At 32.2% G+C, this 72,089-nt stretch overlaps 1 protein-coding gene across 2 annotated transcripts; it reads left to right on the top strand.

The window, feature by feature from the left end:
• Positions 1–38,148: 38,148 nt before the first annotated feature.
• On the top strand, positions 38,149–58,050 carry LOC145283404 (uncharacterized). 2 transcript variants are annotated; one of them, XM_080132278.1, is made up of 5 exons: positions 38,150–38,212; positions 41,116–41,160; positions 49,807–49,830; positions 54,001–54,397; positions 57,958–58,050. In XM_080132278.1, exons 2-4 carry the CDS (start codon positions 41,124–41,126, stop codon positions 54,387–54,389), a joined length of 450 nt encoding a protein of 149 aa, XP_079988404.1. In that variant the 5' UTR covers positions 38,150–38,212; positions 41,116–41,123; the 3' UTR covers positions 54,390–54,397; positions 57,958–58,050. The 2 variants fall into 2 exon arrangements, with proteins under 2 accessions (XP_079988405.1, XP_079988404.1); XM_080132279.1 differs by lacking the exon at positions 57,958–58,050 and having other exon boundaries at positions 38,149–38,212; positions 54,001–54,398.
• Positions 58,051–72,089: the final 14,039 nt, after the last annotated feature.

Here is a 72,089-nt window from a genome sequence, read left to right as displayed (position 1 = left end):
GTATCAGATTATGTGAAATAAGTTACTTGTAGTTCACATGATAAATGATGTCTTGTATCAGATTATGTGAAAAGAGTTACTCACAGTTCACATGATAAATGATGTCTTGTATCAGATTATGTGAAAAAAGTTACTTGTAGTTCACATGATAAATGATGTCTTGTATCAGATTATGTGAAATAAGCTACTTGTAGTTCACATGATAAATGATGTCTTGTATCAGATTATGTGAAATAAGTTATTTGTAGTTCACATGATAAATGCTGTCTTGTATCAGATTATGTGAAATAAGTTATTTGTAGTTCACTTGATAAATGATGTCTTGTATCAGATTATGTGAAAAAAGTTACTTGTAGTTCACATGATAAATGATGTCTTGTATCAGATTATGTGAAATAAGCTACTTGTAGTTCACATGATAAATGATGTCTTGTATCAGATTATGTGAAATAAGTTACTTGTAGTTCACATGATAAATGATGTCTTGTATCAGATTATGTGAAAAAAGTGACTTGTAGTTCACATGATAAATGATGTCTTGTATCAGATCATGTGAAATAAGTTATTTGTAGTTCACATGATAAATGATGTCTTGTATCAGATTATGTGAAATAAGTTATTTGTAGTTCACATGATAAATGATGTCTTGTATCAGATTATGTGAAATAAGGTACTTGTAGTTCACATGATAAATGATGTCTTGTATCAGATTATGTGAAAAAAGTGACTTGTAGTTCACATGATAAATGATGTCTTGTATCAGATTATGTGAAATAAGTTACTTGTAGTTCACATGATAAATGATGTCTTGTATCAGATTATGTGAAATAAGTTATTTGTAGTTCACATGATAAATGATGTCTGGTATCAGATTATGTGAAAAAAGTGACTTGTAATTCACATGATAAATGATGTCTTGTATCAGATTATGTGAAATAAGCTACTTGTAGTTCACATGATAAATGATGTCTTGTATCAGATTATGTGAAATAAGTTATTTGTAGTTCACATGATAAATGATGTCTTGTATCAGATTATGTGAAAAAAGTGACTTGTAGTTCACATGATAAATGATGTCTTGTATCAGATTATGTAAAATAAGTTACTTGTAGTTCACATGATAAATGATGTCTTGTATCAGATTATGTGAAATAAGTTACTTGTAGTTCACATGATAAATGATGTCTTCTATCAGATTATGTGAAATAAGTTACTTGTAGTTCACATGATAAATGATGTCTTGTATCAGATTATGTGGAAAAAGTGACTTGTAGTTCACATGATAAATGATGTCTTGTATCAGATTATGTGAAATAAGTTATTTGTAGTTCACATGATAAATGATATCTTGTATCAGATTATGTGAAAAAAGTTACTTGTAGTTCACATGATAAATGATGTCTTGTATCAGATTATGTGAAATAAGGTACTTGTAGTTCACATGATAAATGATGTCTTGTATCAGATTATGTGAAATAAGTTACTTGTTGTTCACATGATAAATGATGTCTTGTATCAGATTATGTGAAATAAGTTACTTGTAGTTCACATGATAAATTATGTCTTGTGTCAGATTATGTGAAAAAAGTTATTGTAGATCACATGATAAATGATGTCTTGTATCAGATTATGTGAAATAAGTTACTTGTAGTTCACATGATAAATGATGTCTTGTATCAGATTATGTGAAATAAGCTACTTGTAGTTCACATGATAAATAATGTCTTGTATCAGATTATGTGAAATAAGTTACTTGTAGTTCACATGATAAATGATGTCTTGTATCAGATTATGTGAAAAGAGTTACTCACAGTTCACATGATAAATGATGTCTTGTATCAGATTATGTGAAAAAAGTTACTTGTAGTTCACATGATAAATGATGTCTTGTATCAGATTATGTGAAATAAGCTACTTGTAGTTCACATGATAAATGATGTCTTGTATCAGATTATGTGAAATAAGTTATTTGTAGTTCACATGATAAATGCTGTCTTGTATCAGATTATGTGAAATAAGTTATTTGTAGTTCACTTGATAAATGATGTCTTGTATCAGATTATGTGAAAAAAGTTACTTGTAGTTCACATGATAAATGATGTCTTGTATCAGATTATGTGAAATAAGCTACTTGTAGTTCACATGATAAATGATGTCTTGTATCAGATTATGTGAAATAAGTTATTGGTAGTTCACATTATAAATGATGTCTTGTATCAGATTATGTGAAATAAGGTACTTGTAGTTCACATGATAAATGATGTCTTGTATCAGATTATGTGAAATAAGCTACTTGTAGTTCACATGATAAATGATGTCTTGTATCAGATTATGTGAAAAAAGTCACTTGTAGTTCACATGATAAATGATGTCTTGTATCAGATTATGTGAAATAAGTTACTTGTAGTTCACATGATAAATGATTTCTTGTATCAGATTATGTGAAACAAGTTACTTGTAGTTCACATGATAAATGATGTATTGTATCAGATTATGTGAAAAAAGTGACTTGTAGTTCACATGATAAATGATGTCTTGTATCAGATTATGTGAAATAAGTTATTTGTAGTTCCCATGATAAATGATATCTTGTATCAGATTATGTGAAATAAGTTACTTGTAGTTCACATGATAAATGATGTCTTGTATCAGATTATGTGAAAAAAGGTACTCGTAGTTCACATGATAAATGATGTCTTGTATCAGATTATGTGAAATAAGGTACTTGTAGTTCACATGATAAATGATGTCTTGTATCAGATTATGTGAAATAAGTTACTTGTTGTTCACATGATAAATGACGTCTTGTATCAGATTATGTGAAATAAGTTACTTGTAGTTCACATGATAAATTATGTCTTGTGTCAGATTATGTGAAATAAGTTACTTGTAGTTCACATGATAAATGATGTCTTGTATCAGATTATGTGAAATAAGTTACTTGTAGTTCACATGATAAATGATGTCTTGTGTCAGATTATGTGAAATAAGCTACTTGTAGTTCAGGTAGGTTGTGGTCCTTTCTTTTTTAATTGTATTAGTGAAACAATTAAAACAAAGATATGCGAAGAATAGAACATTGTATACATATTTACGTAACACACAAAAGTATCCACGACGTAAAGTATAGTTATTGACGGCTCATTAATATGCATTAAGTGTTTAAGTTAATTAAAATCATTCACTTTAAACCAATTTTTTAATTTACCAAGCCTATATCTATTGAAATATCTCTTTCCGTAAATGACAGCAATTCCTCTCACTTTTTGACCATAACATGTGCGTGCAGACATTATCAAATATTGATAAATCAACGCTATTACTACATTAAAACCTCAAAACAATAAAGGAATGGTTATTAAAAGTGGGATATTCTCACGGAGTTTTTGAATATAAGCTTATATTTAAACCTACACGAGTAAAATCCTGAAAACATAAATTAAAACTGATCGTTGCAACAAAACTAACATTGTAATATTATAGAAAGAATTATAGACAACCTCGATGTAAAGATATTTTCATAAATTTTACAAAAATAGTGTTGTATAAAACAATTTGGCAATGATGCGAAACCTTAGCCTGATGTTTATTTTATTAGTTGTATTCACTATAAAATCTTTATTTTGGATATTTTTCAAGATTTCTTCTATAAATAATAAATTATGAAATTCATATTCAACGTTCATTTCAAGGGAATATTCCTTTGTTTTTTGTTTTTTTGCCATACGCAGGAGTTTTGAATATTTTTTTGTCATTCAGCCTGATGACGGTCTAATTCACTATTTTCAATATTTCATTTTTAAGAATTAAAAATGAGATAATTCGCAATTACATCATAATCATTTGTTACACAGGACAGTTTTCAAGAGTACAAAAGAAATATTACTCTTTTTCGAAAATATATACTGTGTTGTACTCACATTAATACTAGAATATTAAATTAGAAATATAGGTGAAATAAATTTTGAGAGTTCCGCGCATGCTCATTACACAGTGTGCATGTACTGCGTACTGTAGAATGTATCACTGACTACAGCTTCGTACGGAAAAATGACAGGCTGTATCTTTGCATAATTTCTTTCATGTCCGAAGATACTGAATCGAATATATGTCGCCAGACTTAATTCGATACTCGTGCGTTAAACTTTCCAAGACGTCTGAATTTTACAGTTTTTAGAAGAATATTAGATTTTAATTTTACGCAGTAAAAGTTGGGGTATTTTATTTGAGACAACGAAACTCCAGTACTGATTAAATGCTAACAATCTTATGCATTCTCTACCGGAAACATATCCCACTATACAATGAAAGAATCATGTCACAACGAAAAACACTGAGAAATCTACACGTATCATAAATTAACAGAAGTAAGTGGTGAATGAATGTATCTTTCGTTATGTAACAATGTTTGAATACCAAATAATCAAATACGTTTTCCTCATTGCTAGGGAAATTCTCGGTCTGTCAACGTCGTTGATGGTCTTACTCATATGATGGTAATATTGTAAATTAATAAACTAATGAACATATTTAATACATAGTTGAATAAATTACCTACCAAATAAGATCAATTACAACCTAAAAACGTAATAATTTAGCGGTTCTTGATGTTCAAATTCCAATCATATTCTACTCGCAACATTGCACCGCGTAACATACTTTTGTTGAGCTAATCGCTAACCTTGTGAGTTCTTATTTGATTTCAATCGTTTATTATACAGTTTTACCATCATAAGGAACAAGCGAATCCTGTCAACAAACATAATGACTACGTTGCACAACACGCTAAGAAGTTATAAATAATAAACAGTTAATGTAAATTACTTTATATTTAGAAGTTCGATAAAAACATGAAGGATAAGATATAGCGTAATATTACAAAACTTTTGAACAAATTTGCTATGTAACTATTTGAGATAATAAGAACCATATATCTCTAAATTTTAATTTTCATTATCAATAACCGAAAGTTAGCATTCAACAAGTTCTTGAGTTTCGTTGTCTCAAATTAAATTCCTCAATTCTTAAAAAGAATGTTTTTGTAAAACGATTTTTGTCTAAACAACAATATTCAATATATAGTTAAAGTAATTACCTACCGAATTAATTACAAAACGTAATAACTATGGAGTTCTTGGGGTTCAGATCTCATCAATCACATTCCACTCACAGACATTGCATCGCGTAACATACTTTTGTATCAACTTCAGACATAAACAGCATTGACATATGCATTTCGCTTTATAACTTTCATCGCTTTTTATAGTCTCCTATTATTCCTATCTGAGCTGTTTCTCGTATTTACAGATCAATCGCTATCAGTCATTGTTTCGAGAGAATTACGGATCTGATCTTTTGATCTCCCTCGGCTGACACAAAAATAGTAAACGTTTACAATCTTAGTACTTAGCATATAAATTCCGTGCACATTTTATTAGGTTGACAAGAAAGTTCTTGCAGAAAATTTGTTAAAATATTTTTTAGCGAACATACATTTTTATTTTCGTGTACGTTTGACGCCTCAGCAAACAGTAACAACTTTTTTGCCGATTGTGGTAGAACGACACACGTAATTACAAAGAAATCTGAATTTATCAATTTTGATCCCAACTTTAGTCCTCATAGTTATGTTGCAGAGCTGGCCGATGGCAGTCGAGTAAACGATGTCGTTTTAAAGAGAGACGATGCTTAAATCTCGCTAAGGAACAATAAAAGTGAACTTTGTTACTGTATTCTGGAAAACGCTCTTCTAATCCTGGAATTTAAACAAAATATATTTTCTGTACAAGCCGCCATTAAACAAGGTGCACATATAAACTTTAGTCCCAATAAATAAAAACTGATGTACCCGAATGCAACTGTATTCGACATGAAAGAAATTGAAATAATAGATTATTTAAATAGCGTAGTCCCATCAAAAATCGCCTACCATGATTTACAGACATGGCATAAAATTCTTGGGCACTGCAATATTCCAGATATCAAAAAGTAGCCGAATGTGGTTGACGGAATGAAAATAAAAACCTCAAAAAACTTGAAAAGCTGCTACGTTTATACACAAGGAAAAATGGCAAAGTATCAAAACAAGATACCAGAAAAGAAGGCCACGAACATCCCATCACTGGTACATTGTGACTTTAACGGTCTCGTGGAACCGAATGGCAAAAAAAAAATTTCAAATATGCTCTAAATTTTGTAGACGTTTATGCCTGTTTAATAATGGTCTATTTCTTAAAGAACAAATAAGATACCTTGCTAGCAACTAAAATATATTTAGCTGACACGCCCTCCTACGGTGTAGGAAAGTGTATTTGCTAAGACATATTCTAACTCGTACTCCAATGATAAAATAAAGACCGGCATGATCATTGTTTTTTTTTTCTTGCGTGCCTTTAGAATATGCAGCCCCCAATATCTTAATGATGAAATTCAATACATTACGAATGTTTTAAAAAATTACGGTACCTGTCTTATTTCATTTCTTACGCAAAGAAAAAAGATACGAAAATACACTATAATATAAACAGACAGAAAAATAAAACAAATACCTCCATATTAAACCTTTTCATTCCACCCACACTAAAAATACAAAAATCTACGACACTCTTAATAGACTTGGTTTTCACTTGATACAAACAACTTCCACAACAATGGAACATACATTAAAAACTACCAAGCACACTCCCAAAACCCTCACATCCGACGCCGGTATATTTTCCATCCCATATAACGATTACCAACAAGCATACATAGGTGAGACACAGCGTAAATTGAAACTAAGACTTTACGAACACAGAAGAGGTATAAGGAATGGTAACGCCCTAAATGCACTCTTTTGCCAGTGTGCAGAACACGATCATTCATTTAATTTAGATCATGCGAAAATTATAAAATACGTGATAGATAGAGCCAAAAGAAAACTTTTAGAGTCAGCACTAATATTAAACGCTAATAATATTAAGCAAAGAAAGGGCTTCTACAATTTAGCCCCAAGTATAGGGAAAATAATAATCAAAAAACAAAATATAACAACAGATCCCGGTTAACTGTTTTTTCTTAACCCTTAAATTATTTAAGCAAAATGAATAAGATTAGAGAAAAAAGTGTACATATTTATTTAACGTATTTTACAAGTGTGTGTATATATATATATATATATATATATATATATATATATATATATATATATATATATATTGAACAACCCAACCTTCCCATACACACACATAGTTTCCTTCCCGATATAGGTAGGATTCTAACACTGTTTCCTTTTCATTTCATGATCGTTTTCTTCTTCTGCATTTTTCCTTTTAATATCATGGAGATGTCCTCTGCAATAGGGACGAAACGTTGATCATTTCATAAATCCATTAGTTTTTTTTTCTTTTTTTCAAAACAACATAACGTCAACCATCGCTGGCATTTTTATTTTATTTTTATGCATATATACCTATATATATATATATATATATATATATATATATATATATATATATAAAGAGAGAGAGAGAGAGAAAGAGAGAAAATTGTCCTTGGCAGACGTTAAATTGCATCTATTTTGCTTGTATTAACACTTTAACATACTAATGCTAACTAATACTTTAACTGAAAAACAAAAATCTTGCATCAAAAGAAAAAAATCACTTTTTGAAAACATATCATATATATTGCTTTTTACAAATACTTTTTGCATGCTTACGAGGGGCGTGCAATAAGTAATGCCACTGAACCACTTCCAGTTGTCTGATCTAACTGAAATTTTGCAAGTGTAATGATTTATATCTCTACGGGTTATTTGGCAAATTACAGCTCTGCACTTATTGTAGTTTCTGTTTTACAGGTGTTTGAACTGAGTAAGGTGTGAAATGGAGCCTGTTGAATGTCGAGCAGTGATCCCGTTTTTGTATTTGAAAGAACGCACAGCACAGGAGACATTTGATGAAATGAAAGAAACTTATGGTGATAATGGCCCAGCATATGACCTTATAAAACGTTGGAATCATGAATTCAAACATGACTGGAAGTCTGTGAAAACAGCTCCCAGACCTGGTTGGCCCCACCCTTCTGTCTTTGATGAGGCATCTTTTCGTCAAGTTGAGGTTGCCATTTTGGAATATCGGCGCGTTATTATTCCCCAAATAGCCCAAGATGTCAAGATTATTACAAGATCTGTGGAAACTATCATTCATGAACATTTGCATATGCATAAGGTGTCTGCCAGATGGATTCCCAGGTTGCTCACACCATCCCAGAAGTGAGAACTCGTCGAGTACTCGATGATGAATTTGGAGATGTGCCAAGAAGATGAGTCAAAATTTTTCAAAAGACTGATTACACAGGATGAAACCTGAGTTCATCACTATGATCCAGAGACCAAATTCCAGTCAATGCAGTGGAAGCACTTGGACTAATCATCTCCAAAGAAGGAAAGGGTTCAGCCCTCCGCTTGCAAGGTAATGCTCACAGTCTTCTGGGAACAGGACGGAGTAGTGATGATAGATTTCCTGGCAAAGGGTACCACAATTACAGGAGCCTATTATGTTTCATTTTTGAGGAAATTAAGGGAAGCTATCAAAATCAAGAGGCGGGGCAAGATCAGCAAAGGTACCCTCCTCCTGCAGGACAACGCTCCGGTCCACAACTCGCATGTCGCCAGATCAGAAGCACGGGCGTGTGATTATGAAATCCTTCCCCATCCTCTCTACTCTCCTGACCTTGCACCCTCTAATTTTCACCTCTTCCCAGTCATGAAGTTGTTTTTGAAAGGGAAGCCTTTCACAGATGATGCAGCCTTGATTTCTGAAGCCACGTCGTGGTTGGAGGACCAACCTGGGATGTTCTACAAAAATTGTCTCCAGAGCTGCATCAAATGATGGGAGAAATGCATAACTCTGGGTGGTTCCTATGTAGAGAAAGACTAATAACTGTGCCAAGTTTCGTTGCTCTGCTGCTATGGGAAGTGTGTCAGGGACATTATTTATTGCACGACCCTCGTATTCTAAAGCGTGCATAAATTACAATTGACTTTCTTTTGCTTTTATTTTATGCACAATTGTTTCTTTCTAATTTACCGACAATTTTCTATTCTTTTTGCTTTTTTTGTATTGACAGGAAAAAAATGATATTTTGTTTAACGGGTACATATCGCTGATATATTTATTTTTATGCATGTATGTATGCGTTTTGTGAAAGAGACTGCATAATCAAAATTAGGAAATGGCTTCCTTTTTCATATACTCACCCTTTTTAAGGTAAAAATAAAAATACATATCTTTTTTTCTATTTTCTACGAACATATATTATTTTTTAAGCATTTAAACAAAAAAAAATGGCTTCTTTTTACATGCCCAAATGTTAAGACCAAAATGACTTCTGTTTTCATTATGTATAATTGAATATAAAATTTTATTATTTTTAATTTTTTAACAGAATTAAAAATGAAACAAAAGGACTTCCCATTATATAAAAATTAGGGGGTGGCAATATTTTTAACTCATAATGTGATAGATATTTGGTTGCTGTCAACCGATGTAGAGTGTGACGCAAGGCCAGAAAGTGGAGAATAGGCAAGCTCCCCTAAGAGATGGGCCACTCTTGTCGCGCCCATCTGAACATCACCACCAGCATTCTCAGGTCGGTGCGCCTCAGGCGACAAGCAATAATCTTGCCCCATCCGAAAGCCGGGTGGAAAAGCCTCGGAGTTGGACCCCCTGAGTAATATTCAGGCGGTGTAACTCAGTCCGGCAGGTACTGGACCCGTTCCCAGCCCCTTACCTGTCGGGCTGAATGTCAAGAACGGATCCTGTACAAGTACTTTCTACCAAGTCTCCCAGCCGCCGAAGCCGCTAGGAGACTCATTCTATCACGAAAGAGTCATACTGGGGTAGATATTTAGATTTGTGCCCACATCACCAATATTTGACACAGAGTCAAGAAAGTGGGGGATCAAATCAAGTTCCTCTAAAGGAGGGGCACTCTTGCAATTACAAAAATTTCCTGTGTATACCCGTCAGCATTCCCCGGTCGGGGAGCCTCAGGCGACAAGGAATTATATTGCCCCACCCGAAAGCCGGGTGGCAAGGCCTGGGAGGTTGGACCTCCTGAGTAATACCTAGGCGGCGTACCTCAGTCCGACAGGTATTGAGCCGGTTTCCAGCCCCTTACCTGTCGGGCTGAGTATCAAGAATGGATCCTTGACGAGTACTTTCTACCCAGTCTTCCAGCCGCTGAAGCCGCCAGGAGACCTATCCCATCATGAACGAGTCGTAATGGGGTAGATATTTATTTTCTTCTCCGCGTAAGCAAAATATGACACAAGGTCGGCCTTTATGTAGAGACGTAATAATGGGGTATGGTCAGTGGCGTAGCATCAGTTTTTGCCGCCCGGGGCGGTCATAAACTTCGCCGCCTCTCCCCCGCTGGCATATAATTACCTGTTTTGCCCCCTCATCCACTGACATATAATTACCTGCCCCCCCCCCCCCGCTAGCATATAATTACATGTATTGCCCTCCTCTGACATATGATTACCTGTCCCCCCTCCGCTGGCATATGATTACCTGTTTTGCCGTCCCTCGCCTTCTGATGGCACATGACAACCTGGTGATGCCTTCAAAATTCCAAAAAGCCCTCAAAATATTTATTTTCATTGCACTAATGTTTACACAATTCCATTCAGATTAATGTTTACACAATTCCCCTTTTTTCAATTTAAATTTAATTTAACAATTTCTTTTCAATAATTTGAAAAATAATAAGTATGTAAACATTAATCTGAACGGAATTATGTAAACGTTAATATGAAACAAAAGAAACCAAATATTTTTTTTCAAAACAAAAACGTATAATTCAAAATTATTAAAAAAATGATAAATTAAATTAATTGGCTAAACAAACAAAGATAATAATAACTCTAAATGAGAACATTTGGACACCTGAAAATGTTATAAAATGATAAAATCATTTTTATTTGTTTTTTGTTGTTAAAGTTCGAATTTTCGCGAAAAACATGGCTGTATCAAAGAGAGAATAGTCTGATGTAGTTTTCTTTTCTTTTTCTTCGTAATGTTATTATTAAGAGGTCGAGCCACTCGAAGAAAAAATAACGTCATGTATCGACGCGTTTTGAAATCCTTGTGTGTAATCGCTTGGTTTAAGCGCAACATTTATGAAATGGAAAGTCACACATTTTTAGAAAACATTTTTTTTTAAATTTAAGTGAGAATATTTGAAATTTGAATTTATAAATTTAAATGAGAACATTTGAAAACATGAAAAGATTAGGAAATGATAAAATCATTTTTATTTACTTCTTCATTGTTGTTATTTCCGAATTTTCACAAAAACATGGCTGTATCAAGGAGGATAGTCCGATGTAGTTTTCTTTTTTTCTTCCTAATGTTATTATTAAGAGGTCGAGTTCCCAAAGAGAAAAAAAAACGTATTTGTGGTTTTTGAAATCCGTGTGTGTAATCGCCCAATTAGAAATTTGTTGTAGTTAATGTTTTAATCCTTATAAAAATAGTTTAAATTTTTTTATTGAATGTTTTTATGAACTGAAAATAAGGGTATAAAATTATTTTTGTGGGAGAATTATCGCAAGACATCAAGTTGGTTGAAAATTTATAAACATACATTTCGCGCTTTTTTTCGGAATAACAATCAAAATTCACTCTATCGACAAGTTCCCTCTGTATGGAGAGAATTGCCAAGTTTTTAGCCTTGTCTGGCTTATTTTTGATCGAAAGTAGTTTTTTTATGAGTTTCAGTTTCGAGAAAGAGCCCTGACAGCTGGCAATGCTAATAGCTCGGGTAAGTAAAATGCGCAGCAAGATTACAATATTAGTGACGGAATCTCCAACGTAGTATCTCAGTATAAAGTCAAAATGTTCAAGAGGTCAATTGATTTTGTCTTTTCCTGAAGCTTTCACAAAATACTGTAATCTCTTCCTTTCGGCAAAGAATTTATCTTTTCTATATCTTCGTCAACTTCACCCAGCTGACAATCATAATTATCATCAAGTAGATATGACAGTGTGAGAAAAGGGTATTTACTTGCAAGATTATGAACTTGTTGAAATCTGCAAGATATTTCTTCAGTCAACCAGTTTATGACAGACAGCATTTCCCGTTTCAACTCAGTATCAACCCCCAGTGCTGCATCAGTCAATCGTTCACCATTCATTCGTTTCTTTTTGTGGATACGATGTTCCATGTTTATTCCCATTTCAGAGCAGAGTTGTTTTTTTACTCGTTTATTGCAGTGCCCACCATCTTTTCTCTATTCTGAAGAAGGTAATCCCTCAACGGCGTAAGCCGGACAGAACTTTGTTGCAGATCCAGCCCCTTTTCTTGAAGATACTTCTGAGCATCATTGATTTCTGGGAGGATAGTTTTCCAAAAGCTCAGGAATAAAAGAAACGGAAACGACAATACGAGTTGAGAATTAAAGATGCATCTGATCTTGTGGTTGCATTTTCTCCTTCTTCTGTAAGCTGTTCCAGGGCAATGACAAATTCCAATAATTTTTTTACCACAATATTTACAGCATCTGCTCGACTACTCCCCTTAGTTTCCATATCTGCTTGGTACTTAGACAGGTCAATTGAATCAAGACGTCCCAGCGATGTGTAGATGCAGAAAAGAACGAGAATAACCGGTCCAGTATGCCAAAAAAATGTAACAGTGAACCGCTACAGAAACGGCATGTACACAATCCATATTTAATGAATTGCTAGTGCATGGCACAAATAGAGCTTTTGGGTTGATTTCGGAGATGTTTTTCGTCACATCAGATCGGTGGCGTACCATAATAGCAGCATTGTCACCAGTCTGAATCCCATCGTTCTCCAGTTCTCTCAAAATCAGTTTAGAAATGTATTCTGCGCTTCTACCTTTTGTCTCGATGGAGCGGAGAAACGACTCTTCCACTATCACTTTATTTTCGTCAATTTTTACGTAGCGCAACAACTCATTCATCTGGTCCTTGTGAGATATATCAGGAGTTCTATCAAAAGTTATATAAAAATATTTGCTGTCCCTGATCTAATCGATGATTATCTTTCTCAACTGCTTTGCCAAAATGCCCAAAAATTAATTTTGAATTTCTGGTGAGAGATAAAAAGTAGCGATTTTCTTTGCCAGGTTAACTTTCACGGAGCACAGGGTCATACGTGGCCAATAAATTTACCAATTTAAAAAATTTCCCTTTGACTTCTTGATCTCTTTCATCATTATGGAGGTCTTTCCGGTGATCCCGTAGTGCCATATTCTGCTTAGCGAGAAACCTGATGATGTCTAGCAATCTAGCTAGAATTTCCCGCCACTTCTTAGTTTCCTTCTCAATAAGATGTTGCTCCACTTTGTCAACTGTGTTTCCTTCAGCAAGTGGATATCTAGATCCTTCTAGTTGAGAAACACTTGAGCAATATTAATTGGACGTAAAATGATTTTTTTTTTCATTTCAGAGACATTGTAGCATTTTAGAACACTAACCAAAAAATATTATTTTCCTCATGGAAATAAATTCTTTAAGCTTTTTTTTACGCATAGTTTTACAACTTTGCCAGTCAGACTTCAGCTTGGTAAACATTTCTACAATGTTAGAGTAGCCTGGAAATGATGATTATTCATCATTTCAGGTTAAATTAGTGTACGAAAGTTTAAATTTTAAAATAATTGTTTGTGCTTTTTCCGGCAAGATTTTCGAAGTGTCCATATGTAATCGCACAAAACAAAATGAAAGTCGAATAAAATAAAAGGAAAATATTATTCTTAGCCAAGGGTCTTAGTCTAAAATTCTCACAATATTAGTAAATAGTATTTCTATTATAATTATCTGTATCTTGTGTTTGTTTCATTTTATTCATTTATTTATTTATTTATTTATTTACTACATATCTATGTTATTTAGAAACTCATGTTTAAAATGGAGAGGGGACTTTGTTAACTATCCTGTTCCTATACCGTTTTATTTAGCATAAAAATAGTTAGAGATTTTCAATTGTTTATGGAATATTCAAATAGCATTTTGACAACTAATGATAAATGTAAATCGGCATTGTTTTAAAAGAGAAATGCATCTTTAGTTGTTTCATTATTTTTAATCAATTAAAAAGAAAAACATTCGAGAAAAATATTTAAAACCCACCGCGTATATTTAATATATGTCCCTCCCACACAAACACACTAAGTGCATTTTTTGTTTGCGAAAATATATGCAGACATGAGAAGGTTTTAGAGAAATTTGAAGAAGAAAACAGACAAAAACAAATCACTAATTAAATAAATATTTAGAAATTTAAACAGAATCGGGAATCGTATCGGGTCAGGAATTTAAGACAGAATCGGTAATTGAATCGGAATCGGGAAAAAATTTGGAATCATCCCATCCCTAGTATATATATATATATATATATATATATATATATATATATATATACACATATACACACGCACACACACACACACACACACACACACACACATATATATATATATATATATATATATATATATATATATATATATATATATATATATATATATATATAGGGGATCGGACAAAAGGACACCGGACAAACCCACCAGCTAATTAAAGCAAAAACAGATAAAATCCCTAATGAATCAAAAACATTAAAAATCATTTTTTATATTTTTATTTTAATTTAATTAAATTTAGAAAATTTTGGCAAGGTATGCAAATTAAGCATTTACGGAATAAACATCTATTGAAGATAGATTTTAAGACCATTTTTAAAGACGATATAGATTTAAATAGGATTCAAGTGCCTCTCACAAAAATATACATATTTTTAAATATTTACTCTTGTTTGAAAGCAAGTAAAGTACGCGTTTTAATTTTTCTTGTATTATCTTTTACAATTATTATATTTATAACAAAAAAAGTAAAAAAATCAAAATCCTATTACCAGAATTAATTTTTCATAATAAATTTCGGTTTAATCATAAATACGTCAGTGGTTATAAAATTTTGTTAATAGTTTGAAAAAAAAATCAATTACCCTATGACTGTTCGAACCTTGACAGAAATTCGTCAATATTGAAACTATGAAATAGAAATCCACTTAAATAGTATTTGAGGTGTAGCGCTTAGTTCCTATTTAAAATTATATTCCCTGGTATGACGATTATAAAATATATTTAAAGTCAATTTTTATTCCGTACTTGCTTAATGTTTCTACAATTCTAAAATTACGTAATTTTCTGTTGCTTATTTTCCGTTGTATCATTTAACTATCAGTGATGTTTGAAAGTATGTTTCTTGACAAAAAAAATGTTTTGTTGATTTTTCAACATTTTTTTTTGGAACCTGTAAATCAACTGCTTTCTTTGAAAGGTTACGTCGAGAATTTATGCAACTTTTTCAAAAACTTGTTTTACAAAGAAAATAAATTTACATCGTATTTTGATGCTATTATCATTTTAGTTTTAGTGATAATTTAGAAACAATAAATATTTATCATTGGTACCAATAATAAAAAATTAAATTAAAAATTTTAAACAATCAGTTTTGGAATCGTAAATTAGGGGCACATTTTTTCTGATTTCAATACCTCAAAAAGTTCCGATTTTTTTACAACTTTTTCGGTAAAAATTAAAAAAAATTTGCGAGCTTTTATTTATTTTTATTTTCTATTTTTATCCTCACGAAATGCCGCCTCCTGGTATGTGCAGTTCGTAAAATAAGGACGCATTTTTCCGATTCCAATACCTCAAAAATTCCGATTTTTAAACACTTTTAGGTGTAAAATTTAAGATATTTTGTTAGCTTTTATTTATTTTTATATATTTTGTCTATTTTCTATTTTACCCTCTCAAAATGCCACCCCTTACATGTGCCGCCCGTACAATAGGACACATTTTTCCGATTCCAATACCTCCAAAAGTTTTGATTTTTTAAATCTTTTCGGTATAAAATTTAAGGTATTTTGTTAGCTTTTATTTATTTTTATTAATTTTTCTATTTTCTATTTTTATCCTCTCAAGATGCAACCCCCTGACATTGGCCGATCGTAAAATAGGGATACATTTTTCTGATTCCGATACCTCCAAAAGTTCCGATATTTTACAACCTTTCCGGTAAACAAAAATCCGATTTTTGTTAGCTTTTATATACTTTTTCTATTTTTTTATTTTTAATCTCTCAAAAAGCCGCCACTGACCTTTGCCCCTCATAAAATAGAGGCACATTTTTCTGATTCTGATATCTCTTAATGTCTCGATGTTTTACAATCTTCTCAGCATAAAATTTCAGATTTTTAGTTAGCTTTCATTTATTTTTATTTATTTTTTTACCCTCTCAAAATGCCGCTTCCTGGGATGTGCCGCCCTGGGCGGACCGCCCCTCTCCCACCCCATCGTTGCTACGCCACTGGGTATGGTTCCTCACAGTTCAGAGATTCTATTTATAAAAGCTTCTGTTGGTAACTGACGAATCAAATTAATTCACGTCCTGCTATCAAACAATCAGAAACAAGAATTTCTCGGTAAAAATTAAACTTATTAGCAACCTTGCATGTATTTTTTTTCGTGTCAACACGAGAAGGATTATTGCTCTTTGGCTACAAAATTATAAATCTGGAACCTGGACAGGATGGCTGTCTACTGAGGATTCGTCATCTCCAGGACTTGTATAGAATAACTACATATCAGAAACTCTTCTGAAACTAAACATGACTTACCACTCAATTTCATTTTGATTTCAAATTATTTATTTTCAAACAAGTTTTTGTTATAATACCTTTTCTGTATACATCACTTAAAGTGGGTGTTTATCTATATATTATTGTTTAAATTACAATCGTTTTAAACAAATCATGTCTTCTTTTTTAAGGTTGAATACAAGATGAAAAAAACGCAAATTCACACAATTTTCTTATTTTAATTTAAGATAGGCCGAAAAGCTGATGAAGCAACTTGCAATATCAATGAAGCGTTTTGCCCAAGAACCACTACTGAACGCACAACACAAAGATGATTTAAGAAATTTCGTGGTGGCAACGAGAATCTTGAAGCTGATTAGGGTCATCGGATGTTAACAATCAATTAAGAGCCCTAGTCTATGCCAATCCAAAAACAATTGTTCCAAAACTTACTTCTTAATTAGACATAACAAATACGACGATTTCCAACCACTTGAGACAGACTGGATGAACAAAACAACTTGATAAATGAGTGCCTCACGGGTTAAACGACAACCGAAAGCAACGTCGATATGAAGTATCATCTTCCATTCTTTTACGCAACAAAAGACTCATTTCTCGACCAGGTTGTGACTTGCGATTAAAAGTGGGTTCTTTATAACAACCGGCGGTGCACAGCTCAGTGGTTATACGCTGATGAAGTTCCACGCCACATCCTGATTGTTTTGGTGTCTGCGACCGGTCTCATCTATTGAAGTTTTTTTGAATGCAGATGAAGCCACTACGGATGAGATGTACTGCCAACAAATAGGTGAAATGCATCAGAAACTGAAAAGTGAAAATGTGTGTGTGTGTGTGTTTGCACATTTCCCTACCAAATAACTCTGGCAATTTTCAGTCTAAGACCCGAGATTTGATATCAAGAGTATTGAGATTTGAGAAAATATTTTTAATTAGTTTTCGGCCAAAAATTCGGCTGTCAAGGTATTAAAGTTCAACGATTTGACATTTGAGAACTCTACGAAACTCTTCCGCCAATTTTGGGTTTTGAATGTAGGTTACTTGGACATGGATCAAACTTTTAATTTGATTTGAGTCCCCCCCCAACCAATGTCAAAAGGCTCAAATTTGTTTTAACTTTGACCTCTGCGATCTCTACGAAATTACTCAGCCAATTTCTGGTCTAAACATTTGAAATTTTACCTAAAGTGTATTCAGACATAGGGCAAGCTTTTAAATCGGTTTGGGCCGAAAATTTGAGCTGCCAAGGGGCCAAAGTTAAAAGAATGTTTACCTTTGCGGTGTCTAGCAAACTATTCAGCCAATTTTGGGTCTAAACATTTAAAATTTATACATAACGGGTATTCATGCATGCGGCAAGCATTTTAATCAGTTTTGGGACGAAAATTTGGTTACTAAAAGTTCAAAGTTGAAAGAGTTAGCCTTGGCAGATTTTACCAAATTCCTCCACCAATTTGGTTCTAAAGACTTGAAATTTCAGATGTAGGTATCTTAGACGTGGGTAAAATTTATCATTTCGATCTGAGATCAAAATAATAAATGTAAAGGTGTCAAAATTGGGGTCAAATTTTATAAAAATTTACTTCTCCGGTCTCTACGAAATTACTTGGACAAATTTTTGTCTAAACATTTGAAATCTTACATAAAGTTAATTCACACTAGGGCAAGTTATGAACAGTACATAGAGCCCGAGCAAATCCAGCCTTGACTGGTAGTATATATACACACACACACACACACACATATATATATATATATATATATTTCTAAACTAACTGTTATCACAATTGATAATGTATTTAGTAATATTAGTTTTACTGTATAATGTGTTATAAATAATATAACATATTTGTGTTTATTCCTATAATTTTTTGCTTATTAAAAGATTTATCATTATTGTCATTATAATTATTGTTATTATTAGCTAACAAGGATCTCTACTTGAAGACAACCTGTGGTGTTCTCTGGAAGCTGAGTGACAACAAGTCTCTCCAGGTTTCCAGTACTGTCCACCTCTTTCGATAATATTCGCAAATGACTTTGCGTTATCGCAACAGCCATTTATCATTGATTTCGCGCTGACAGCGGCCATTGGTCTCCACTGGAATTTTAGTGCAATAAGCCTCCCCAAACTCATGGCCACCGGGATATAGAAGGCCTGTTAACTGAAAAATGCCTGCAGGCAATGTAGGTAAGATTTGTCGAACTGTTACTGTCGATACTATATGGCGGCATTTTTAAAAAGAGCATTAAAACATATTAAGAAGAAAAGAAAGGAACCAAATTCGATTAATAATGAAACTGAACGTTATTCAATATAAAATCTAAATATTATCTATGTAAAATTACGTAATTTTAAATCTAATACTGATAAAACTGAATTATGAATTTAGGGAACAAAGAAACATAAAACACAAGCAATTCTTGGCCTTCGGGACAATATCACAGTGTAGTAGTATCTGTTTTGATGCTACAATTAATCTTTTCTGTCCTTGGCCGGTGGATGAGAAATCCTTCATGACTGAGACAATTTTTATTTTTGTTCCTATCTAGAGTTGCCTTTATCGGGGAGCTGGATTTTCCCCACAAGATTATATGTTGAAATATTAAATTATTATTACTTTTGATACAGAAATTACATTTAAAGTTTTGGTTTTCTGTTCTTCTATGTTCATTTTTCCCCATATTTTTCATCAAAATGTGTAGCATGTTTTCATCAGGTATATGGTTAGGAATCCTATACTCCGCTATATAGTCTTCATTTTCATATCAGAGCAGAATACATGAATACGGAAATGAAGTTCACATAATTACTAAACGATAATCATACCATAATGTGAACATTGGTTAAAAACTAAGAAAATATAGTAAACATCTACGATATAAAATTAAGGCTGTGGTGAATTTGGGATGGGGCATTATTATTATTATTTCACTCACTAGGAGTTGTCTCACAGGCCATCATCAGGGTTCGCTCACTGGCAGTAACCTTTGGTATTCGCTGAAGATAGAGTGACAACAAGTCTCAGCGGATTTCCAATGTTCTTCACCTCTTGACCACTCGTGCAGATGATTTTACGTTATCGCAATAGCCGTTTTCCATTGGTTTCTCGTTGGCGTCGGCCATTGGTGTTTCCTAGGGTTTGGCTGACAAAATTCCTCCCCAAAGTACCAGATTTGAACTGTACACTTCCAGTGGATCTGGTTAGTACTCCCCTACCTCGGACTTTCTATCCTCCGTGACCCTTCACAACTAGTTTGTGTGGCGTCAGTCGATGTCATCTATAGTATTTTTTTTTTGGCACTTCACGGGGAAACGTTGACCCTGCGTAAACGGGTTTTAATTTAATAACTTCTCCCTGGGGTTTTCTTTCACTTTTTTTCGTATACATCTAATACACTTTCTTGTAATCGGGCGTATATTCTATTTTTTTATTTCTTTAATTAAATTTGATTCCTACTTTTATTTCGTGTTTGTTTATATTTTATTTTCATTTAATTTATTTTTATGACTATATTATATTTTCCACGCTAATATTTTGATTTTTTGTTACATTATTTTTTCATACATATTCAAATAATGCTTTTGGCCTTTTCTTTTGCCTCAAATAGTACCTAAAAAATTTTCGTGATTAAATAAACCAATGAAAACCTTTTGCGTGTGCGCTTTTTAGGGAGCAACCATTAAATTAAAACTTGTTTACGCAGGTTACACGTTTCTTATTATTGTTGTAATAATAATAATAATAATAATAATAATAATAATAATAATTATAATAATAATAATAATAATAATGTTGCTTGTGCAGTCTACGCACTGTACTATATTTTAGATAGGATTTTTAAGTAAAATTAAATTTTATGGTATCTTTTTTTTCATTAAATTGTTAGGTGAAAGGGCAGAATAGTTAGAAAGCCCTCCCCTGTTAAGAATGACTTTCTAAATAATAATGTTATTATTTCAGCACGGTATGTACACCGCACAAATACCAAACAATATTTATTTATAAGATAAACACAAGAAAATATGTAAACAAACTTTATGTATTCTTTATTTTTAGTTCATATCAAAACTTAATTAAAACGGATTAGTTGATGAATTTTTAAGATTAATTTTTGTTCTTACGTCTCGAGACAGAATAGGAAATTTCTTATTTCAGTCATGTAAATTATTTAAAAGAAAGAAACAAACAAAAACTTTTAAGTTTTAAATATATTTCCAATAAATAAATTACGCCCGCTGCTAAAATATTGAATTCATAGATCGTTTTAGTTTAAAAAAGTAAACAAAAAAACAGCAAAAACAAAACAAAAAACTTTAAAATATTTGGAAATACTCAATGAAGGTTTATTTATTATTAAAGGAACGGACTGAAAAATATTCTCATAAATTTCGTGGATGAGTTTGACTGTTTGTATCTCCATGTCCCATAGGATTTTGTGATTCTCGTTTTCAAGTACTGTTGCTGGCTTATGTTTGTACTATTAATCAGTGTGTTCGAAATACAGTTGTTTGCATAATTCCCAGTGTACTACACCTTCCAACTTGGTCGTGGCTGTTCTTTTTGGGCCAGTTTGCTGCATTCGTTTATTATATGGTTTATCGTTTCGTCTCTTTGTCCACCGAGTCGGCATTTGCTGTTTTCTTGTCTTTTGTCAATATTTGCTTTGATGTAGTCGGTACTTATAGAGTTATCTTGTGCTGAAGTTATTAGGGATTCAGTTTCCCGATTTACGTGTCCGTTTTGCATTCATGTCGAGGTGTTTTCGTTATTATTATCTTTCGCCATTCTTATGAATCGTCCATATAATTGTTTTTCGTCCCACTTTTCTTTCCTCGTCTTATCATTTGTCTCTCTGTTTTCTGTTTTGATGATTTTTTTCTGTGTCTCTCGCTGATATTATCTATATATCATTACGATAGTGTGTCTGTGTTCTTTTGTGTAACACGCTTTCCGGCAAATTTCATTCGTTGAGATTTAAACGCACACACTATCGTATTAATATATAGGTTATACTAAAGGTGAGTTTATGAATTTGGTAAGTGTTTAATGAGATCCCAGGCATAATCTCCTCTTTCTTTTCGAGTAGGGGGATGATAGTCTGACGTGTTTACTCCCGGTGATGACGTCAGTATCTTCTGTTAAAAAGGTGCATATAATATATTTATTGTGTACTTCATTGACATACGATGTCATATTCCAAAAATCATATGAATGTACTACTAAGTCCAAAAATCAGTTGAATGGATCAGTGCACGCTCGGGGCTTATTTGTAACATTCCAAAAATTATATAAATTTATCAAGTAATCCTGAGTTCATATTTTTGTGCTTAATATCCTCATGGTAGTAATTGCAAACACTCTTCGTAATGAGGACGGGCCTTAAAGTCACTGGAATGCTGAGACTGATACTACACTAAAAAATTCCTGATGAAGTAATGGTTGCCTAATCCCTAACCGTGTTAATGTTTTTTATGTATTAATTTCGAAAAGATGTTAAAACAGTTTATGATTTAAACATTTCTTTATTTCATGTATATTTTCAAGAGTGGAGTGGGGGATATGAAATCAGTCTCGGAAATGGCTGAAACCGTTTACGATTTAAACATTACTTCATTTCATGTATATTTTTAACAAGGAGTAGGGGATATGAAGTAAATTCCGGAAATGGCTGCAGCCATTTAAGTTTTAGACGTTACTTTATCTAATGTATATTTTTAACAGTGAGTTGGGGATATAAAGTCAGTGCCGAAAATGGCTGAAACAGTTTACGATTTAAACAATACTTTATTTCGTGTATATTTTTAACAGTGGGGTGGCGGACATGAAGTCACTCCCGGGATTAGATGAGATAAGTGCAAATATATGATAGCCAGAGTCGCCCAGGATTGAATGAGAAAGGTGGAAACATATTGTAGAAGAATACCCAGTGTCGGCGAGGTCGAATGAGATATGTAGAAGATATATACTAGCGGAATACACGGCGTCACCCAGGATTCGATAAGATAGGTGAAACATATATACTATGTGAATACCCGTAATCGATTGATGCGTTTGTAATGAAATAATCAGCCCAGACAATATATCAAAGTTATTATTTACGAAAAATGAATTGGTGTGTTCGCAATGAAATAACAGGCCCAAATAATATATAAAAGTTAATATTTTAGTAAGAGGGGGGCGATAATGTGGGAAAAAATTATGAAAAATGATTGTCGATATTTGTAACATATCCAAGAATTATGAAAGATGATGAAATGTGAGTTAATTGATTGGTGTGTTTGTAATGAAATAATCAGCCAAAGTTATTATTTTAGTAACTGGAGCACGACAATGTGGGTTTAAATTATGAAAAATGATCGTCGAACTTAGTAACAAATCCAAGAATTATGAATAAAGATGAAATGTCAGTTATCTGATTGGTGTGTTTGTAATGAAATAATCAGCTCAGGCAATATATCAAAGTTATTATTTTAGTAAAGGGGAAGCGATAATGTTGGTTAAAATTATGAAAAATGATTGTCGAAATTAGTAACATATCCAAGAATTATGAAAAATGGTGAAATGTGAGTTAATTGATTGGTGTGTTTGTAATGAAATAATCAGCGCAGGAAATTTTTTTTTTTACACAGTGATCACCACTTATCAAGGCCCGGAAGTCACTCAGGGATAAGGGTTATTGCAAGTACATTACGTTAGTGTGGAGATTTGATGAAGTGTTTTATTAAAGGGGCGGTTCATTAGGAATTTGTTAACATTGGACTTGAAGACATCCAAGGTGTAGTCCGGTGGGAAGCAGGCAGACAGAACAGAGTTCCACAGGCGTGCAGTACTAAGAAAGAAGCTATGTTCATGGAATCCACGTTTTGATCTAGGCACAGATAAAGAGTGGGGGGAATTTTTCACAGTGGATTCGGCTAGACGGGTGTTTTTCGTGAAAGATTGGCGAGGGGGGACCAGAGATTGGAGTTCAGATGAGCACCTGCCATGGAAATAACGATAAAACAAGGATAGGCTCGCAACGTCTCTTCTGTGGGAGAGAGGTTGCAGGGTAGAGAAAAGGGCATCCCCCACTAAGCCACGAAGTCTATTTTGTATTCTATCAAGGCAGGATAGGCTGTTTTTAGCAGCTCCTGCCCAGATATGGCAACAGTACTCCATCTAAGGAGGCTGTCCTATCAGCAGGCGCAAAGTACTGGGACTGCTGTATTGCCATTTGGTGAGTGGATCTGAACCATGCAGTAGTCTCTGGTGGGGCCTCTCGATGACATACTAGTGGGTAATTGTTACGGCTTTACCTTTTCGTGTGCTACAAAAGAAAATCCAGTCTTGATTGTTCTTGGCACAACATTTAACACAGACCTGACATTGTGTAGAAAAGTCTTGCAAAGAAAAAGAAATTCAACACAAGTTTTTTTTTTCTGTTTAAAAGAAAAGCAAGAAAAAAAAAAGGTATTTATTGCTGGTCGTTTCAACACCAAGCCACTGACACATATTTTTAAAGCTAACAGAATATGGTGGCATTCCCACTTTTCACTTTCTAAGACAATTAGCAGTTTTTTAGTCCACAACTATATATAACCAGATCTTATGGGTGTAATTTGTTTGACAGTTGATGGTCGTCCAACAATCTTGCAAATGTTCGGAGGAGTGACGAGTCTTGCATCTTGTTAAGACTTCCTTTCGTGTAGACACATGCATTCTCTCCTTTTTTTCTTTCTTTCTCCTTTCTTCTCCTTTGATCTTGATTGTCAGGACAACACAAAAAAATACTATGCAAGGGAGTAACTATCAAAGTTATTATTTTAGTAAGGTGGGGGGGCGATACAGTTTTAACAAAAGGACTAGAATAATATGATGGTATCTTCAGTCATGCTTGACGCCCACAAAATGCCCAGCAGCAATAGATTACATATGAAAGATGCCGCTGTGGAATTTCCACATGTCTCGCTAGTTATTATTATTATTATTATTATTATTATTATTATTATTATTATTATTATTATTATTGAAATAATGCTACACGTTGCATTTTCAGCTTTATATTGTGTAGACAGTTCTGAACACACAGTGATTTTCAAATTATCACACAGTATTAATAAATCTATTATCTTTCTTCAATCATTATTGTGATCAAATAAAGTAACTCATAAAATAGTCTCCGTCTAAAAATCTCATGTAGTTACCACATTAGCAATATGGCGGTTAAATGCTTTTAATTTCATCCCATTAACCGCAAATCCTAACATATGAGAATTATGAAGATTCGAACGTGAGAAATTAAATATTAGTTCATTGCAAATTTAACTATTATAAAAGATAGGCGTTTTTACTCGGAATAGATTAGAGGGTGTCGCTTGGGAAATCGCTATTTGCTGTTAAATATAGCGACTAGATAAACAATATCGGTAGTTTGAATTTTCTCTGCAAACTTTCGATAGACGCATGTTTAATTAATCAATATTTCAATGTTTGATCTGACTGTTTAATGGTTTACGAATAATAATACGTTCCATTTTCTTTCGGAAATTTGTGAGATGATCTGGCTGAAATTTTGCACAGTCGTTAGTTACGACAAGGTGCAGCGAAATAAATATCAGCGTTTCTGTTCAATGTAGAATTAAAGAGAAATAGTGATTAATAGCACTTAATAGAGATTTGTATTTAATGCAAACATGGTACAAATTTAACCATATTGAATAATCTATTTGGCATTAAACACTAATTCTTACTTAGTGGGATATAAGTGTTTAAATTAAATTAGCAAAAATGTTTAATTATTTTATATCTTACTAACTATATCTTACCTGGTTTTGTTCGGGGTGCACTAATGCCATGTGGATTTGTAAATATATTTTTGGCACATTATTAAAGTTATATATTTTTAATTTGCATTATTCCCAAAATTATTGTGTAAATAGAATATTAGGGAAATGTCATGTATAAATCACATATAGGTGAGAAGCACATATACAGAAACATTTGAAATTGACACATAATATTAGTAAATTTATTGTTAACGTAATTATAGAAGAAATAGAATAACTCATGCTTATGTAAGTGTCGTGGACCAAGGTAAGGGCTATAAAAGCAGACGCGAACTACAGGTTTAAGCAGAAAAATCTATTGCACAAGAAAATGAAATACAAAGGAAGGTTGTTAATACGTGTCTGACTGGTAAGATAACAGTCTGTACTCTCGCGTTAATCGCGATAGTTGCCTCAAAGAAGAATTACCCTTTTGTTTATATAATTGTTAATATAGTCTCTTGTGTTGAATGGGTAACTACCCATAATACCCCTCCTTTCTAGCTTTTTGTTCAGCAAGTAGTACTTAGTGTTTTACTTTTTGGATGTATGGTTAAAGGATTCGTAAATTTCCCTTTCTTCACCAATTGGCGTCGTTCTGGAAACGCTGGAAGTGGTTTAATATGTCAGAAATCATCTCGATGATCTCTTTTCCGTGAGGTGAATAGCTTGAATCTTACAATCAGCATTTTTTTCATTCGATTGAGGTGTATTTGATGCGTCAATTTAGGGTCTGGAATAATTTCCAAGTCTCTTGTCTATTGTAGCTAATTCCCACCCCCCAAATTTGCTATTTTTAAAGTTTTATGGAGAACATTTTTCCTCCTGGAACATAGTGTTTATTAAGTTATTAAGCACGATCGAGGCCCTTAACTTTGTTTGTTTTCCTAACAGTTTTTTTTTAAGACGGGTCTTCCGCTGAAGCATAGTCTATGCTAGGGATAATGTTGATGGTGTGTAAGGATTAGGTGTGATCTTATAAACCTGTAGAAACCGTAGTAATACCGTTTCTGTAGGTGCATTGCAATTTTTTCTGAGGGCTGGTTTTTGTGTAGATGAAAATTTCAGCCATCCCATTAGACCGTGCATGGTAGTAAGGAAGCCGTGCCATGATAAATTTGGAATGTCTCTAACTTCCCTTTCGGAACCTAGATGTAGATTGCGTCCCGTTCTTACTTAATAAGCAGTCGACAACTTCAAATAAAACAAATAGTTAATGGAGAAAATTAAGTAATACAAATCTTGCATGCGAAATCTACATGAATTGAAGACCAGGGTTTGTTTGCTTGTTTTGGGTCACGGTTTTAAAGTGATTGGAGATGCCTTTGCCGTTAAATCACAACCCTTGTATTATTTGACTATGTTTTTAATGTGGTCAATATATACTACGTATGAGACTCTTCATTCGGTTTATTTCAGGGTGATCCATATAATGATCTTTCGTTATTCTCTTTGTAATGGTTTTGGTATTACAGTCCTATCGCTATATGTTAGAACATCATTGAACAAAGAAAAATTGTTATGAACTTTCTAGTCATTTTTTTCGATTTTCTGTTTTATAGCACTAATAAATTAGCCTTTTGTGCCAGGCATTTAATTTCAGGTAATAAGATTGCACATTGTGGATTTCATTTCGCTATCAGTATATATAGAAGCAATTACAGAGTTCTGGAGAGGTTCGATCTTGAAAGTCTGTCCATATGTCCAATCTAATTGGGGGATTGATGCTCTAACTTAAAATAGTAATTAGACAAAATAGTGCACTATCTCAGCAGTTTGTTTACTGTGTAAACGCATAACTCTTTCTTTGACTAAAATATGGTTAATAAAGATCTATGATCGGTTCAGTATAAATGAACTGTCTGTGATAATATCGAGAGAACTTTATAACTGCTTTCACGATCTGTGCTTTTCTCCTGGAAGCAGAGACCTTGACGTGCGTTCAGTCGCTTTTCTAAATCCTGTCGATATTTTCTGTAAGATAAAAGCCTCTACAACACTTCAATAAAGTAATATTTTTAAGCCGGCACATCCTTAATCGTAGTGCCCCTTTCCGAATACGGTCTTCTACCATGTTTGTCGATGCCCTAAGTATTTTATTTCTTTCATGAATAAATTACATTTTCTTTTTTTTCTCTTCAAATGCAAAATTATGTATTTGAGAGAATACCTTGTGGACATATTGTCGATGTTGTTCGGTTTTATGATATAATCCAGGTATGATATCGCGAAATCAAGGTCGCTCAAAGTATCCATAATTTTCTGAAAAATGGTGGGCGTTACTTGGACTACATACGCTGACTTTGCGAATTTGAATAACCTCTTACGGGTGTAAATACAAAACAACTTCGAGCAATTTTCCTCAACAAGAATCCGAAGATATGCGTCGCTCAGATTAATTTTAGAGAAGATTTTTCCCCTGGTTTTCTTTGATGAAAAATTCTTCATGGCTAAGAAATGGTTAATTATAATCTTTAATCACCGAGTTTAAACCCAGACTGAAGTTAGAAAAAAAACGCGAATTACTTTTGACATAGGCGGTAGGGGTGGCCCATTGATTGAATTCAACTTTTGATAGAATGCCTGTTTTTCTAGTCCTAGAAGTTCCTCATTTTTTCTACAATGAGGCGAACTGTACATTTTTTACTTGTATACTGGTTTCGTATTCTGTTTGAGTTCGAATATGGCTAACATTTTATTTGCATTTTAGGGACACTTTCTTTTAATTTTAATTTAGATTTTAGTTGCTGTGCAAAGTTTCGACATTTTGATTAAACGTATTTATGGGCAAATCCCACACACTGAAATGTTACATAAAATCTTTTCCACAGATGTTTTTGTGTTTCTTAATGCGAAGATTTAATTTCTTTTGTCGTATCGTTAAATATAGTATTAGTAATTAATTTACCTTCAAAATTTATTTTCGAGCCAGTCACATATTTCCGTATATTTTTTTCTTTTTTGTCTTTTTTCTTTTGTTCTAGTGTGACGTACCGGATTTTTAATTTCATTCTTTGCTCTGCAAGTTGTCAGTTTATTGTACGGTATGGACAATTCTTATCTCATTTTAGAGTACCACATCAATAACATGAACTTAGTAATGACTTATTTTTTATCGAGTCAATTATCTTCTTTTTTTATATGCCGGAAGAATAACGTTCTTTGTTTTCTATTTTTTCTGGAAAATAAGATTTAGACTTTTTATGCATCTTTCTTCCGTATGTCACACCGGGTTCTTCAATGTTTTTAGAATCCTTTTTATGTGAATCATTTCTTGGCAGTCTTCGGTTAACGGTGTCAAGTTTGGCTCGCTTTATTGTTGTGTCAGAACTGTGTACTGAATTACAGAGTCTTTTGATGATACCAATCCTTGCATGTATATCAAGCATATGCAATCATCAGGACACGTGTTCTTAATACTTGTTGATTATTGATGCAAGTGTTAAACAGTCTAGTCCAGTTAAATTAAGACATTTCCAGTGTTTCTGAAATAATGATGTTTTCCGGCAGAAAGTTTTCTTAAAGGTTTTACGGTTTAAGAAAAAGCTGGCTATTGTTTTCAAAGTGTAATCTTCGTAATTGTTATGGTCTGTGCATCCAAGTTTTAAAGGAATTCAACTGACCTTTTCAGAGTCCGCTTATCGGAAAAATCAATGTTATACATGTCCCCATACTTTGTTAAGTACGAGGAAACAATTCTGTATTCGTCTAGAGCGTATATGTATTGTTTGTAGTGATTGCCTTTCGTGAAAATTCGATGTTACTTTCTATAACTTGATTTTTCTGATTAAAAGCTTTTAATAATAAATCTGCTTTCTCTTGCTGTTCCAGTAGCGTCTGCTTTTGTTCCTGCTGTGCATGTAACAGAGATTGGAATCTTTCTTCCATTTTCTATTGTTGTTTTCTGTGGTTCTATCGTTAGCCGAGTTTTTCGTTTTCTTACCGTTTCTGTTGTTTTCTCACCTGATATTTTAACAATTCAGTCTGGTTCTCTTTGTTTTTTATTTGCTGCAAATTCCTCTGAAGTTTCCAGACGTGTGAAAGCGGACTTTAGATCCTCCGTTGTTTCTTATTCTCTTTTAATAAAAGGGGATAATAGTTTAAACGTGTGAAAAGGAATAATTTACTGTTTTTCATGTAGCTTTTTTTCTTAACGCTCAACACAATGTAGGTCTTGGGTTAAAAAAATAATTACAACTCTCAATTAAATTTCACTGTTTTGTTTTAGCAAAAAAAGTTAACATTAAATTTTTGTCGCAGCATTTAATTTTGTCTTTTAATGTTTGTTTGTTTCTTTGTTTTGTTTTTTGTTTAACGGAATATCAACCCTTTTCAGGTTATTTAATGCCGAATCCAGTGATTTTGAAGAACAATTTTTTAATAGAATATATTTGTTTTTTAAAGTCGGTTTCTATTTAACCCATAGTTGAGACCCTAACAGAGTGGACCTGGGAGCAATGGCAATTAAAGGGTAGCTCCACACTCCCCGCAGCCCGCAAGATGGGGCCTCACCATCGGATATACTTGAAGGTCATATCCAGGACCGTGTCTTTGAATGAAAAGCTAAATATAAAAACAAAACTGAGAAAAGTTTAGTTTAAAAAAACAACTTATGAATGTTCTATTTATAACTTTTTACCCATAAATATTTTTTAGTTGTTACGGTGAAATTAAAGTTGGTGATTTCTTGAACCAAGCCTTCAGAATCTAGTCGAGTTCAGCGAAACTTTCAGAGTTGCTTACTAGTTCGTAAAATGTGTTTTCTACATCCGGTTTCTACAGTACCCACATTTTCAATGATGAGTTACTAATGTTTTTGAATACTATTTCGTCTCAAACTCTATTTTGCTGAGGGGGTGGGTCCTTTGAAATGCCATGTTGTTAGTTCGAATAAAGTTGTTCTTGAAGACTGATATATTTTAAATTTGATTTGTACACGTTCATTCTCAAATCTTTATTGTCAGTTGTTGTAACTACACTGAAGTATTTAAAAGTTTGTTTTACCTTAATGAGTGCTGGATCACTCACTTCCACCTCTTGTGGACCGAGAAAGGGAAAATTAGAGGGGAAGAGCAGGTTTAAGTAGAAATAATATATTGTACAAGAAAGTGAAATACAGCGACAGGTTGTCGATACTTTCCGAATAACCGCTCAAGCACTCTCTAGTATCGAGTTAGACCGCGATATTTCCCACACGAGAGTATTAGAGTTAGCAGAGTCCATTACGAGTGAATGGGTTAGTCCTCATAACAGTAAGGGAGATAACTTTTATTATAATGTTCTAATTTAAGATATTTTTCATTTTGAATTATGCTTAGAAATTAAGCCATCCTCTACAAAAAGATAAATGATTTTCATCTCAATGATAAAGTCTTGAGATATTATTATTATTTTTCACGCCTGTTTTCATCCGAACTATAATATGAATTTTAAAGGGCTATTTAGTTTTTAAAAATCCAAAGAATTTATTAGTATTAGTATTTGATGATAACGAAAATAGCGAAATTGGGGAAGAGTAATATGGCTTCCATCTATAGAGTTTGCTGCAGAACGACAGATGACTTCTTTGGGAAAATTATATTTACTATGAATTTACAGTTTTTCTCCAATTTATTAAAATATTTATTTGAGTATAAAAGATAGCACTAAAACTATGTTAAATGTGTCATTATTGAATAATCTCAGATAACCCTAAAATAAGTTCATATAAATATGCATATATTTTTACACTTCAACAGATTTCTTTAGCATCTTAATTTCTAGTACATAAATTTATGAATAGCTATTGATATGAAATAATATATATATATATATATATAATATATATATATATAATATATATATATATATATATATATATATATTATTTTTTTTTTACTATAATAATTAAATACCTGCAGAAACTAGTGTTCCATCCTTTCGGGAATCTTCAGTGTAGGGTGTCACGATTAACACCAGTCGACAGATTCGAACTCGGCTACACAATCCATCTCTGGCTCGATTAGCAAAGAACGTATCCATTCGGCTACCATTAACCGCGTGAAATAACGTTGAATTTAAACATTTTAATTTTAAATGTTCTTTACGTCAGTCAGACAGTGATCTAATCGTTATACGATGATCTATTATTAAATGATAATTATTCATTACATTATATATATATAAAATGTAATGAATAATTATCATTTAATTATAAATAAATATGTGATATATGTGTATGCGTGTGTGTGAAAAAAACCTTTATACATGATTTAAGGGTTTTATTCATATAATATAAGAAACTCAGACCCAAAACGAACAACAATAAACTGAAACCTCTTTATCCAAACACTTACAACATTCTAAACATACATTCACTGCTTACGATAAGATGATTCTATCGCGTCTTAGCTACCATAAATAATAATAATACATAATAAATAAGTCAACAAGAAATTAAGATAAAACACAGAGAAGAAAATAAATAAATAAATAGATATAAAAATGTAATAAAAATTAATAAAATAATTAATAAAATATCTGCATTCACAGTCATACAGGTGTGTGAACAGGTGTATATATACGTGTATGCATATGTGCATACATATACGTGTGTGCATGTACGTGTGCGAGCTTATGTATATTGACGTATACACTTAAGCAATGGAACCAACCAACTAAATATGTAGTTACCTCTTTAAGCCAGCTCATTATCCAAGACGGGTGTAAACTCCGCATAAACACAGTACATATTAATGTTGAATAGGTAAGGACAACGTCGAAAAATATCAGATGTGGGTGCACACATGCAAAGGATTGTGCGATTGCTGGGCGATAACGTCAATCGATATTCAGATCAATAGTTGGATTCGTGGAAAATGACCAAAACGAAAACAATTCGACATCCTACATCTTAACTTGGATTGGAGAAGAACAATCGAATTCTGATTCATAAAATGTGAATAAAAGAAGGCTGATAACGAAGAGAACTGAGAATGATAGAGAATGCAAAGAGATGTGTTGCATTTCGTCTTTTATTTCACATATCGTCCGCCTTCCTTTTTATGTCAAACTCACATGGATAAGCTTAAATAAAATATATTGTTTTTATTTATATGATTAGTTGTTGTGCATTTGAAAAACAAGAGAAACAACCAAAAAAGTGTATATGATTTCGCACGCGTTTGACAAAAATGCATCTAGAAATTATATAGACAAAAACATGTTACAAAAACATAATAAAACTGTTATCCGACTATATAACGTAAACACTCAAGTACACTATTGTAACTAATCATTCGTGCACATGAAATAACTATAATAATTTCTAACAATGCGTGATATTTATTACAATTCGTATTCTGGAAATTGATTTCAGATCTCGAGCGTTACTGTCGCTGAAGCTTGACTTTTAGCCGCCGATATGATGAATAAATTAATAAATCTATATCTATCAATCTATCTATATATCTGTGTGTGTACATTTCCCTACGCAATAACTCTGTCAATTTTAAGTCTACAGACTCGAAATTTCATATACAGGGTACTGAGATTTGGGAAAATCTTTGTGGTTGGTTTTCGACCAGACATTTTGCTGGTAAGGGGGTCAAAGTTCAACGATTTTACCTTTAAGAACTTTACCAAACTCCTCCGACAATTTTGGGTCTAAACACTTGAAATTTTAGATATAGATTCTTTGGACATGAATCTAAGGTAATGACTTAGTTTGAGCCCAAAACAATAAATATTAAAGGGTCATAATAGGGGTCAAATTAAAAAAGAAATTGACCTCTGCAGTCCCTACCAAATTACTCAACAATTTCTGGTCTAAACATTTATAATTTGACATAAAGGGTATTCAGAGATAGGGCAAACTTTTTAATCAGTTTAGGTCGAAAATTTCTAGTTACCAATATATAAATGTATGTATATATGTTTGCATGTCTGCCTAAAAATTTCGACAGAGGCGACGGATATTACCAAGATCAGTATCGTTTTGAAGCTCGACCCTTCAAACGACAAATATTGAAAGATTGGCTAAAAACATTAATATCTTCACCTTCAATTGGGCACTTTTCTACACTTTTCTACTTTTTTCGCCGATATTTTTGTAAGGCATCCTCTTCTTTTGATTGCCAAGCCATCACCTATGTCAATTCCGGTTTGGCCGTGATCGTAACAGCAAAGACGTCAGGTTTTTTTTCGTTCTTTTTCTCCTTCGCGGTACGAGTTCGAGCCTGCCTTTCTACTACCACTTTTTTTTTTAACATACACCCCCAAACACCCGAGCAACGCCGGGCTGAGATGCTAGTATATATATAAAAGTGAACGTGTTTGTGTGTATGTGTGTGTATCAGTGTGTGCGTCTGTGTACATTTTCCAACGCAATAACTCAGTCAATTTTAAGTCTACAGACTCGAAATTTCATATACAGGGTACTGAGATTTGGGAAAATCTATGGGATCGGTTTTCGGCCAGAAAATTGGCTATTAAGGGGTCAAAGTTCCACGATTTTACCTTTGTAGAACTCTACCAAACTCCTCCGCAAATTTTGGGTCTAAACACTTGAAATTTTAGATATAGGTTCCTTGGACATGGATCTAACTTAAGCGATGGATATTACCAAGATCAGTATCGCTTTGAAGTTTGACCTTTCAGACGACAAATATCGAAAAATTGGCTAAAAACACCTATATCTTCATCTTCAACTGGGCACTTTTCTACAGGGGGTCGCTTTTTTCGCCGATATGTTCGAAAGTCTAGTCTTTTCGATTGTCTAGCCAACGTCAATTTCGGTTTGGCGGTGTTCGTAACAGCAAAGACGTCAGGGTTTTTTCCTGTTCTTTTCCTCCTTTGAGGTACGGGTTCGAGCCTGCCTTTCTACTACCACTTTCTTTTTGTTTTGCTCAACATACACCTCCAAACATCCGAGCAATGCCGGGGTGAGATGCTAGTATATCTATAAAAGTGAACGTGTTTGTGTGTTTGTGTGTGTCTATGTCTGTGTGTGTGTGTCTGTGTACATTTCTCTAAGCAATAACTCTATCAAGTTTAAGTCTACAGACTCGAAATTTCATATACAGGATAGTGAGATTTGGGAATATCCTTGTGAGCGGTTTTCGACCAGAAAGTTGGCTGTTAAGGGGTCAAAGTTCAACGATTTGGCCTTTGAGAACTCCTCCGCCAATTTTGGGTCTAAACACTTGATATTTTAGATATAGGTTCCTTGGACAGTGATCTAACTTAATAACTTGATTCGAGCCCAAAACAATAGATGTTCAGAGGTTATATTATTAGTCAAAGTTTAAAAAAAAATTGACCTCTGCGGTCTCTACCGAATTAATCAGACAATTTCTAATATAAACATTTGAAATTTGACATAAAGGGTATTCAAAAGTAGAGCAAGCTTTTTAATCGGTTTGGCTCGAAAATTTTTACTTACCAATACGTGTTCGAGCTTGCCTTCCTACTACCACTCTTTTTTTTTTTGTTGTTCAACATACACCTCCAAACACCGGAGAACGCCGGGCTGAAATGCTTGTATATCTATATATCTATAAATGTGAAATTTCTGTCTGTCTGTCTGTTTGTCAATATGTGTACATTTCCCTACGCAATAACTCTGTCAATTTTAAGTCTACAGACTCGAAATTTCATATACAGGGTAGTGAGATTTGGAAAAATCTTTGTAATCGGTTTTCGGCGAGGAATTTGGCTTTTTATGCGTCAATGTTCAACGATGTAACCTTTGAGAAGTCTACCAAACTCCTCCGACAATTTTGTGTCTAAACACTTGAAATTTTAGATATATTAAGCGGTCATAATAGGGGTCAAATTAAAAAAAATGTGACCGCTTCGGTCTCTACCAAATTACTCAGACAATTTCTTGTCTAAACATTCGAAATTTAGAATAAAGGGTATTCAGAGATAGGGCTAGCTTTTTTAATCGGTTTCAGTCGAAAATTCGAGTTACCAACATATAAATGTATGTATGTATGTATGTATGTATGTATATTTTCACGTCTGCCCAAAACTTTCGACAGAGACGACGGATTTTCACAAGATCAATATCGTTTTGAAGTTAGACCAATACCGAAAGATTGGCTCAACATTTATTTCTTCACCTTCAACTGAGCACTTTTCTACATGTGGGGGGGGTGCTTTTTTCGCCGATATTTTCGAATGTCTAGCCTTTTCTATTGTCTAGCCTTAATTTAAACCTACGTCACTTCCGGTTTGGTGGTGGTCGTAACAGCAAAGATGTCAGGTTTTTCCCCGTTCTTTTCCTCCTTCGCGGTACGGGTTCGAGCCTACATTCCTACTATCACTTTTTGTTTGTTCAATACACACCTCCAAAGACCCGAGCAACGCTGAGTACCCATGCTAGTATATCTATAAAAGTGAAATGGTCTGTCTGTGTCTCTGTGTGTAGATTTCCCTACCAAACTACTCTGTGCATTTTCAGTCAACAGACGCAAGATTTGACATAAGTGGTATTGAGATTTAGGAAAATATTTTCAATCGATTTTCGGTCAGAAATTTGGCTGTCAAGGGATCAATGTACAACGATTTGACCTTTGAAAACTCTACCAAACTCTTCCGTCAATTTTGGGCCTAAACACTTTAAATGTTAAATGTACTTTACTTGGATATGGAGCAAACTTTTTAATTTGATTTGAGCCCCAAACAATATATGTTAAGTGGTCCAAATTGGGGTCAAAGTTTTAAAAACATTGACCACTGCGGTCTCTACCAAATTATTCAGCCAATTTTTGGTCTAAACATTTGAAATTTTAAATAATATCTATTCAGACATAGGGCAAGCTTTTTTTTATCAAATAATTGAAGCAATATAAATGAAAGTTACAGAGCGACAACTTACCCCCCTCAAAAAACAGAACATATAAACTTTGCTATTACTTCTGCAAAAATAAACAAAATAATTCTAATTTTGTACACTCGAACCTGTCTGTGTACTTTAGAATGCTTTGCACAAATTTATAGTCTCTTCAGAATATGGTCCAAATGACGTTCGCGACATTGGAGACAAACTAGCAACGAATGCGCAAAATTATCAATCATTTGCTTGCACTGCTGTTTGAGGATTCCCCTGATTTTTGCTGCAATTGTTGCTTTGAGCTTACGAATTGTTTGAGGATTGTTCTGATACATTATCCTGCAGATATCCCTACATATATAAATCAGGGGGTTAAAGTCCAGTAAATATGCTGCCCCATTAATGTCACACATCCTACTGATTAGGCTTTCCTGAAATCGCTTTCTTAGCCAGTCAAGGATGTTATTTATTGTATGTGTGAGTCACTCCATCTTGCTGGATCCACTGGTTATCTCGATCAGTCGTACTGCGACGTGCAATAGATGCACAGAACTTCCACAGCTCTGCCACATAAAGTTCCTTATTCACTGTATAAGGCCTCTCATTTTCCCTATTTTAAACAATTAAGAACAGAATCTGCTATGCTTGGAAATGGATAATAATTCTATGCAATTTACTGAGTGTAACGACGTCTGTAAAATTCTTCTGGGGTTGTTATACCATGGAAAACATTAATTTTACTATTGATATGTCCTGACGCTAGAAATTGCGCATTGTAAGAGAACCAAACACGATCTAAAAGTTTAAATTGTCTTCGATTGTGTCATAACATCATTCACACATTGCAACACGTTTTGCCATGTCTGCCTCCCTGTGTTTGTGCTTTATTATGATCTGGTAAGGACACAAATAAAGATCTGATTTGAGAATATGCCTCAAATACGCTCGAGTGATCCCAGTCATTGACTACGCCGTTCGACTAAGTTCCATACTTCGTTGATGTTTCTTTCTATCGTAGCACTCTTCCTCCGACCGGAATGAATGTCCGTGATGCCTTTAGAATTAAGACTTTGTACATTACTATGCTCTCTGAACTTCTTTATCTAGTCAAAGATTTTGCTTTTTGATACAGTATTATCACACCGAAACTGTCTTCTAAAATTTGCTTGCACGACCGTGTATGATTTGTTTGCAAAATAGGCTTCCACACAAAATGTATTTTCCTTTTGTTGGTGAAACTATGATTTAAATTTTTCATACACCACTCATATCGTGAGAGAATAAAGGTTTGAATTAAATTCATCTATTTCACTAAAAAAATATGGGTTCTGATTTTTGGATCACTCTGTAGCATCTCAAATTCCGTCGCCACATTACTTATATTAAGACGATCACGTTTAATCAACATACTTATGTTATTAGAAAAGTTGAATATCTCCAATAAATAACTTTTACGATTCATCCATCTAAATAAAGATTTCGCTCATAAAAAATAATATATTCTGGTAAAAGGTCTCTTTGTCTAGCTCACAATTTCCTTTGATCCTTTCGACTTTGATCGAAAATATACGAATACATTAAAATATTTAAAAAAAATTGAGACATGTCATAAAATACAAAATTAGTGAGAAATGTATCTAAATTAGTTCGCTTTGTTTATGATAAATTGATGAAATATTATAACATTTTGCTGAGAATCAACAGAATAAATGGCTTTGTACGCCCTGTTTGTCGCAAAAAGTTCTCAGTCCACAAAACATTAATGAGATCGGTAAACTACACTAAAGACCGCGTAAAGACCAGAAACCCGTTCTACAACAAGCGAAATCCCTATAAATTCTCTAGGATGCATCCACCGAAAGCAGTCATAGGATTCACCGCTCAAAAACAAGCAGACCTGTTGTAAGTTTCCTATTTATTCCCTTTCGTAATTTTTTTTAGTGTGTTTTACATAATAATATTTCACACAACTTTTTTCCTTAATCTAATACTGGTTCATTCGTAAACATGCTGACATATACAATATTAACACTAATGACATATTGTATTGTCCTCTATAAATAATACCGTATTAAATCAAGCAATAATTATGAAAAGTTCATCCCATCCCAATTTAAACTATGTTTTACATTTGAAATACATGCGTGTTGTTGCATATATCAATTTGTATTCATACCTTCGTGCACGCATTTTACACTATTTATTAATCATTTTTTCAATATAATTCATGTAAACTAGTATGGTTTTATATTATAGCCAGTTTATCTTCGATTCTCATACTGGCAATATATTATATTTTTCTAGCAATCTACTAAATTCTACCATATTGCATAAAAAATGAAACGATGCCCTTTCTGTGAACTTTAGATCAAGCAAAGTGTACATTATTTTCGCTAGCCATATACGACCAATTTATGCCTGCATTGTTAAATAATAAATACTAATGTTCTATTGCTTAATATATATATATATATATATATATATATATATGCTGTTTGAAATTACATTTTAATTAGTTATAAGTAGAGAAGGTGAAGGGAATTGTATTCTTATTTTCAGAAGTCCTCATACTATTACTCCTAACACCAGGACAACTTTAATAACAGATAGTCTTTGGATATTCAATGACGATTGTAAAAAACAGAATTTTTTTAAAAATTAAGAAAAAAGAGAAGAGAAAAAAGTACATACATCCCCATATTTTCTATTTGAGCTATATTCAAGTTCAAACAAGGGGATACATACATAGAAACAATTAGAGAGAGAAAATGTATAGCTGTTATATTTATACAGTTTATAGCATCGCCTTCTTATTGCCAAAGTGCTATAATTGGTTACTGTGCTGCAATTACATATATATGTTCTGGGTTCAAACATCATCAAGGCATTAGCATTTAAAATTAGATTTTGTAAACAAGATCTTAGCTATAAATAAAGCGTGAGGTCACAACTACTGTTCAAAAATCGGGCTTTCACACAAAATGCAGTTGCGTGTCATATCTACCAGTACGCTCCGAAGGGCTTGATTAGTAGTTACTATCGGGGACTAGGGTAAGTAACACAGGAAAAACGGATGATAAAGATTAAGGTCAGGTTTTAGATAGAATAGAGGTTTACCTCTTGCAGTTGTACATATATATCGTGCTAAGGATAACTACTACTTAACGCATGGTCCTTGATTAATACTCCAATACCCTATCAAAGTAAAGCTTGAAGTAAATGTATATAAGCGGTTACTACTTGACCCCAGCCTTTCCAAATTGTTCATACTTGGAAAAAAGTTATGAACATTATCTGACATTTAACGCGTTTAAAAGGCTTAATATTATCTTTAATGACAGCTTATTATTTTGTTTTATGCATCACGATGAAGAAGATATTATACTCAATAAATAAATCGAAAATGGCTTCATTTGAAAAACATTCATGTCCACTAGATAGAAAATAATTTATAATATTCTTCATAAAAACATGGCATATTGGAGCAAATACGATGTGTAACATTTTCGATTAAAGGTTTGCATTTTATTTTTCTTTATTTTACATGGCGTTATAAGACTGTATAATTTCGTTAGACTATGATTATTATTAGCGAGAGAACATGAACGCATCTTAGTAGTTAAATGAAGTATTCTATACTTTAGTACTTAATATTAATTTTTGCTTAGACTAATCAACATGTTTTAGTTCAAGGCTTACGTTATCCATTGTAAATAAGTAATTAAATTCCTTATAACTCCTTGACACTAACCGTCCATATAGTCACTATCTGTGCGTCAATGACTACAGCTATCCAATGAAATTAAACTTGACATCAGATTCTATATGCCGTTATAGTATCCATACAATTTCTAGGCTTCAAATTCTTTATAATAGGCTTTCTGTTTAAAATATATAAAATCATATTTACTTACGTAAACGTTAGCTTGCATTTAACTGTGTCAGTATATTGACTAAATGGTTACTGTCTTGTGCATGTTAGAAGGTTACATTTTAAAACATGTAATGTGTTTTGCAATTCGCATTAATAATACGGCAATCATGTTTTATTGAATCCTGTACAAAACCCGTAACACACACACACACACAAACGCACACACATATATATATACATATATATATACATATATATACATATATATATATATTAGTTTCGTATATGCAAACGTGTAATTATAATTATTGATGTTATTTTCATAGATATGGATACATTAATAATAATTAATAAATTTACTTATTATTAATCAGAACATTTTTTGCAGAATATATCTGAATTAATAGAATTTGTTAGTACAGATAGATGGGTTTAGTGACTTTATTTCTAAATTCAAAATGGCGTAATGGAAACATTATAAGGTATTTACAGCTTCTCTTCCAATTTTCCAATTTAATCATCTCAAAACGTACCTTATTTCCTTTTGATGGATTGATTGTTGCAATTTCTTCTGATGAATTCAGGGCAAAATAGATTCACTAATTGGTATAATAATTAAGTGATTGATTTTGTGCTACGCAACAGATACCGTCAAAAATTGTAAATGTCAACTGAATTAAAGGAAAAATTATAGGATGGTCAACATCATGCACTTTAAAATATAGACTATTGTCATTCATTCAATATATATATATATATATATATATATATATATATATTATATCTATAATTAATATTAAATTCGAAGATAAAATGCTTAAACGAATGAAAACATGCATTTAAATATATTAAGTAATTATTTGTACTTATTAATGTAATGTTTTATTTTAATTTACAATCTATTAACTGATCATTATTTCTTCTTCCACAGAACAGTAAATGGCTCCGACATCAATAGTACTTGCTTTTATGTCCGGTAAGATAAAGTTATATTCTTTTATGCTACATACCATCATGACTACTACTACTACTACTACTAATAATAATAATAATAATAATAATAATAATGTTAATAATAGTATATTTTTAAATAATTCTCTATGAAACAATGTTAAATATAAATAAAATATTATATCACATATAATACTACTTAAAATGAAATCAGAAATGAGCTTGTTACCTAATTCACTAAGAAACGTACAGATATTTATACACCACATATCGTGCTTTTATTTTCATAGTACTTATTTGTTTCACTCAGAAGTTTATATAATACTAGCGGGGCTACCCGGCATTGATCGGGACCGTATAAGCAATGAGAAAATTGAATTTGCTTTTGAATATATATTTGTTATTCTTGGGAGAGAGGAAATTTTAATGTCTATGTATTATTTAACCCTTCTCCTTGAGTGGTCACTTGCCTTGATAATGTGGTGATGCCTGTGTAAAAAAAAAATTATTTGCTATTTCGAGCAAAAAAATATTTTATCTACCTAGAACGGGTGTTACATGTATGAAATTTTGCTAATATATATTTATATTTTAGCAGAATATTTATATTTCCATCAATCTCCTTTAATCCCGGGCGATGACGGGGATATTGCTAGGATATTTTCTCACTTATCTCATTCAATCTTGAGCAATGCCGGATATTCTGCGGGTGTATATGTGCAGCTGTCTAATACAATACCGGGCGACGCCAAGTATTCGTTTCTGTATTTGTACTTATCTCATAAAATCCCAGGCGATGCCAGGTATTCTGTTAGTATTCATTTGCACCTGCCTTATTAAATCCCGGGCGATGCCTAGTATTCTGCTTCTATATATTTCCACCTATCTCATTCAATCCCGGGCAACGCTGGGTATCCTGCTAATAAAAATTTCCATCAATCTCATTAAATACTGTGTGACGCAAGGTATTCTGCTAGTATGTATTTCAATTAATCTCATTCAATCCCAGATATTCTGCTAGTATATATTCGCATCTATCTCATTCGATCCAAAATGCCCGTGTATTTTGCTAGCATACATTTGCATGTATCTCATTCAATCCTGAATGACTCCGGGTATTCTGTATGTAAATGTTTGGACCTATCTCGTTGAATCCCATGACTCTTCGATGGTGCCGGGAAAACTCGTCCCGGGAAAACTCGTCTCGGGAAAACTCGTCTCCGGAAAACTCGTCTCGGGAAAACTCGTCCCCTTTCGCTAGGTAGGAAAACTGGTCCCTTATTGAATAAATATCGATTGAAAACACATTTTATGATCGTTCTTGAAGGAGATATTGTTTTTTAAAAAAACTATAAATCGACAATCATTTTTTAGGATTCATTATCGCTCCCGTCTTTGTAAAATAAAGACTTTGATACATTGTCTGGCCTATGATTTCATTACACATACACTAATCAAATAACTAACATTTTATCATTTTTCAAAATTCTTAGATATGTTACTAATTTCGACAACGTATTTTTACTTGTTTAATGTTTTTTTTTTGTGTTTTTAATAAAAGCGTTTATTATGTTCATAAACAAGACCGAATATTTTTTTTATATTAATATAAAAAGAATTTACTTATATACTGTTGTTTATAAAAGGGTAAAATCGATTTTTCTACCTCGCCGACTATGTTGTTTATTTAATTTATTTGGAATCGTTTATTTGGTAAAGAAAAAAAAACAGAAAACAAACAAAAAACATGTCGGTCGAGTGTTACGGGAGAACGAGAAATAATGTCCGGTATATCACATCTTAGGGGGTCTTGATAATCGCTAAAAAATAGAAAATTAAAGAAATTACTGAGGGAGATTTGGTTTTAAAAAGAAAATAATAAATTTTAATATTTTTTAAAATATAATTTAGAGAGAGAGGGGATCATAAAACCTATATCTCCCTTCGAAAAGCAATCAACAAAAAATGAAATTAAAAAGATTCTTGATAAACGATCGCGGAGTTTTCAATAAAATTGATTAATAAATGTATTTAGTGATTACTTTCTCTCTTAATGATTGATTTTAGAATTTTGAAGTAAAAATTAAAAAAATTAAAAATGAGTTAACGAGAGATTGTTAGCACATGGCATCTCTCGCGCCAAAAAAATATTTCGTTTTTAATTTATTAGTTAATTTTTGCAAAATTTGACAGGACGACAATAAATGTTGATAATTGATAAAATTATAATTTTAAATAACGCATGAGTGCATTTGGTATGACAGAAAACAAAAACATAACAACAAAAAACTATCATAATTAAAAAACAAAACCAAAAGCATAACGAAGAATCGAATCGCTCCCTGTTTTTTAATTTTTAGGTTTTGTTTTTTTTTTTATTGTTTTTATGACTCCAAAAAACATCGTTAAAATAAGAACAAAAAAAAATTGTAATTAACTTTGTATGAACATAATAAACGCTTTAAAATAAGTTAAACCACTAAGAACTTAGCCAGTTAGGTAGAAAACGGACACTTGGAAAATCAATTTTATTTAAAAATAAAACAAGAAAACATTAAACAAGTAAAAATATTTTTAAAAAAATATTATGGGGGGGTCTATAGTTTATTTTAAAAAACAATATCTCCTTCAAGAACGATCATAAAATGTGTTTTCAATCGATATTTATTCAATTAGGGACTAGTTTTCCTACCTAGCGAAAGGGGACGAGTTTTCCCGAGACGAGTTTTCCGGAGACGAGTTTTCCCGAGACGAGTTTTCCCGAGACGAGTTTTCCTAAATTCCTCTTGGATATGTTACTAATTTCGATAATCATTTATTCTGATTTAACCAACATTATCGCCACCCCTCTTACTCAAATAATAACTGTGATACATTGTTTGGACTGTTTATTTCATTGCAAACACACCAAGCAAATAACTCATATTTCATCATTTTTCATAATTCTTGGATATGTTCCTAATTTCGACAATCATTTTTTTATGATTTAACCCACAGTATCACCGCCTCTTACTTAAATAATAACTTTAATACATTGTCTGGGCCCTATAATTACAAACACACCAATCATCCAACTCACATTTAACCATTTTTCATAATTATTGGATATGTTACTAATTACGACAATCATTCTTTATGGTTAAATCCACATTATCGCCCCCCGTCTTACAAAAATAATAACTTTGATACATTGTCTGTGCTGTTTATTTCATTACAGACACACCAATCTAATAACTCACATTTCTTCATTTTTCATAATTCTTGGATATATAACTAATTTCGACAATAATTTTTCATCATTTGACTCACATTATAGCCCCCCTCTAACTTGGATACATTGTATGGGTATTTTAGTTCATTACAAACACACCTATCAAATAACTTACATTTAATCATTTTTTGGATATGTTACTAATTTCGACAATCATTTTTCATTATTTTATCCCAATTATCGACCCCCTCTTACTAAAATAATAACTTTAATACATTGTTTGGTCTGTTTATTTCATTACAAATACACAAATACAATTAACTTACATTTGATCATTTTTCATAATCCTTGGATATGTTACTAATTTCGACAATTATTACTCATAATTCAACCCACATTATCGCCTATTTTCTGAACTGTATATTTAATTACAAATACACCAATAAAATAATTCACATTTCATCATTTTTCATAATTCTTGGATATGTTACTAATTTCGACAATCATTTTTCAGGATTCAGCTTACATTATCGCCCCCGTCTTTGTAAAATAAAGACTTTGATACATTGTCTGGCCTATGATTTCATTACACATACACTAACCAAATAACTAACATTTTATCATTTTTCAAAATTCTTAGATATGTTACTAATTTCGACAACAATTTTTCATGATTTAACCCCCTCCGCGTATTGTGCTAGCATATATTTCAATCTATTTAAATTCCGGGCAATGCTAGTTATTCTGCTAGTATATATTTCAACTTATCTCGTTCAATCCCAGGCGATGCCAGGTATTCTACTAGCATATATGTTCACCTCTCTTATTCAATCCCAGACGACGCCGGGTATTCTGATAGTAAATATTTCCTTCTATCTCATTTAATCCTGGGCGACATTGGTTGGGTATTTTGCTAGTATATATTTCTAGCAATGTCATTTAATTCCGGGCGATACTGGGTATTCTGTTAAAAATATACATTAAATAAAATAATGTCTAAAACATAAAACGTTGCAGCCATTTTCTGGACTGACTTTATATCCCTCTACTCCACTGGTTAATTGGTCTTTTGGGTAAGATCAAAGTGTAGAATCTATCTTAGAATTGAAGCGATCTCATCTTTCGCACCTCTCCCCACAAATAGCTGCTAAGAGGTCATAATTTAAAAAATGGTGTGTGGAAGGTCTAGATTAGAGGTGGGTAATTACGGCCCGGGAGCCGCATGCGGCCCGCCAAAGGAATTTATGCGGCCCTCCAAGTACTGAATATTGAATTGTGGTTTTCTCATAGCTGTGTGGACTGCCGGACACAAGTACGGACAGATCTTTGCAAAAAATGAAAATTTGGAGATGAAAAAATACGTTCGTTAACAATCTAACTAAATTTCTGAAGAAAGAAAGAAAACGAAGAAACCTTACGAATTACACATTTAAAAAAATGACTGTTTTATGGGGACTGGTAAGTTTACACTTGGTTCCCAGCCAGACTGCCAGGCGTGGCTTTATTGGATCCTTTCTGATTTGCCGTGCCCGAAACTTTTGCCTGGCCGAAAACAGGCAATAAATTATTTTGATATACTAAAAATATTGTGGGGACCATAAAATCTGGCCCTTGTAGTCTGGGTTCCAGCCGACTGACCGGTCAAGTCTTAGCGAACTCTCTCTCCCATCTCTGTTACTCCTAAAAGACACTAAAATTTTCATATGATATTTAGAATTTCCAAAGAAAGGACATCTTATAAATTCATTGCCAAGCATTTTAGTAAGTTAAAATATTGACTAATTATTTTGTTTACATCTGTAATCATGCTAATTTATTACAAAAATTTAAATTTAAATTCCCATTATGTAATTTCGTAAGTCAAACTTTTTAGAATATCTATAAGAGGGTTTTATGCAAATTCAAGCAAAATATTTTTAAAAATGTAATTAATATTGATCCGTGTTGTCAAATATCTACTTGTTCAAAATATCTTGATTGAAATAATATCTAAAATTTAAAATTTTACAGGACGCCTACATATATATATATATATATATATATATATATATATATATATATATATATATATATATATACATATATATATATATTAATCAATCTTGTACATTTATTACTGATTAAAATAAATTAACTGATTTATAAAATATGTATTAAAACACACTTTTAATCTTGTTTTCCATTTTTCTATAAATGACCAAAAATTAATTCAATATATGCAAAAAGTCTATAAAATGTAACATTTTGTGGGTGTTTAAAAAATTGGAAAAATGTGTGAATACCAATCAAATCTTCGATTGGTTTCATGCGGTTTCTAATTTTAATTTTTTTGTTATGTTTTCGATAACTATATTTTCAAGTACTCATTTTACTTCTTTTTTTAATATTTTCGTAAATTGTATCAACATTATGGTAAATACGAATAAGCACGCTATGTTTGTCGGTTGTCACAAAAATGGAACGGAACTTCTAATTTCGTTCTGGTTTACTGATTTTTTGTTAAAAACTAAATATGCGTGAAATAAGTCAATTTTAATAGAAAAAACAAATTCAGCGAAAAAATAATTTATCGAAAAAAAATATATGAAAAAACAAATAATTTAAAATAAATTTATTAATTCTATTGTTTCATGTTAATACCAATCAAAAATGGCTTCATTTCCCGTTAATTTAACAAATATCAACGATTTAAAATACATTTATAAATTCCATTTTCATGTTAATAACAATAAAAAAATATTATTCCCGTTAAAATTGAAAACAAATTTTATTTTTTCGTTTAAAAAATGGGGTTTGTATTACTGTACACATAGATTCGAAAAAGTTGTCAAAAACAAATATATAACAAATAAATGTTATCAAAGGCAAGGTAAGTTACTTTTCTACCTAACTGGATATTCTTTTAGTATTTTTATTTAATATAACATGTTTATTCATCTCGAAAAACATACAGTGTTTACCGATGTATTGGAAAATTAAAAATGGCACCCGACTCTCTCTTTGACACCGTGGGTTTTTAACAGTATTTTGTTTAATTTTTTATTTTTAACTCCTTTTCCTAAACTTACGAGCTGTTACACAAGCATTATCAGACAAATACAGTTTCCACTTGATGGATCTAAAAGAGGAATTTATCAGAAGATTTGCTGATTTCAAGGCAATTGAAGGACAGTTTGATTTGCTCAGCTCACCTTTTGCATGTGACATTGAAACAGCTGCCGAAGAACTACAGGTAGATTTTATTGATTTGCAAGCCGACAGCTCTTTAAAAAGGCTCTTTGAAAATAAACCACTCGTCGAATTTTATGCATCTCTGCACCCAGAAAAGTTTAAAAATATGAAAAATTTTCCAAGGAAGATGTTTGTATTATTTGCTTCAACTTACATATGTGAGCAGACTTTTTCCATATTGAAAATTAACAAGTCAAAGAACAGATCACTTCTCACAGATTTAAATCTTCAATCAGTGTTAAGAATCAGTACAAGCAACTTGACACGGTGTTTTTTTTTATTGTCGTTCAATTCGTGAGGCAACCATTTATCAAGTTTTTTTTTTTCTTTCCACTCTCTCCCAAGTAGTTGGAAATCGTCGCGTACGTTACGTCTATTTCAGAAGTAAGTTCTCGCACACTTGTGCGTAGATTGACTTCAAGGCTCGGTTGATCGTTATCAACTTCCGATGACCGACCATTACGCTCATTGCCACCAGGAAATTCTTTAAATCACGATTGTACTATGCGTTCCGTAGTGGTTCCTGGGGTAAACGCTTCGTTGATATCGCGAGCTGTTTCAGTAGCTTTTCGGTCCAGGTTGAATTAAAATAAGAAAATTGTATGAATGGCTTTGTTTTCATCTTGTATTCAACGTTCTGAAAAGACGACAGAATTATTTTAAAACGATTCTTATGTAGATAGAACGAAAAACTCTCCGTGAAATGATATATAAAGTAAAAGTAATATAAGGAAAACTTTTTTAAAAAATACATCATTCGAAATCAAAATGAAAAATTCTGAAAAGAACTTTCTTCTCTACCTACTAGTTGGTGTCATAAAATTTGTATTCTTTATATTAACATACATATAGTAATTAAAACATAAACAATAGATATGAACATTTACGCATGTGTATATATCTATACATATTTTATCTATATTTTATCTATAGTTACTATTCTTTCCTTTAAGCCCACTTTGGGTTTAATGATAATCGTTTGACTGATTCTTTATTAATTTTAAGAATCTATACGGTTATGAACCAGTTATTTTATTCAATTTTCTTCGATTTTATCCAGGATTTCTCTCAGGTTTCTATATTCCCTTATCAAGATAAATTTCTCTGGCTGTATACACGCAATCCAATACACAATAGTAAAGATGTGCTCATATCTATACGCCATTCAGATCATGTAAAATATCGAATTTATGTACATAGTTATTGTTATTCACACACTCACACACATACATACATACATATATATATATATATATATATATATATACTAACAAAAGTACCCGTCGTTGACTGGGTTCAAAAACAGCATACAGAAAATGGACTCTGATTTATGAAAGTATGATAGGTTATGAAAAGAAGAGTTGTAAAGAGATAGCTACGAATTTGTGGGGTATCAAAACCAAAGCAAAATATGATGAAAGTAAAAATAAAATAGATAAACCCCTTAATTTATTATACCACACCTGTTCACACTGAAACACTTATCACAATATTCTGTGGATCTATATTAAAAAAAACTTTGTTAAACTTTGTGGCAGATTTCCATTCTATAGAGGTTAGGCGCGAACGAACACCCCATAATTTTATTATACCATATTTCTTCAAACTGAAACATAATTATCAAAGTATACTTACGCAGATAGATATGAAAAGTCTTTATTAAAGTGTGTGCCTATTTCCATTCTATGGAGGTCAGGCGCAAATGCAGACCCCACAATTTTATTATACCATCGCTATTTAAGTTAAAACATACTTATCAAAGTATTATTATGTACACCTATATCAAAAACACTTGGAAACGTTTTTTAATTTTTTAATTTTTTATTTTCATACTTTGTGGACCAGGCGCGTACGCAGACCACACAATTTTAATGAATCATCATTATGTCAGATCAAACATACGCATTCCTGTGTCTCGATACATCATCTATCATTATATGTGATCAGTTTTCTATAATAGTCAACCATATAGGAGCCTATTCGTGACCAGACACACACAGATACGTTCAACTTTATATTATAGATATATATATATATGCAAGTCAATTGTACTTTCGTTGAGAAACAATTATAATATATTTTAATTTAATTTAAATTTCAGATATAAATCAGCTTTTCTTAACATGTTATAGATTTTCTTAACATGTTATAACCAAAATGAATTATTCAGCGTACTGTACATTTGGTATGTTTTGCCAACCTACTCATTTATTTCTGTTTCTATTTCAGTAATTGGACTCGCCTCTGCTTCAGGTAAATACAATTTTGTCACCATTTTTGAAACGTAATTGCAAGTTTTCCTCATATATTCTTCCAATTTAAAATTTACTGACTGTAAATGTACTATTCATGCTCTCACTGGAAATGTCTTTGCAAATCAGGAACTAATGTTTTAGTTGAAAGAAGTATCAAATTTAAGAAAATATTTTCTAAACAATAAATGAGAAATATGATGAAACATATACGTTACTACTCCCTTTTTAATTAGACAGTAAAAGAAGCTGCACGTTTTCGTAAATAATAAAATGCATATATATATATATATATATATATATATATATATATATATATATATATATATGCATTTTTTAATATATTGTTTTTAATATTTTTTTCGAATATATTTTTCTCTTCTGTTTTCGCTGTTTTACCTCTATAATATCGCGCACTTATGTGTTTTTTTAGCGTGAATTTTTTTTTCAATTGATTCTTATCGGAGATGACCTAGTTTTTGAGTGCTTATTTACATTTTATGTTATACTAAAGTATTTGTTCATATATATGTTTATTTATTAATTATTATTATAATTATGACAACCATTTTGTTATTGTTAATGTTGTTAACCATTTTGTTATTGTTAATGTTGTTATTCGAAGCAGTAGCAGTTCTTTTTTTTTCGTTACGTTAAGGTAAAGTGTATTTTGTTTATACATACGCTTACCATTTCATTCTTCCAGTTTAATAACTTTTGAGGTTTAAGTATAACATAATATGCATATAATAAATTAAATTAAAACCAATCCAACTACATTCACAAAGAAATGAAAAATCTTCGCTAAAGCAACAAAGTAAGAGGCCTGCTCGCCCTCATTGACTGTAATAAATGGAGTTGTAAATATATATTTATATATCTGCTATTATAATATATATATTTATTTATCTATCTACTATTATATAAGGGGCAGTTTTTGTGTTTGTCTGTGCGTATGTGAGATCGTTTGCTATGGACTCGAGAACGGCCGGGACAATTTTTATGAAATTTCACACGAATGTACCATATATGTGGCAATAATCTTCGATAAGTTTCATACCGGAATGTAGAGATTATCGATAATCAAAATCATTTGGTGAAAGAAAAGACATGCGCTTTTGATCAAAGTTAACATCTTACACAGCCTAACATCACAAGTGCATTTGAGAAAGTTATTACCACACAAGCCGGACGGGTCGATATATAAAATTAATTCCTTGATAGGACAGTGACGCGTTCGAAATGCATGTTTCTGTTTAAGGTATAATTACACCAGTGTACTTGACAATTTTATTTTAACATTTAATTTAAGCCATTATCATCGTGCACCCAGTAAAACAAACAGTAGGCTCTTTTGAGATGGCAAGTCTTGTTATAAATGAGTGCTTCTGTTTAGAGCACAATTGACGCATGATACTTGACTTTTGCATTTTAAACTTTAATTCGAACCATTATATATAACAAATAATTTTATTAAATCAACATTAGGTTGTCTGCGGTGCAATGTAGACAACACTTTAGGAGGCATGTGAAGCTTACTCCTGGTGCACCTAGATTGGTTCGAAACTAGAGCAAACAATCAAGCTATTTGATTGAAAAATGGAAGATTTTACCGATCTCGATGACAATAAAAATATGGGGCTACGAAACATTCCTTGATTATCATTGAATCCCGGGCACCGTCCATTCTCTCTGCTAGTATATGAATATATTTATATTCCTTTATACTAATATATATATATATATATATATATATATTGTCATCCACATACAGTACTGTTTCTTTGTATCACAACTCATCAGTGCGGCTTGAGAAACACCTTTCCCCAACCGTGAATTTAACCTACAACCGTCGCATTGACAGTCTGCAGCTCTCACCATTCGTCTACGAATCAGTTCCGTAAATATTTCTCCTAAAGTGTGTATTAAATCCACACCCTCCCGTCGCAAAGTGCTCGAACTATCAGCTTGTTTACAAACAAATTAATAGTGGGCTTCGCTTAATCGCTTTAAATACTCGTCGGGTGAAAATATATTACAAAGTGCTCAACCCATGTTTGATCTGGCTTTAATTGTCATCCATATATATATATATATATATATATATATATATATATATATATATATATATATATATATATATATATATATATATATATGCGTGTGTGGTGCGTATTGTACATTATGTATAAATTTTTTATTTATATTTGCATACATTCACAGACATACTATATATATATATACGTGTGTGTGTGTGTATGTATGTATGTATGTATGTATGTATGTATGTATGTATGTATGTATGTATACACAGTGGCAGCAAGAAGAAAGTCTGTACTTGTCATTTTTTCAAAAATCGCAGATTTAAGCTAAATTGAATGTAACTGTTTAAACTACAGTTACTTCATTGTATCTTGGTGTTCACGTCAATTAAAAAAAAAACTTCAAATTAAGAAGACAAAAGGAAACTCCGCACAATGGAAAATTGTTATTTAAATGTAACTTTACAGCATTAAAGCAACAAAATACTGCAGGAACACAATGGATTAGTTAATATTTAGTAGCATAGCCCTTTGGCAATTCCACAGCCTGCAATTATTTGGGCATTCCTTTAATCAGTCTGCGACAATACTCCGGTAAAATGTCATTCCTTTAATTTTTGTTCAAAGTTCTTCCAGATTTGAAATGTTATCATTGTGTAACTGTTGCTTGATATAATTCCATAGTTCTTGATAGGATTGAGATCTCGAGATTGTGCAGACCAATCCAAACATTGAATATCATGCTCTTCAAGAATTTTTTGACATTGCCAGCTGTGTGAATGGGAGTATTATTTTGCATAAAGATAGGATTATCATCTAAATACAAGTCAAAGTGAGGTAGAAAATGCTCATTCAATATATTAATGTACTTGGTCGAATTAATTCGCCCTTGCAAGCGAACTATAGGTCCTGGACAATTGGCGCTAATAACGCCCCACACTAAAACTGAACTTTCACCTTACAGCGTTGAAACGGCACCTAGGATTAAATTCTTAGTCCTTGTTTCGACAGGCCTACTGCCTGTCATCAGTGTCTAGTCAACTGAACTTGCTTTTATCGCTAAAATCATTTTCGATAAATATGGAGTCATGATCTTCATTGCGAAGTCCAAATGGGGCTGTCTGTTCTTTACAGAAATCATTGGCTTGCGTCTTGCAACACAACCTTGCAAATTAAATTTCATTCAATCAGTTCTTAACTGTAGAATGAAAGCATTTTTACTAGATTACACTGTTGTTGGATTTGGGGAGCCGTTTTAAATCTGTTTCTGAATCTACAGACCTTAATAGCATTGTTTTCCCCGTAAGAAGTAACTCCGGACGACCAGATTTAGAAGCATCACGAATACTGCCGGTGTTTTGGTGCTTTTGCACAGTCGTTCATACCGTTTTCTCATCACATTTCAATCTGCAGCCAATTTCTCGATTGGATAAACCAGAAAGGTGGAGATTGATGAGCTCCCGATGATCACTAAGATAAAGCCGAAGCATATGGACTAAATGTTACGTTGTATAACGTGGAACAACAATTACAATTAGAGATACTTTGTTGCCTAAAAGATAGATATTTTAAGTTGGTTTTAAGCTCATTTGTTGCTGCACAGTTTATTTTGCCTTCTCGATTTGAAATTATTTTTAAATAGATGTAAACACCAAGATACGTCAATTAAAACTCAAACATGAACAGGTAAAATTATAGAGGAATAAAAGGCGAATCAAATAAGATACAGGTTGTTTATATATATATATATATATATATATATATATATATATATATATATATATATATACATATATATAATCTATATATATATATATATATATATATATATATATATATATATATAGAGAGAGAGAGAGAGAGAGAGAGAAATGAAAAGGAAAAAACCGTGTTATGTGTTTAGCAACGTTTCGTCTTTACGTCGAAACTTCCTCTGGATGAATAAGATTAAGAAACAAAAACACCAGTACACATACACATCTGCTCTTTGTTTATATAAAAATATGTGCATTTCTTTCGATGTTATTCCTGTCAATACGTTATAAGATACGTTGTATTAGAGCAAAAAACATTAATTTAAAGACTATCCGAGCATCAACGATAATGCTACTAATATTTTATTGATGCAGGGTTTTTTGGTGATCACGATAATTTTGGACACGGCGGTTTCGGAGGTTTATACGGATATGGAGGAGGTTTCGGTACATTATCCCATGGAGGTGGATACGGTGGATGGGGATATCCAGGTATATATGGCGGCGCACATGTTTCTACTTCCCCGGTAAGATACCATGGATATACTGTTGGTAGTCCTCACGTGCAGTCATTCGGTGTCCATTATCCCACACATCATCATGACAGTTTGAATTACGGTGGATATCTCCCGACTGTTGGTCATTCTTTCCAAACGTTTGGTCATGGATTTGGTGGATATGGTGGATTTGGTGGATATGGTGGAGTTGGTGGATATGGTGGATTTGGTCATGGATTCGATTTAGGACATTTCGGTCATTACTAAAATATAAAGTAAGCGTTTTCCCTCAATAGAATCGAAAACACCGTATTGTTAGCATATATTAAACGCGATAATTATATAGAAAATGCAAGTTAACAACACAGCGATGTTAAATATTGCAAATAAATAAATCTCGACGATTTTTTTACCGTTTAATACGTTTTTTTTCAAGAGCCAGCATATTCATTTCTATGTAAATAAAAAAATTATATATATATATATATATATATATATATATATACACATACATACATACATACATAATTTCTTTATTTGCATGGATATGAATATGCTGATCTTTCCCCATCTCTTTAATTAAATAACATTCTCATACACATATATTTGTTTTTACTCTTGAAAAAGCCCGAATTAAACGGGCGAAACGTCGTCGCGTTTTAGGTCTCTCTATTTTTAATACCATATATGTTGGATGTTCAATCTTTTTAATAATCAAATAAATAAATGCCTATGTATCTTCTCTAAGGCTCAATTTATATATTTTTATCATAATATATTTTGTTTTTTATTGCAACCGTTTCCATATTTTGCGCAATCCTTCGTACAGTTTTTATGTTCTTTTTATGATTTTCATAAGGACCGTATGTATATATATATATACATGTATATATATATATATATATATATATATATATATATATATATATATATATATATATAAAGGAGATATGAACAATTACTGAATTATATGAAAAATTACTGAATTATATTAACCCAGTATAATTCGGAATACTACAAATTGCTATATATATATATATATATATATATATATATATATATATATATATATATACATATATATATATAGCGCCCTGAACTTTATCGAGAACATTGATCGAGCCAGATTTGATTGTATCCTTTAACCATATATTACTAAATATCTTCTGATATTTTATATTTATTTTTTATTTTTCTTTATATTTATTATTTACAATTGCATCCAACATGCCATTAGATGATAAATATTCAATCAACATTATGTAGAATTCATTATTAATATAATTTTTAATAATAGCCTATCATTATATAAGTGGCTTTTTTAGTAATTATATATTTTTGTTGATTTTTGTTGATTATATTGTTGAAATTAATTGCGATATTATCAATAATAAGAGGACATCAATTGTATATATCAGCAATCAGTATGAGAACAAAACTGATTAAAGTTAAACTGATCAAATAAATCACTTTTTCATTAATGATGATATCTACAATGGTCCAGAAATATTCCAGCGTCGAACTAAACATTGATTATAATACTATTCAGCTACGCATCAATTTTAATCATAAAAAAAAAAACACTTAACTTAAATAAAATAAATTTTTCTTATAAAATGCTGATATATTCAGTACCTATTTTAAGTAGAATTTTTAAATGGTCCGTTTTATAGCTATTATTAAGGACCTCTATTTGATAATTTCATACTCAGATATGTGCTATAACTTTTGCTTAAGTGTTAACAACAGATTCTTACTCTATGCTAAGGAAAACTATTCAGCTAACTACAAATATCATACAAACAAAAAACTCCTATAATCTGTTGTCTTTATTAAACTTATTTTAATTATACGTTCTTACGATGGTAATTCAAAATGTAAAGCTTTCTATTGTTTTGATTTTTAACCTAAAAAGTTAAAGAGTTACATAGATATGAGTAGTACCGTTAAAACGAGCAATGTTTTATGAGAATTAATTTTTCTACATCATCATCACTATCCACAATTCACTTGCCAGCGATTAACAATGGCTGTGCATGGGCGTTGTCATACTAGGATTGTTTCAAAAGTAAAGATTCTGTTTTAAACTGAAAAAGGCGAAGAACTATGAGGACATGATTATAACATTAAAACGAGTGACATTTCATGGTTCAGAATTAACGTTTCTACATATTTATCACCATTCTTATACACTTTTGCTAGGAATCCAATGATGCATCTCTGCTTATGGATTAGGGATTATGTTAGTAGAGCCTTACTCCGTCAATATCTGACACATAGACATGAAACGTTCAGGTTGTGAATGGATACGTTTAGTTATAATAACAATACAATTTGCAATTCCCATCTGATCCATTCGAGTGGAATAAAAAATAGAAAGCATTACCAATTAAAACACCCCTTGTATACATCTAGTTTTATATTTCCTAACTAGTCAATCTGACTGAAGTGACTCTTTTATAACGCAATTTGAATATATTTTACAAATAATTCTAATCTCTGTTGAACTTTCGCTAATAGGGAATTAACTTCGTGTTAATTTGCTTGTCAACCGGTACAAAATTTTACCAAATGCGATTTTTTTCAGATAGGGAAAACGAAACGCTTAAACAAATGCATGAAATAAAATCAAAATGTTTTTGCACTGACTTTCATTATAAATAAACTTGCCATTTTATTTAATTTATATCATCTACAACTTGTAATTATGTAATTTTAACAAAAAAAAACATGCTTAGTGCAAACGTAGAATGAGTTTTCCACTTTTATTGCAAGTATTACCGAGAACAAATAAATTTTACACTCTAAATAATGACAAAGGCGCCGAAACGGACGGCAGAAAACTACTTTAAATAAAAATAAAAACTTATAAGGGTTCCACTGAATAACGGTTAAGAAATATACTATTTCTTTAAAAAAATTATAAATATTTTAAAATATGAATCTACTTAAGTAAAAAAAAATCCTGTTTCCTGTAATGATATAATATAATAATGTTAATATAAAAATAATTTTAAAAAATCCTGTTTCCTGTAATGATATAATATAATAATGTTAATATAAAAATAATAAAAAAAATAGTTGTTGTTTACTTTAAATTACGCTTTTGTTATTTGTCCAGCTTTTTTACTTTGGCGATGGAAGGATAACCTGTGTTCAATATGATATAAAGTTATTTTTTTCTTAAAAAAGCATCGCAACAAAAATTTATATGGAAAAATATTGATATTAAATAATAAGAATCAATTAATTAAATCTTTTAAAAAAGACTATATATAACTTGAAGAATCAGATGAGGTCGTAAATGTGATTAGTTTATGAATATGATATCAATTTGTATATAAGAATCAAGGACTTGAAAATAATTTTGTTAAAGATAAAAAAATAGATTATCTACTTATCTGTTTGCATTATATTTGAAAAGTCGACGTGTAACTTGATTTAAGTATGCTAAATATTATTCCATACTAGCATGTGTTTTTTATAATGTTCATAGTTTCTTTTCCTATCGACATTATTTAAACGTTCATGTTATTTAATGTTTCTACTCTGACACTGTTTTGTTCTTGAACTGTTTGCGGATTAATGTATCTCTATTTGGTTGCTATTATTTGAAAAGTGTAGCACCTTGTGATTAAAAATCAGATTTTATAATTTTATCATTTTTGTTCATTCATTTTGATTATAAATGCTGCATGAATTTGGCGGCATTTGGATTTATAATATATTAATATGTCTTAGTGGGTATTTGGTTATATTAAAATAAAAATTAAACAATAACGTAATGAATTAATGCCAATGATATAAAATAATCCCACATTTCTTTCTTTTTCAGGAACAAAAACAGAAACAAAAACGGATCCGATGACGGCATTGAAGTTCAACAAGACTACGAATCATTTTTACAATAAAGCCTTTCTGATAAAAATTTAGCTTTGTTGTTTTTCTTTCATACTAATAATTATGCACTGGTTCAGGTTGTAGAATTAGAAAATATACATCAATTCAACTGATACATTTAGATCACACATTTCAAATGTTTAAAAAATATTGTATTTCCTTAAAAATCTAAAAGAGTAATAGTTTGGTAGTTATTCACATTTTCTCATGTCTTTGTTTTTTCTTATAATAGCTTGAATAAATATGTCTTTCGCTTATATATTAGATAACTCATGTCAGGTTAAATGTGGGAAGTTAAAGAAAGTAGAAGTTACATAAATAAATATCAAACATTAGCACTGTAAAATTATTATTTAACGTTTGCCTTAATTTATATATGATTTTAATTTCCCTTTTTCGCATTAATAAAAAGTTATTACATGTTGTATAAACATAACTTAACGTTTTTATATAGATAAAGAGTACTGTACTAACATAAATTATTTGCTCTTCAGTTTTAAATGAAACCATATTACATCAAATTATCATTTCCAATTTGTCTTATTTATTTTCTATTAAAATGTGTCATCAACTCACATTTTGATTATGACTAATAACAATTAACCTTAAGGATGTTTTGTTACTTACATCCATTTCAATCGAGAGATATGTGTCTACCGATTTTTATATTAATTCTAAACATTGGATTAAATGCTTAGCATCAAAGCTTTTAAAGGAAAAATTGCAAAGAAAAAGCGTAACATGTGTGTGATGGTGCAGGCTTATCAAAAACTTTAATTCTAGTAAATCAACAACTGATGGTATTCCCATAATGGTTCCCCAAAAACTTTTAACCGAAACTAGATACCATACTTACAAAGCTATTTAAACGTCGAAGTAATGAGAAATGGTTTCCAACATCTTAGGAAATTTCATCAGTTTGCCTTGCATGTAAAAATTCTGGAGATGCAGACCAATCAGTATCCTGTATGTCATGAGTAAGTGTCTAGAATCTGTGATAAATAGAGAAGTGGTCAGCCACTTTAGTAAAGATTACCTATTCAGTGACATTCAATATGATTTCTGTTCTGCTAGATCAACAGTTGATGTGCTAATTGTAATATCATACAAGATTCGTAAATCTCTTGATGGAGCTTCGTTTCTAGTACAATAGTTCTTAGCATTTCAAAGGTTTTTGATAAGGTCTACTTCACAAGATTGTCGGCTGCGGAATAGCTGGAAATGCCCTCTCAATTATTTAATCTATACTCTCTTACAGGATTATGAGAGTAGTCGTCGATGGGCAGAAATCATAAGCCCATAGTATGAACGCTGACGTCTCGCATGGTTTGAAACTGGGCCCAACTTTCTTCCTGAGCTTTATCAATGATTACCCAAAACACATTCTTAGATCATTCGTAGACATTTATGCAGGTGACACCATAATCTATGGCAACATTTCAAAGGCCGGAAATGACCAACATTTTTACTGATTTTCTCTCTTGTGATCTTAAGCACGTGGTGCAATAGGGAAAAGGGTAGCTGGGTAATTTTAATACATCTAAATTCGTACGTATCTATCTGATTATAATCACTCTGATCCCAAAAGGCTCCAGTTGAAATGAATGGTACTCGCCTCGGAAAAGCACCACCTTGAAAAGCTTCTTGGACTGACTTTTACATTTGATCTGAAATGAAGCACATACATCAAATCTCTTGCCAATATCGCTGGGAAAATGGTTGGATCATTTTACTGCTCTAGGAAATATCTGTCGATGTAATCTTCTGTCTGTATAAGAGCATTGTACATCCTAAAATGGTGTATTGTTCCCTCATCTGGGATGGGGCTGCTTGATTTTGACCTATCCTGCATTGATTGAGTTCAAAGCCGGCTTCGAAACCTAGTAGGTGATGTCTTTTTCTCTTCCCTGCAGCTTCTTTCAAACAGAAGTTCTAGTTTCTGCGCTATCGTTATTGTCATAGCAAGTGCTTGTCTGAGCTCCGGTCTATGGTCTCCTCTTTGCCAAACTTTCCAAAAATAACATTCGACTAACTACACAATCACTATCAACAATTTCCCCTACTGTATTTGTGCTTAAATCTAAACACACAATCCACGAACAAAGCTTCTTACCTTGAACTACCCGCCTATGGAACACTGCTCCGCTGGCCTGTTTCCAAGCCGACTACAATATGGTAGGCTTCAATTCCAATGTAAACAAATTCTTGTTGAGCAATTCCCCAAAATAATCAAATTCTATTCAACTTTTACCATTACCGATTACTAAACTAGCACCTTACATCATTCATTAACCCTTATCCTTAGTGACCTTCGGGGTTGAAATGTATTCACTCTTTTGTAAAAAAAAAAATTTAAGTCTAAGATGCTTGCAAGATAATTTTGCCTCTCATTTATTTCTGTTATAAAAATAATTTTTGATAACATAACTAATTTAATTGAAAATATATAACATTGTAAAAATAATAATGATGTATCATTTAAATTAAAATATCGCTTATACATTCTTCGCATAGTATTGCATGTATTAAAAAGTGCGTCCGATTTTTAAATAAAATCATTATTCCAAATATAAATCAGTTTAGTAAATTCCCTTTTAAAAGCTTTTTCTCTCTCCAAATTTGCTATCAAACTCTAACACACTGTCACTTAGAACTGTTAATCAACGTCATTAGCAGTTGTGTCAGTGTTTATATAATACGCCGTAAATATACCATTCCAGTAACACCATTTTATTACTTGGTTTACAGTGTTTACAACTCTTGTAAATTTCTGATGTTAAAACATCTTACATTAGTAAAAAAAACATTAGAGTACAGTGTCAGTACTTTACAAGAAATAAAAACTATAATTTAGATGTAGCAAGAATCTCTTTATTATCAGTAGAAAATATAATTTAAAGGGTGAATGCATACTCCCAAATTTGCATATAATTTATTATCAATTTTCTGTAAAACACTAGACACATTCGTTTTTATTTTGTAAATTTTTCTGATGCATAAGCATATTATGTCAGCATTAATCTATGTCAATTTAATTAGCTTTATGTTTTACCTTCGCTTTGGTGTTATTTTGATGCTAGTTTAAAGAGACGTCTTTTAAATATTTATGACCACGATATTTGTGACTACTATGCATGGATTTATTTTTTTTACTTGGGGGTAAGGTTTCTCAAGGTCCGGAGTCACTGTAAGAAAAGAGTTAAGCCTACGTAGGTAGTGAGATCACATGATCACTAATGATGGAACTTATTATTTAAGAAGGCAGCTAAACAGGAACTTATTTACATTACATTTGAAAATGACCATGCTGAAGTCAAACGGAAAGCAAACCCACGTTATTGTGTGTCACAGACGGACAGTTATAGGAAAGAAACTGTGCTCATGGAGCATTTTAGTTTTAGGCCCAGATAGAGAGTGGGGGGGCTGTTGAAGGTTATAGCTAGAGGAGTATTTGTTGCGAAAGTTTTACAGGGGAACCATAGATTCGAGCACCGGTCATAAAAATAATGATGGAGCAGAGATAGACAGCTATGTGAGAAATATAAAGTAGAGGGGCGAAAAGCCTTCGACCACTAAATTTCCTAGGCCGTTTTATACCCTGTCAAGGCAAAGATGCAAAGAAAACAAATTGTGGAAATATCTTCACAACTTTACCTTGATATTTGTAGATTTACAGGAAAAGCTGTGTGAACAATATGAAAACGAAAAAATGTAATAACGTCTTTTTTTTTTACATATTTCTATCTAAAAATATGTGAATTTATCTCAATAAATAGATAGTGTAATGTTAAATTGGTAAATTATATAATTCCAGAAATGTTATTTTCTGTATGCTTACTTTAAATGAATGTTGTGAATCTTCCTATCATTTGCTTAAGGAATTTTATCACGAATTTTTACAGGTCTGACGAATATAGTTGTTAATGAATATATGCTGGGGTATGATCTTTTCTCTTGTTACTACATCTTTCTCATGGAGGAGGCGTTTCTAGTCGTTATATACGCTATTGTTTTTTGTTTTGTTTTATTTTTCATAGAAGGTTCTTGACTGAAATCCAATATCTGATTCCTCCTTTAAAATGTTCATAGCATGAAGAAGTATAATTATCGCCGCTGTAAGAAAAAAAAACTCTCCGTTTTAATTGTTCCCGTCTATAACTGACTTCAACAAGAATAATTTTTTTCTAAAAATTTTCGGATGTAGAACACAAAACCTACGAACTACTTCTATGCTAACTGCAAGATATTATATTCTCAACAAACGCCTTTTGAACTGTAATGAAAGTTTACTCATTCTGTCCATCATTTTAATCATCCTTTATTCATCATCCAGCTGATACTCTTATTGACCTTGTTCTCGAGTAGCCTTTGTTCTTAATATATGGCGTGATATTAGTAGAAAAAAACGACGAAATATGTGTCTACCACATTTATATCCTTTTGAAAACACAGTCAACCCTGCTAGTAAGTAACATAATAAATATAACATTTTTTGGTTTCCTAAGACTCTTTAGATGTTACGAACTATATGTCATGATGTTACAACAGTGGTGAATGCTATATTCCAATTTAGCTATACAGGATTAGACGTCACGATTTTTTTCTAGAATCTCCAAAACTTACGTAGACAAATGCTTTCACAAGTGTTCAAAGTTATACAATCTTTTTTCTATTGACAACATATACTTGATATCAAATCGTTGCCGCAGCAGTTTATTTTGCACTGCATTTGTCGATGAAACAATGACGAGCTTAATGCGCGAATATGGGATTGTTGAATCCATAAGTGATATTATGAACCAAAAAATTATTCCTATCAATCGATCGTTCTTATGTTTACTTAGCAGAGAACGGACACTCAGTTTTTACCCATGTTTGAAATCTCTTGGCAATATAAGTGTGATTTACAATGATTTTTCCATGACTCGATTTCGAATTTTGTTTGGCCTTTCAACCTTGCTGATCGCTACAAAGGCGTTCATGACAAATTGCAATCTTTTTTTAAAAAAACATTATGATCGTCAGTATTTATGATAAGTTTTCCTAATGCGAAAAATGATTAACATATTCATCTTTTTTCTGGAGCAGCTAATGTAAAATAATATTGATTTCTAAGAGCAATAGAGCAGGTAGCATTTTAATCTCAACTTTTGAATTGGATAAAAATATAATTACTTTATCTGCTACTCCACGATGGCAAAACTTAACTCGAGCATACGGAAGCTTGTTATGATGCTAAAATGTCACACAACAGTTCATTGCACGCGAAAATCATGAAAATAATTATCGTCGAACCTGCCAACACTCCCAGTAATAGAAGACGTAAAGCTCTATGATCTGAGACGGATGGCTTGACAAATATTGCAGCTGTTATTCAATTAACTCTAAATAAGTCCTTAATGCGACATGGGTGCCTAGAAACATCACGCAAATTGTACGTCTCTGCATTCCTGAAAATAAACGATAATCTATCTACTCAAATTTTGGAGGAGGTAATGCTTGACATAATGAATCTCTGAGAAAAACAGGATAGATATTAAACACTTTTCCTATACTGAGGACGGGTAAAATGTAGTGATTTATCTTCCTTTCCAGAATATCGTGTCACTTTAAGTCATGATAGAAAGCTTATATTTCTGTAAGGATTTGTATACAACTGGCCAACTTATAGATAGTCTACAACAACATGTCTTTTCTTGGGGGCCAATTTTATTGTTTCACCTTGTATTACATGATTACATTGTTGAAAAACAATATTTATTAACATGCAAATTTCATTTCGCATGACATCCTGAGAATGTACATGACAAATAGTTCCCTAAAAACCTAAATATTTTTTAGAAAGAATTTTTTATATTTTTATATTTTCCTTCGTAACATATGAGTCTTTCAACATTCAATATAATTACCGAAGCGTTTGTCATTCAAAAGCCACAATTGGCGCCCTACCTTACCTCTGCATTCAAGAGAATCTTTATGATAGATGGTCATTACGGTTGTAAAAAAGCTAATTGCGTGACTGACCTGAACCGAGGTTGCAAAATAAAAATCATTTCTTCCCTCTTCTCGAGTCTCCTTACTACAAGTAACAATAAAGATGGGAACTATCCACGTGTTACTTTCCTCTATTAGTATATCCACTAAAATATCGTTCGTCTTTGACGTTAAAAGAGTTTCCTCAGTCCCAGCAGCTAGACTTTGGTATGTTTGCACATTATTTACTTCATTCTTCCAACAACAACAACAACAACAACAACAACAACAACAACAACTATATATATATATATGTGTGTGTGTGTGTGTGTGTGTGTGTGTGTGTGTGTATACATATATTGTAGAGGGAATTAGACCTATAGTAAAGGGCAAAGTTTATTTTAATGAATTAATACTTTTAAAAACAGTGCTCATAGTCATGTAGATATATAATAAGCTCAATAGATAAAAATATTTATAATGTATTAATCTATATAATACTAAAACTCTATGGATCTTGTATGTTTGCAATCAGATTTCCGGTTTTCAACATCCGGTTGCGCATGCGTAAATAGCAACGTCTTCAATCCGTTATTCCAATTCCGGAATTTTTATATCGCTTTTAATACAAACAATTTCATTTAATTTGATCAAATAGTTTTTTGTTTTTTTTTAACGGCTAAAAACATTCAACTTCGTAAAGTCTGTCGCAGTTTCAAAAAAACTTCTCCCTTTTAAAAAACAAAAGTAAACAAACAAGAAAAACAACACTCATTATTAATAGAAGCAGCGGCGGTGAAAGAAAACACCTCTCACTTTCCCTCTAATAGATTTCAACACTCCTACTCCCTCTGTTTTCTATACGTACGCGAGAAATCTTTAATTCATGTCATTATAAATAAATAATTTTATAAAATCAACCGTAGTTTTTTTTTTGTTTTTTTTTAACGGCTAAAAACATTCAACTTCGTAAAGTCTGTCGCAGTTTCAAAAAAACTTCTCCCTTTTAAAAAACAAAAGTAAACAAACAAGAAAAACAACACTCATTATTAATAGAAGCAGCGGCGGTGAAAGAAAACACCTCTCACTTTCACTCTCATAGATTTCAACACTCCTACTCCCTCTGTTTTCGTTACGTACGCGAGAAATAGTTACGTGTATGTGTGAGAGAGAGAAAAAGGGAGCGATGTAAAACTGGATAGAGTTATCCCCCTTAACTAATGCAGACCTTTTTACTAGAGGGCGTTATTACAAAAAAATTTCTTTTTCTTCTTCCCATGTTTTTTAAAGTCTTACATTTCCAAACGGAAAGCTGAATCGGTAAATGCACACATTTCTATTACATTAAATAGTGTTTTCCTTTGTTGTTTTTAAACAGCAAATACTTGAATCATATGTTTTATACATATTAAATCCATTTTTTAAATCCAATATATTTTTTAAATCCAATATTTTAAATTCATCAGAAGTTTTTACACAAAAACGGAAAGCCGCATTGCTAAATGCACACGTTTCTATTACATTAAATAGTGTTTCCTTTTGTTGTTTTTTTAACAACAAATACTTGAATCATATGTTTTACACATATTACATCCATTTTTTAACACATTTAATATTTTAAATTTTTCAGAAGTTGTAACACAAAGCTGTAACAAATTATTTTACATTCTTTGTAGAACTTTACTAATATGTCACACAACCAAATAAAAAGTAAAAAACCCAAACTCAACGACGAAACCAATGTGGATCAGCAACAAGCTGGTCCCTCTGGCATGCCACAACTTACTGAAACTGAACAACAAAGACGAACTCGACTGATTCGTTCTAGAGAAACGTATAAACTTCAAAGAGCTTCTGAAACAAGTGAACAAAGAGAAATTCGCTTGAAAAAACAAAGGGAAAAAGATTATAGATATCGAAATTTAGAAACGCCGCAGCGAAGAGAATACCGACTGAGCATGCAAAGAATGCGAACACAAGAGACAAGAAATAATGAAACAACAGAGAGGAGAGAAGAGAGACTGAACAGGCAGAGAATTAGAGCTGAGCAAAGACGAGCTAGCGAGACAGCACAACAAAGAGAAGAGAGACTGAGTAGCCAAAGAATAAGAGATGAACGAAACCGAGGTGACGAGAATGTTGTGGAAATAAACAACATACTTGCTTTGCGAAATAGTCAATAAAATTTACAGCGCAGAGCAAACTTACAGGGAAATGTTGGAAATTTGAATAAGCTATGTTCTCATTGTAAAGCAAAACTTTTTGTTGGAGAAACTGCACATTTTTGTTGCATGAATGGCAAGGTTAGATTGCCAAAGTTGCACAAGTTGCCACATGAACTCTATTATTTGTATGCTGATCAAGGTGAAGAAGCTCGCCACTTCAGAAGACACCTGAGACAATATAATAGCCTGTTTCAAATGACATCTTTTGGTTGCAAAGAAATCAAGCCACAACACGGATGGAATCCATCTATAGTTATTCAAGGGCAGATTCATCACTATATTGGATCATTATTACCTGAGCCAGACAATCAAGCTCAGTTTATTCAGATATACTTTCTTGACAAAGAATATAGTATTGATGTTCGGATGAATATGTACCCGAACATTGAGTTACGTCGGAATATCATAGAAAATATTGAGTATATTCTAAGACGTGCTAATATCTATGTGACTGCATTTCAACAAACTAAGGACATGATATACAACATACCTAATGCAGTTATTGTTATAGATCCTACGAGGAAACCGATTAATGAGTATGAAAGGCGATACAATAATCAGATTTTTAATGAAGTAGGAATTATTATTCAAAATAACAATGAACAGCAAACAACATCACGCCACATAATATTGAGAGAAAAAGGTGGTCAGCTTCAAACAATATCGGATATCATCGATCATATGATCCACTACAGTATGTACTGTTTTTCCCTGATGGTGAGGATGGCTGGCATCCCGAGATGACAATGACAAATAACCGGAAATTAACTGCTATGCGTTATTATGCCTACCGCATTATGATCCGTGATGATGAATTTAACCAAATATTAAGAGGTGGGAGATTGTTTCAGCAGTATGTTGTGGATATGGCAGGAAAAATTGAAGTAGATCGTTTGAACTACATTAGATTGAATCAATCCTCTCTTAGATCTACAACATACAGAGGTTTTGTCGATGCGTTACATGATAATGATGATCTTAGTAACATAGGCAGAAAAGTTATTTTGTCATCAACATTTGTTGGTGGTCCACGATATATGATGGAAAGATGTCAAGATGCTATGATGTATGTTAGAAAATATGGGACTGCAACTTACTTCATCACAATGACATGCAATCCAAATTGGCCTGAGATTAAGGATAATCTCATTGAGAACCAATTTCCTCACGATCGACCAGACATAATTGCAAGAATTTTTGATTTAAAAAGAAAACTTTTCATTAAATATTTAACAGGAACACAAGGTCTGTTGGGTAATTGTATTACCTACGTTATAAGTGTTGAATACCAGAAAAGAGGTTTACCACACCTACATTGCCTGCTATGGATGGAAGAAGAATCTAAACCCAGACCCCAGAATTATGATGATTTTGTTCAAGCTGAAATACCAAATAAAGTCGAACATCCAGAAGAACATGAATTGGTATTGACGCATATGATACATGGACCAAACTGCAACAGTACATCTCTGTGCTGGAAAAATGGGAGCTGTTCAAAGAGGTACCCAAAACAATATAGTGATGAAACAAGATGTGGATATGATTCCTACCCTATTTATAGGCGAAGGTCACCAGAAATGGGAGGTCATCAAGGCTATAAAGAAGGTAGAAATGAACCTATAACTTCCAAATGGGTTGTACCTTACAACATGACTCTCTTGAAGTTATTTAATTGTCACTTAAATGTAGAAATATGCACTTCTGTAAAATCCATTAAGTATGTAATTAAATATACATTAAAGGGAAGCGATCAGGCAGTTTTCAGTGTAAGCAAAGACGAAATTAAGCAATACTTGACAGGAAGATATATTGGACCATCAGAAGCAGTTTCGATGATACTGGGATTTCCAATTCATGTTAGAGAACCTGCAGTTGTTCGTCTTCAGATACATCTCCCTGATCAACATATGATCTATATTCAAAGGACAAGCAACAGAGACCTTAATAGAAATGCTTCTTGCACAACTCTAACAGAGTTTTTCAATATTTGCCAGAATGATGAATTTGCCAGAACACTCTATTACTCGGATGTCCCAAAATACTATGTGTGGCAAAATAAGAAATGGCAAATAAGAAAAATGGGTAGAAGAATAGTTGACCACCCAGGAGTTTTTGAAGCAAATATTCTTGGTCGTATGTACACAGTCTCACCAAATAGTGGTGAATTGTACTTTTTGCGGCTACTACTTCACCATGTAAAAGGACCTAATTCTTTTGAATCTCTGCGAACTGTAGCAGGTCATATATGTCCATTATTTAAAACTGCTTGCAAAGAAAGAGGATTACTGCTTCATGACAACCACTGGATACAAACAATGGAGGATGCAGATAAAACGAGAATGCCAAGAGCGATAAGGGATCTGTTCATTGTGATACTTTTAAACACAGAATGTTCAAATCCTCTTGAGTTGTGGGAAAGATTTTCCAACTCCATGGCAATGGATTACTACAATGCAATGCAAATCCAAGTCAACAATCAGAACATGGTCAATAAAAATGCCATCAACAACACGTTGAGGTACATAAATGATAAACTTTGTGCTGCTGACAAATCACTGCAAGATTTTGGATTGCCTTTGCCTCAGAATTTACCTAATGTGATTCACATAAATAGAGCCATAATGGATGAGCAAAGTTACAATATAGCAGAGCAAATGACATATGTAAAGACACATCAACATTTATTAAATGACGAACAATCGATTATCTACAACTTTATATGCAGTTGCTTAAACACAGACTCATTGATTTTCATCGATGCTCCAGGAGGCACAGGAAAGACCTTCTTAATAAAACTTCTTCTTTCAAAAGTAAGGAGCTTAGGACAAATTGCACTGGCTGTAGCATCATCAGGTATTGCTGCAACATTGATGCCTGGTGGTCGCACTGCTCATTCCAGATTCAAGCTTCCTCTCAATGTAAGAGAAAATAATGTTTGTAATTTTGATAAACAATCAGAAACAGCCAACTTGATAAGGGCAGCAAAACTTATTATTTGGGACGAATGTCCAATGATAAGAAGGGAGAGTTTAGAGACGTTCGATAGGACTCTCAAGGATATATGTGGAAACAATGAAACATTCGGAGGGATATTGACGGTGTGCAGTGGTGACTTCAGGCAACTACTACCAGTCATAAAAAGAGGAAATGATGCTGACATTTACAATGCTTGCATCAAAGAGTCGTTTTTGTGGCGTAAATTTTAGAAATTTTATTTAAAACAAAACATGAGAGTTCAAGATGATGATGATGAATACTCTAAATTTATTATAAAGATTGGTGAAGACAAACTTGAAAAAAATGAAAATGGTGAGATTGAACTGCCTGAAGATTTGATAATCCGTGCAGATAATGTTGACCAATGCATTGAATACATTTATCCTTCGTTTGACAATCTAGAAATGTTTGCGGAAAATTGCATATTAGTACCATTTAATGATACAGTTAGAACAATAAATCATAATTGTATTGAAAAATTTCCTGGACAAGTCAAAGAATATTTGTCATTTAATTCTGTTCTTGAAGGAACAGAAGCTACACATTACCCAACAGAATTTCTTGATTCGATAGAGTTATCAGGATTACCTCCACATAAACTTGAACTCAAGAAAGGAGCTCCAATCATATGTATGAGGAATATTGATCCACCACGCTTATGTAATGGTACAAGACTAATAATAGAGGAGCTGTATAATAATTTGATTGTTGCTAAAATTATTGCATCACAGTTTGAAGGAGAAATCGTTTTAATTCCAAGATTGAAAATGGTCTTATCTGAAGGTGACAATATTCCGTTTGCCAGAGTCCAGTTTCCTATACAATTAGCATTTGCTATGACTATTCATAAGTCTCAAGGACAGACCTTACATAAAGTTTTAGTTTATCTAGACAAACCTGTCTTTCAATATGGTCAACTATATGTTGCACTCAGTAGAGTTAAGCGAAAGGAAAACATAAAAGTTTTTTTAAAACACTCAAATTGTACAAAAAATGTTGTAAATAGAAAAGTATTGTCTTAGTTTTAGTGAAAGCATATGAATACAATATTTATTTTCTGTACAATAAGTGCTTAAGCACCCGTGCTTTTCAGCGATACATATTCAATAAAATAAATTGATTAATATAATTAATCTGGATATAAGAGAGTTAGAACCTGATAAGAAGTCTCAATTAAGCAAAAGGATAACAAAAGTTTTCTTTAAAAAAAATTAATTGTACAAAAAATGTAAATAGAAAAGAATTGTCTTAATTTTATTGACCTTATTATTAACATACAAATTAAATATTTTACACAATGGGTACTGAATGTTTGCTTAAATTAAATGAAAAAAGTTACATTTTATTTTCATTTTCTATTTAAAAAGCCATTATTAACATGTGGAGAGTGTTTTTTTTATTATTCTGTACTTTCAACTAACAATTTCATTTAAAAGATGATATATCAAAATTTGAATTTAACTATAATAAGGATTATGATACCTGTTCAGTGCATATTTACCTATAAGTATGACCAACCACTTATAATTCAGTAACTGTAATTTAAAAAAAAATAACAATTATAATAAACAGAACGACTCATAGAAATCTATCTATATTCTTTTTTCATTTTAATATACTTTCATAGAAATGCTTCTGTTATGTAAAAAAAAACTATTTTCTTTATGCCACAAGTGTCACGCTCATACATGAATTCCATAGCTAATATAACGTACTGACCCAACGGGTCACGGGTGGTCTAGTATTGAGTATAAAAATTGATAATTACAAATTATGAATCAGTTTCAAAAGGAAAAACAAACATCGTTTCGAAAACGATATTCATTTCATTAATTGACAATAATAGACTTTGTTTTCGGATATCATCTCCTCATCAGCACAAAATGAGGGGGGGGGGAGTTTAAGACACCTAAATAAACTAGCATTTTTGTAGTAAATGAGGCGGATAGTTCTTATTGAGCTTTATTAGAAAATTTGTTTTAATGTTCGTCAGTATATATGTGTGCATGCTGCTAAATTTTGGCCACGAATCTGACCAGTTAAGTTTATTTAAACGAGCCGATTTAGTAAGGTCTCGCTCCAGATCACCCCCACCACTCGTTTCCCTTTAAGTGGGGGGGGGTTGTTCGCTGGCTTTACGTTTCTCAATTAGCAGTATTTCGGTCTTAAGATGTCCTAATCAGATTTAATTTTTAAGACCAAAGAAATCCACCAGAGAACGACCAATAGAACCATCAACTACGCAATATATCATAATTATATATAATTTTCTGTATGTCCTTATTCTAATTAATATTACTTTAAGGATTAATTAAGAAAGAAGGACACTCAGCTACAATGAGTTAGAATACCCAATGAGGGCAATTTTCTTTTTCACAAAATAATGAATTCGGGAACCTGCTTATACATCAAGTCAATATAATCGGGTTCAAACATAGTTTTTAACATTAAAAAAATATTTTGGAGCACCTCGGTCACAATTAAATTAAATTTCAAAAGCATTTCAAGTTATGTCATTCGTAATTAACTTTCTTTCAATATTTAAAACATTTCGGTTTATTTGATTTATTATTACAATAATTCTTTCTTAAAAGATCATAAATGCATTTCGAATTTTCACAACGAAATTTAGATAATATTTCCAAGTGTTTGGTTCATTATTAAAATTAATCTTCTCCTCAAAAAAATCATCAAAATTCATTTTGAATCAATTTACCCTTCACACTGAAATTCAGAAAGATCCCAAGTTTTTTCCTTTCGTAATTAGTTTTCTCTCAAAATTCAGAGTACATTTCAAAGTATTTAATTTAGAATTAATAATAATTGCCTTTCCAAAAGACCATCAAAATTTCGTTTCGAATCAATTTTCTTT

This window comes from Euprymna scolopes, chromosome 1, assembly GCF_053919585.1.
Source record: "Euprymna scolopes isolate OS-2025 chromosome 1, ASM5391958v1, whole genome shotgun sequence".
In the NCBI taxonomy this organism is placed as follows: domain Eukaryota; kingdom Metazoa; phylum Mollusca; class Cephalopoda; order Sepiida; family Sepiolidae; genus Euprymna; species Euprymna scolopes.
The sequence above is the reverse complement of the archived record's forward strand: the minus strand, read 5'-3'. Positions and strand labels throughout refer to the sequence as shown.

Coding starts and splice junctions, on each gene's coding strand:
- LOC145283404 (XM_080132278.1), top strand. CDS start 41,124: ATGGCTCCGACATCAATAGTACTTGCTTTTATGTCCG. Junction 41,161..49,806: donor AGTACTTGCTTTTATGTCCG/GTAAGATAAAGT, acceptor TTTCTATTTCAG/TAATTGGACTCGCCTCTGCT. Junction 49,831..54,000: donor TGGACTCGCCTCTGCTTCAG/GTAAATACAATT, acceptor TTATTGATGCAG/GGTTTTTTGGTGATCACGAT.